The sequence below is a fragment of the Myotis myotis genome, unplaced genomic scaffold (genome assembly GCF_014108235.1).
Source record: "Myotis myotis isolate mMyoMyo1 unplaced genomic scaffold, mMyoMyo1.p scaffold_m19_p_2, whole genome shotgun sequence".
NCBI classification, from domain to species: domain Eukaryota; kingdom Metazoa; phylum Chordata; class Mammalia; order Chiroptera; family Vespertilionidae; genus Myotis; species Myotis myotis.
Genome location: NW_023416324.1, coordinates 25,545,768 through 25,606,715, shown reverse-complemented (window position 1 = coordinate 25,606,715; position 60,948 = coordinate 25,545,768). Strand labels below are relative to the sequence as shown.

Genomic DNA, 60,948 nt, shown 5'->3' with positions numbered 1-60,948 from the left:
TGAAGTGGAGAATAAATGTTACTGACTCACGGAGGTATCCCGTCTATTAAACTGTGGCTCTCGAGCCACATGCGGCTCTTCGGCCCCTTGAGTGTGGCTCTTCCTAAGCCTTAGGAGTACCCTAATTAAGTTAATAACAATGTACCTACCTATATAGTTTAAGTTTAAAAAATTTGGCTCTCAAAAGAAATTTCAATTGTTATACTATTGATATTTGGCTCTGTTGACTAATGAGTTTTCCCACCACTAAAGCAACCGCCCAGGGGAAGCCCAGGCGGAGGCGGAGGCGGGGGCGGGGCCGAGGCGGGGCGGGGGCGGGGCCAGGGGCGGGGCCGGGAGATAGCGCTCCGCCCAACTCGTGCCGGGACCAGCCGGAGCGGCCCGGTCATGTGATTGAGTGAAGATGGCGTTGCCCAGCATGTTGTGGCTCTTGGCTGTCGCTCTCCTCCCGGCGCCCTGCGCTGCCCTGCGGCTGGGGCACCGGGACCCGGCCGGGCCGTTGCCGCTGGTGATCTGGCACGGGATGGGTGAGTGAGCGAGCGGAGGACCCAACGGGTCTGGCGACTCTTCCCCTTTCAGCCCGGGTTCGCGTCTGCCAAGTGCAAGGGGCGGACCGCGGCCCCACAGCAGCCGCCAGCCGCCGTGAGGATTTGGGGGCTGCCCTGCTTGGGAAGCGGCGGGGGGAGGGTCTGTGCTTGGGTGCGCGCTCGCAGAGGCTGTGCACTGCTGTGCGGAGTGTGTCATCTTCACAGCAGCGAGGATGGAGCACCTGGCACCCGCTCAGCAGAGCTGGGCTGTGGCTGCAGCGACCCGGGCATCCGTCCTCTGATTCATGCACACGTTGAACAGGGATTTGTTAGGCAGCGAGTCACATAGTTATTGAGCACCTATAGATGCGGAGGATACAGTAGAGAGCACAACAGACTAAATTCTTTGCTCTTCTGGAGCTTACATAACAGTGGGAGAGACAGGCTATACAGGTAAGTGCCGAGTGCGATGGAAAAATAAAACAAAGCAGAGAGGGGCATGGAAACTGAAGATGGTGGCTTACAATTTTACAGAGCAAGATCAGGAAAGGATTCACTGAGAGAGTGATATCTGAGCAAAGACTGAAGTGGACAAGGAAGGTACCCTGTGGCCATCTGGTCCAAGGAGTAGCAAATGCAAAGGCCCTGAGGCAGAGGTATGTCTGGTATGCCCCAGACACTACATTCAGGTCAGTGTGGTGGGAACTGAGTGAACAAGGAGAAGAAAATAGGGGTTTAGGTCGGGGCTGGGAGAGGGGGGCTGCAGATGTTGTTAGGCCCACTAAGGCCACTGTAGGGGCTTTGGCTGGAATGAGATGGGAAGCCCTTGGAGAGGGGAGTTGAGAGGAGTGACATGATCTGAACTTATATTTTAAAAGGACCACTCTAGTTGAGAATAGATTGTAGGATAGTGGTTCTCAACCTTCCTAATGCCACGACCCTTTAATACAGTTCCTCATGTTGTGGTGACCCCCAACCATAAAATTATTTTCGTTGCTACTTCATAACTGTAATTTTGCTACTGTTATGAATTGTAATGTAAATATCTGATATGCAGGATGTATTTTCATTGTTACAAATTGAACATAATTAAAGCATAGTGATTAATCACAAAAACAATATGTCATTATATATGTGTTTCCCAATGGTCTTAGGCGACCCCTGTGAAAGGGTCGTTCAACCCCCAAAGGGGTTGCAACCCACAGGTTGAGAACCACTGTTATAGGAGGTCATGGACATTTGCAGGAATACAAGTTAGGAATCTATTGTAGTAATTTAAAAAAAAGATGACAGTGGCCCTTGCCAGTTTTGCTCAGTGGATAGAACATTGACCTGCGGACTGAAGAGTCCTGGGTTCGATTCCGGTCAAGGGCAGGTACCTCGGTTGCAGGCTCCATCCCCGGCCCTGGTTGGGCTCGTATGGGAGGCAAACAATCGACGTGTCTCTCTCACATCGATGTTTCTTTCTATCTCTCTGTCTCTCTCCCTCCCTCTCACTCTCTACAAATCAATGGGAAAATATCCTTGGGTGAGGATTAACAAAAAAAACCAACCAAACAAACACCACAAAATAAAACTTAAAAAGAGAGAGATGACAGTGGCTTGAAACAGTATAGTAAAATGGAAAAGTGGTCAAAGTTTGGAATATTTTGAAGATGGAACCAAAGGGATTTGCTAACAGATGAGATGTGGAATGAAAGAGATAGAAAGGAATCAAGGATCACTCCATGGGTTTTGGCCTGAAAACCAGAAGGATGAAGTTGGCATTTCCCCAAAGTGGGGATGCCTGTAGGGAGCACACCTGGGGTGGGGAGAGGATCAGAGGTCTGCTTTTGAATTACTAAGTTTGAGATGCTTGTTAGACATCCAGGAGATGTAGAGGTATTTGGAGTGTGCAGTCTAGGAGAGAGGTGCAGGCTGGAGATTTAACTTGGGGAAGCCTTCAGCATATATTTGGTATTTAAAGCTGTGAGACTGGGTGAGGTTATACAGCCTAGGGCAGTGGTTCTCAACCTGTGGGTCTCGACCCCTTTGGCGATTGAAGGATCCTTTCACAGGGGTCGCCTAAGACCATCCTGCATATCAGATATTTACATTACGATTCATAATAGTAGCAACATTACAGTTATGAAGTAGCAACGAAAATAATTTTATGGTTGGGTCACAACATGAGGAACTGTATTTAAAGGGCCAGAAGGTTGAGAACCACTGGCCTAGGGAGTGAGTGTACACAGAAGAAAGGAGAGGTCTGAGGATTGAGCCCTGAGGCGCTCCTAACATATGGAGGTTGAGGAGATGAGAAGGAACTAGCAAAGAAGGCAGTGATGGGACAACCAGGAAGGTGGAAGCAAGTCAGGAGAGTGCAATTCCTGGGGAACAGCTGAAAATGTTTCAAGAGGAAGAGAGTAATCAAACTATGGAATGTTTACAGGTCAAGCAAGATAAGGGCTGAGAATTGGTAACTGGATTTAGCAACGTGAATATCACCAAAGACCTTGACAAAAGCAGTTCTGGAAAGAATGAGAGTCTTGTTGGAATGGGTTGAAGGAAAGTGTTCAGAGAGGAATTAGAATTAGCAAATTAGCCAGTTCTGTCAGGGCTTTGTGCCAGGGCCTGGGTCGCTACAGGGGCGTTAAATGAGAACACAAGATGCTTCGTGTCCTTCCAGAGCACAGTCAGTCCTCCAGAGCACAGTCAGTCCTCCAGAGCACAGTCAGTCCTCCAGAGCACAGTCAGTCTTCCAGAGCACAGTCAGTCCTCCAGAGCACAGTCAGTCTTCCAGAGCACAGTCAGTCCTCCAGAGCACAGTCAGTCCTCCAGAGCACAGTCAGTCTTCCAGAGCGCAGTCAGTCCTCCAGAGCGCACTCAGTCTTCCAGAGCAAAGTCAGTCCTCCAGAGCACAGTCAGTCCTTCCAGAGCACAGTCAGTCCTCCAGAGCGCAGTCAGTCTTCCAGAGCGCAGTCAGTCCTCCAGAGCGCAGTCAGTCCTTCCAGAGCGCAGTCAGTCCTCCAGAGCACAGTCAGTCTTTCCAGAGCACAGTCAGTCCTCCAGAGCGCAGTCAGTCCTCCAGAGCGCAGTCAGTCTTCCAGAGCGCAGTCAGTCCTCCAGAGCGCAGTCAGTCTTCCAGAGCCCAGTCAGTCTTCCAGAGCTCAGTCAGTCCTCCAGAGCGCAGTCAGTCCTTCCAGAGCGCAGTCAGTCCTCCAGAGCACAGTCAGTCCTCCAGAGCACAGTCAGTCCTTCCTGAGCACAGTCAGTCCTCCAGAGCACAGTCAGTCCTCCAGAGCACAGTCAGTCCTCCAGAGCACAGTCAGTCCTTCCTGAGCACAGTCAGTCCTCCAGAGCACAGTCAGTCCTCCAGAGCGCAGTCAGTCCTCCAGAGCGCAGTCAGTCCTCCAGAGCGCAGTCAGTCCTCCAGAGCACAGTCAGTCTTTCCAGAGCACAGTCAGTCCTCCAGAGCGCACTCAGTCTTCCAGAGCAAAGTCAGTCCTCCAGAGCACAGTCAGTCCTTCCAGAGCACAGTCAGTCCTCCAGAGCGCAGTCAGTCTTCCAGAGCGCAGTCAGTCCTCCAGAGCGCAGTCAGTCCTTCCAGAGCGCAGTCAGTCCTCCAGAGCACAGTCAGTCTTTCCAGAGCACAGTCAGTCCTCCAGAGCGCAGTCAGTCCTCCAGAGCGCAGTCAGTCTTCCAGAGCGCAGTCAGTCCTCCAGAGCGCAGTCAGTCTTCCAGAGCGCAGTCAGTCTTCCAGAGCGCAGTCAGTCCTCCAGAGCGCAGTCAGTCCTTCCAGAGCGCAGTCAGTCCTCCAGAGCACAGTCAGTCCTCCAGAGCACAGTCAGTCCTTCCTGAGCACAGTCAGTCCTCCAGAGCACAGTCAGTCCTCCAGAGCACAGTCAGTCCTCCAGAGCACAGTCAGTCCTTCCTGAGCACAGTCAGTCCTCCAGAGCACAGTCAGTCCTCCAGAGCGCAGTCAGTCCTCCAGAGCGCAGTCAGTCCTCCAGAGCGCAGTCAGTCCTCCAGAGCACAGTCAGTCTTTCCAGAGCACAGTCAGTCCTCCAGAGCGCAGTCAGTCCTCCAGAGCACAGTCAGTCCTCCAGAGCACAGTCAGTCTTTCCAGAGCGCAGTCAGTCCTCCAGAGCACAGTCAGTCCTCCAGAGCGCAGTCAGTCCTTCCAGAGCGCAGTCAGTCCTCCAGAGTGCAGTCAGTCCTCCAGAGCGCAGTCAGTCTTCCAGAGCGCAGTCAGTCCTCCAGAGCGCACTCAGTCTTCCAGAGCAAAGTCAGTCCTCCAGAGCACAGTCAGTCCTTCCAGAGCACAGTCAGTCCTCCAGAGCGCAGTCAGTCTTCCAGAGCGCAGTCAGTCCTCCAGAGCGCAGTCAGCCCTTCCAGAGCGCAGTCAGTCCTCCAGAGCACAGTCAGTCTTTCCAGAGCACAGTCAGTCCTCCAGAGCGCAGTCAGTCCTCCAGAGCGCAGTCAGTCTTCCAGAGCGCAGTCAGTCTTCCAGAGCGCAGTCAGTCCTCCAGAGCGCAGTCAGTCTTCCAGAGCGCAGTCAGTCTTCCAGAGCGCAGTCAGTCCTCCAGAGCGCAGTCAGTCCTTCCAGAGCGCAGTCAGTCCTCCAGAGCACAGTCAGTCCTCCAGAGCACAGTCAGTCCTTCCTGAGCACAGTCAGTCCTCCAGAGCACAGTCAGTCCTCCAGAGCACAGTCAGTCCTCCAGAGCACAGTCAGTCCTTCCTGAGCACAGTCAGTCCTCCAGAGCACAGTCAGTCCTCCAGAGCGCAGTCAGTCCTCCAGAGCGCAGTCAGTCCTCCAGAGCGCAGTCAGTCCTCCAGAGCACAGTCAGTCTTTCCAGAGCACAGTCAGTCCTCCAGAGCGCAGTCAGTCCTCCAGAGCGCAGTCAGTCCTCCAGAGCACAGTCAGTCTTTCCAGAGCGCAGTCAGTCCTCCAGAGCACAGTCAGTCCTCCAGAGCGCAGTCAGTCCTTCCAGAGCGCAGTCAGTCCTCCAGAGCGCAGTCAGTCCTCCAGAGCGCAGTCAGTCTTCCAGAGCGCAGTCAGTCCTTCCAGAGCACAGTCAGTCCTCCAGAGCACAGTCAGTCCTTCCTGAGCACAGTCAGCCTTCCAGAGCACAGTCAGCCTTCCAGAGCACAGTCAGTCCTCCAGAGCACAATCAGTCCTTCCAGAGCTCAGTCAGTCCTCCAGAGCGCAGTCAGTCTTCCAGAGCGCAGTCAGTCCTCCAGAGCGCAGTCAGTCCTCCAGAACTCAGTCAGTCCTTCCAGAGCTCAGTCAGTCCTCCAGAGCACAGTCAGTCCTTCAGAGCACAGTCAGTCCTCCAGAGCACAATCAGTCCTCCAGAGCACAGTCAGTCCTTCCAGAGCACAGTCAGTCCTCCAGAGCACAGTCAGTCCGTAGGGAGGCAGGTAAGAACCAACAATTGCAGTTCAGTGCGGTGCATGTTACTATGAGCAAAAGCTAAGAGGCTGTAATCCCTAGCCTTTTCCTCTTTAAAAAGTAATTCTTAAGCTTCCTCTCAGGTCGAAAACAGGATAACTAAGTTAAAATGGAAAATAATCTCATCCCACTTCTCCCACTCAGTGGTCCGTCCGTCACTTTGCTTCCCATTCTTAGTTCTGGTTCCTTAAAACGGGAAGAGAAACAGGACTGGGCCTTGGGTGAAACAAGGAAGCCCTCAGTAATGATTTTCAACCCTTTTCATCTCATGGCCCACACAAAGTAATTACTAAAATTCTGCGGCACAGCAAAAAATATGTTTGTTGCAGATCTGACAAAAAGAAAAATGTAATTTTGATTCATTCACACCAGACGGCTATTGTTGTGTTGGCTGTTGTCATTGTTTCATTCTGAGAGGTCAGTGCCCATGACTAAACAGGTATTGCATGTTTGCAAAATACTTGCAGCACACCAGTGTGCCTGCCTCGGACCATCTCACTGCCTAGAGGGTTAGATTTAAGGAAGTACTCACTCTCTAGTTCAGTGGTTCTCAACCTTCCTAATGTCGCGACCCTTTAATACAGTTCCTCATGTTGTGGTGACCCCCAATTTCATTGTTACAGATTGAACATAATTAGAGCATAGTGATTAATCACAAAAACAATATGTAATTATATATGTGTTTTCCGATGGTCTTAGGCGACCCCTGTGAAAGGGTCGTTCAACCCCCAAAGGGGTCGCGACCCACAGGTTGAGAACCGCTGCTCTAGTTTGTTACAAGTTGAGGGTCAGCACTTACATGGATCTGAGAGTGAGCGTCTCCTTAAATTTTGTGTGATAAGGGAGGGGAATACGCACCTCTGCTTATTTTTCAGTTGTAAATTTGGTGTCCCAGTTACATTGTGTGGGCTTTTGAAGTTTATTACTTGATAAACATGAGCTAAGCAAAAATGCTCGTTCTTAAATTGAGGAGAAGCTCATGTAGCATACAATTAACCATAATAAAGTAGACAATTCAATGGCATTTAGTGTATTACAGTGTTGTGCAACCACTACTTCTCTCTAGTTAAAACATTTTTATTATCCCAGAAAACGCCTATACCCATTAAATAATCATTCTTCATTCCCCTTCTCCCACAACTCACTGAAATTTCTGATCTGTTTTCTGTCTGTATGGATTTACCTATTTTGAATATATCCGTTAAAAGGAACAGTACAATATGTGGCCTTTTGTATCTGGCTTATTTCACTTATAATAATGTTTTCAGGTTCATCCACATTGTCAGTGTGTGTGTGTGTGTGTGTGTGACAATTACTTTATCTATTCATCCATTGGTGGGCATTTGGGTCATTTTCACCTTTTGACAGTTATAAATAATGCTGCTGTAAACATTCATGTACACGTTTTTGTATGGACACATGTTTTAATTTCTTTTGGGTCTGTATCTAGAAGTTATATATCTAGGTCATATGATAACTGTAACTGTATGCTTAACTTTTTGAGGAACTACCAGCCTGTTTTCACAGTGGCTGTATCATGTTACATTTACACCAGCAATGTACAAAGGTTCCTATTTCTCCATATCCTGCCAATACTTGGTATTTTTCATTTTTTAAAATTATTTTATGAAAGCCATCCTTTCATAAAGGTACGAAGTAGTATCCCCTTGTAGTTGTGATTTGCATTTCCATAATGAGCAATGATGCTGACCATCTTTTCATGTGCTTGTTGGCCATTTGTATATCATCTTTGGAGATATGTGTGTTGAAATCCTTTTTTTTTTCATTTTTAATTATGTTATCTTCTTTTTGAGTTATAAGAGTTCTTTGTATATTCTGGATATTAAGCCCTTATCAGATATATGTTTTGCAGATATTTTCTCACATGCTGTTTGTTGTATTTTCACATTCTTGATAATGCCCTTTGAAGCACAAAAGTTTTAAAAAAAAATCGTATGATTCATAAGTTCCCATCATTGTCTTTGTTGTCTAGGAGACAGCTGTTGTAATCCCCTAAGCATGGGTTTTATCAAAAAAATGGTTGAGAAGAAAATACCTGGAATTTACGTCTTATCTCTAGAGATTGGGAAGACGCTGATAGAGGTGAGGCTCTTCACAGCTCTGTTCCTTGGAAGTTTGCTGACTAGTTTCGTAGAATGTACTGCTCAAATGCTTTGCCTTATGTTTTTGCAGCATATCAAGCAATGGCAAGTTAACTCTTGAGTGGCATATGTGAGGATACCAACCTAAACTAAACAAGTTCACCTCTTAGAAGGCGCCATTGTTGATTTTCAGCCCCATCTTTTCACTTCTCTGTGGTTCCTCTTTTAGGATGTGGAGAATAGCTTCTTCTTGAATGTCAATTCCCAAGTAACATCAGTGTGTGAGATTCTTGCGAAGGATCCTAAATTGCAGCAAGGCTACAATGCTATGGGATTCTCTCAGGGAGGCCAATTTCTGTAAGTTCCCTTCTGTTATACCAATTACATGGAATCAACTTCTTTTTTCTGATTCAGATAGATTGACTCCTCTAATTATTTTTGGATCTTCACCTATGGAAGGGAAGCTATGCTACCTCCTCCCCCAAACTATAGAGAAAGCTTATTGATAAAGTCATAGAAGTAGAAGTGAGCTGTAGAAGAAATGGACTCAGGAAACAACTGACAGGCAAAAGAAGGCCCCTTGGAGCTTAGGGGAAAGAGAGAGGCAAGGAAAATGCCCTGGGGAAGGAGGCGGGGAAAGGCTTGGGCATGCCCCATAGACAGAGCCAGCCCCCGGGAACTATTCCAAAATGTCCCCCTGTCAGAAGCTCTATGTGGAATTTTTTTTTTTTAAATATATTTTATTGATTTTTTACAGAGAGGAAGGGAGAGAGATAGAGAGTTAGAAACATCGATGAGAGAGAAACATCGATCAGATGCCTCCTGCACATCTCCCACTGGGGATATGCCCCCAACCCAGGTACATGCCCTTGACCGGAATCGAACCTGGGACCTTTCAGTCCGCAGGCCGACGCTCTATCCACTGAGCCAAACCGGTTTCAGCTCTATGTGGAATTTAATTTATTTTCTATGAAAGAATAAAAACTTGTATTTGGTCATATCAGAGGAAAATCCTGAAACTCTGTGGCCTTGGAGAACCACAGAGAATTAAGTGTCTGAATCTGAGGAATCTGAGGAATTGATTGTTGGTGATACATTTCCATCTGACAGTCAGAGGTGATAATCCTTTTTTCCCCCCTCAGGAGGGCAGTGGCTCAGAGATGTCCCTCACCTCCCATGATCAATCTGATCTCAATTGGGGGACAACATCAAGGTAACTTTGGCTCTGTGCCTCTTTTTTTCTGTTTTAACCCACATGACCATTTGATTAAAAAAAAAAATTCTAGCAGCTCTATTTATACAAGAAGTCAGCCAGCCATCCTTGCAAAATTCTGTTTGTCCCCCCCCCCCCCCCCCCGCCCCCCAGCTTCTAACAAACTAACCAGCATTCTTGAAGAAATAGGAAGATACCTAGGGTTCCATAGGCCTGGAACACAAATGAATCATATGTGTCATCTACTTCTCTCCAATTTAATTGACATGATTTCCTGGAGGTGAGATGGTTGCAGCCACGTAGCTGGTGCTGGTTGAGGAATTAGGAAAGTCTAACAACCTTTCCTGTTTTCTGGCATTGGTGATGTCTAGGCTTAGGTAAAGAATGATGTGTAAGCTTTTTTTGTCTGTAAAAGTAACAGTAGCTATTAAATCCTTGGAAAACAACAGGTTTTCTATGTAGACAGAATTATAGACTCTTGGGGAAGGATGTGTCTTTGGAATAGAACTTTATCTCTGTTCTGATGGGTATAGCTATTAGGTGGTATAGCGAAGGGGTGGAAGGAGTCTCCTTATAATCAGGACACTGGATTCACCCAATTAACTATTACTGATGGACAAGTAATTTGGTCTCTTAGGTCTCTTTCACAGGTGAGGGAAACCAAAATAAGGCTCTGCTCTTCTTGTGGGAATTTTTCAGAGGATGAAGTGAAATAATAGGTAGGAAATACTTTCTAAAAGTGCGAATATTATTCAAGTGCAAATTGGTAAAAACAGCTGTATCATTTTATTCATTCAAATATTTATTGAAAACCTAGAAATAAGGCAAGGTCCCTTCCTTTATGAAACTTCTATTACTGGGGGTAATGGGGGAGATAGACATGAAAGAAATAAAATAAATACAGACAGCGGTAACTACGATAAAGAAAAAAAATAAAAGGGTTAATACTTGAGAGACAGAATTGTGGTTGTATTGGTTAAAGATGTAGGCTCTGGAGCCCAAAGTGCTGTGTTCATCTGGCTGTAGCACTTATTATCTAACCTTGAACCTCTCTGTTTTAAAGTTTCAAATTTGTAATATGGGCTGGAAATGATTTCTATTCCACAGGGTGGTTGTGAGGATTAAATGAATTATTGTCAGTATGTGCTCAGATCTATGTCCGGTACCCCTGAAAAACGTTATTGAGGATAATGGGGATGAAAGTATAACTGGGAGAAGGGAAGAAATGGGGTTGGAAACTACTTGAGTTAGGGTAGGTAGATATGACTTCTCTAAGCTAAGACCTGCGAGATGCAAATGAGTCCAGCCATTGAAGCAGCAAGAGAAGTACAGGTATGCCTTGTATTATTGCACTTCGCTTTATTGAACTTTGCAAATACTATATTTTCATCACTATCTGGGGAAGACCCTCCACCAGCAAAAAGATTACAAGTCGCTGAAGTTTCAGGTGGTTATTAGCATTTTTTAGCAATAAAGTATTTTTTAAATTAAGGTATGTACATTATATTTTTAGACCTAAAGGTTGTTGCACACTTAATAGACTACAATATAGTGTAAACATAACTTTTACATGCACTGGGAAACCAGAGACTTTGAATGACTCATTGCAATATTCGCTTTATTGTAGCAATCTGGAATTGAACCTGCAGTATCTCTGATGTATGTCTGTATATCCTCCAGGGAGGACCAGGTGTAAAGGTTTTTAGGCAGGAAAGAGTGTGGGGGGACCAAGAGGAAGCTAGTGATAGTGTTAATCCTCAAGACATTATTGAAGAATATTTGAGTGAAATCAGGGTCAAGCTCTGCTTTTTTTGTTTGTTTCTCACAGTGCCTTGGACATAGTAGGTATTCAATACATAATTATTAAAGGAATGGGCATTTGTCTTCTACTACTCTAGGTGTTTTTGGACTCCCTCGGTGCCCAGGAGAGAGCTCTCACATCTGTGACTTGATCAGAAAAACACTGAATGCTGGGGCTTACAATAAAGCTGTTCAAGAACGGTATGTATGGTTAGCTGAAAAGGATATAGAACCAGCACTTCATGAAAATATCATGCTGACTTTCATGCTAACAGTGATTCCAGGAATAATTGCTAGTGATATTCAAGTGTGATTTTTTTTTTCATAAATACCTCTCTACTATCTATTTTTTTGTAAACCTAAAACTGCTTTAATAATAATTTTAAAAAGAAACAGAGGACATTTTTCTATATAAGAAGAATGTAATTACAACAGAATAAATGTTCATCTTAAACAAACAAAAAGCCTTTAGAAAGTACCAAGCCCAAGCAATTACTATTAATATTGGAGGGCAGATTCTTTATATTGTCAGCAGCGCGAGGTTAGTCTCCTACATCCACGTCCCCAATACGCAATGTGCTTGGGTATTGTTTTTCTGTGTGTGTGTGTGTGTGTGTGTGTGTGTGTGTGTGTTTGAGTATCTGGCTATTTAAAAGCATATAGAATCACTTTTGGGAAATGTTCTTGTTCAGTTGTTTCTAAATTAAAATATACATTAGAACCCCTGGGAAATTCCTTAAAAATGGATTCTAGGGTTCCATTGTTAGAAATTCAGATTCAATACACCGCAGTGTTTGGCAAACTGCGGCTCGCGAGCCACATGCGGCTCTTTGGCCCCTTGAGTGTGGCTCTTCCACAAAATACCACGTGCGAGTGTGCACGTACAGTGCGATTGAAACTTCATGGCCCATGCGCAGAAGTCGGTATTTTGTGGAAGAGCCACACTCAAGGGGCCAAAGAGCCGCGTGTGGCTTGCGAGCCACAGTTTGCCGACCACTGACCTAGAGTATTCTAGGTGATAACTGGGATTAATTAGTTTGGCGATGGTATCTGTCCTGTGGGTTTTCCAAGTGGATCATTCTTGTCTAATAACAACTCTTCAATACAACACTTCCTTGAAGCCATTTTCCAAAGTATAGCCTTGTGAGTGACTCACAGAGAAGCAACCGGACGCTAGCTCTTTTCCTTCTTTCAGTGGCTATATGCATAGCTACAAAGCTATCTTGAGTCAGCAGTGCCACCTGATGGTCAGTGAAGGAAACTAAGATACGTGATATTTCCATCTTCCCTCAAGCAGCTCTAACCACTGCTAAGCTTTATCCTCTTACATGGTTTGACTAGCCATAGCTTGGTTATTAATGTCCTACATATTCTTTGTTCTCATGGATATATACATAGCCTCCTTACACTTTGTTCTTAATTTACTCTTTATTCTTCTCGTTCTAACTCAGATGGTTAAGAAAAGCACATCCTTTTCTTTATATTTCTTTTGTGAACCAGACACAACCATTGGCAATCAGAATTGTTAGATTCAATTCCTGGTCAAGGGCACATGCCCGGTTTGCGCTCGACCCCCAGAAGGGGGCAGAGTGAGCAGGAGGCAGCCGATTGATGCACTCTCATATTGATGCTTCTCTCTCTCTTCCCCTCCCCTTCTCTCTCTAAAAACCAATAAACCATTCTTTAAAAAAAAAGAAAGGAAGAAATGGAACCACCCAGAGCTAAGGCAGTCTCTCTCCAGCTGTTGTCAGTGCTGCTCCCTCTGTTTCAGTGCTTCTTTTTTCTCTCCATGCAGACCAGCCCCTGTGCCATGGTAAACCTGGCACAGCTCCTTTAGGAGATTATCTCAGCCTGAGGCTGGAATCTCTCTGCCCCAATTCAAATTATTAGGGAAGGGGCCATGCCCCAGCTCAGGTCAGGTTCCCACTTGTTCTCATTAGCTGTGACCAGAGAAGTGTGGGACCACATGGTACCAACTATACCCGCTCCTGTAACTGGTAGGTGGGGGCAGGAAGGGTGCAGTTCCCACACGAGAGAGGATGGTTTTGATTTAGGCAGAGACCTCGGAACATGTCTTCTACACTGTTCAGATAATTTAACCATAGCAAAGCAAATTTGATATCCTAATTCCCTGAATACGCAGCGAGGACGTGGTTTTTTTTTTTTTTTAATATATTTTATTGATTTTTTACAGAGAGGAAGGGAGAGAGATAGAGAGTTAGAAACATCGATGAGAGAGAAACATCGATCAGCTGCCTCCTGCACATCTCCTACTGGGGATGTGCCCACAACCAAGGTACATGCCCTTCACCGGAATCGAACCTGGGACCTTTCAGTCCGCAGGCCGACGCTCTATCCACTGAGCCAAACCGGTTTCGGCTGTTTTTGTTTTTTGACCCTCACCCGGGGAGATGTTTATTGATTTTAGAGAATGAGGAAGGGGGAGAGAGAAAGAGAAACAGCTATGTGAAAGAGACACATTGATTGGTTGCCTCCAGTACACTCCCTGACGGAATCAAATCCACAACCTTTTGGTGTATGGACAACTGCTCCAACCCAGCCACTGGCCAGGGCGGTGAGGAAGTGCATGGTGGGGACAATGAGTAACGGTGAGTGTAACAGCTCTCTCTCACCTTCTGACTGAAATCTGCCCTGTGGTTCCCCCTCTGACATACTAGCAGCCCTTCCTGACTCCTCCTTCCTCCTTTTCTCCCTGCCATCCCCCACCCTTGGCCTCTTGTCTTCTGTGCCAGCTCTGCTCTCCCAGCTGGCCCTCTCCTTGGTCCCTGGCTCCCAGCCTGCATGCCCCTTGCTTTGCAGCGCCTGCGCTCCCACCCCCATGGCTCAAAGAGTGCTTGTCTTCAGTTGTCCCACTTTGCCCACATCTTTGCCCTCAACTTGCCACACCCTTTCCTGGAAATACTGAGGCAACCACTCAAGCTGCCTCAGATATTTTTCAGTTGTTCATAAAAGTAGAGCGTGCCCTGGCCCGTTTGGCTTAGTGGATATAGCATCAGCCTGAAGCATGAAGGGTTGTGGGTTTGATTTTGGTCAAGGGCATTTACCTTAGTTGCAGGATCAATCCCCTGTGCCAGTTGGGGCACATGTGGGAGGCAACCAATTGATGTGTCTCTCTCACATTGATGTTTCTCTCTGTGAGTCTCTCCTCCTCCCTTCCACTCTCTCTAATAAAATCAATAGAAAAAATATCCTTGGGTGAGGATTAGCTAAATAAATAAATAAATAAATAAATAAATAAATAAATAAATAAATAAAAGTACAGAGAGCCCTGGTTGGTGTGGCTTAGTTGGTTGAATGTCATCCAAAAGGTCGCTGGTTCAATTTCCGGTCAGGGCACGTACCCAGGTTTTGGTCCTGTCCTAGGTAAGGGTGCCTACGAGAGGCAACCGATTGATCTTTCTTTCTCATATTGATGCTTCTCTCTCTCCCTCGGAGCCCTTCTTCTCTCTCCAAAAAAAAAAAAAAATCCATGAAACATGCAAAAAAAAGTACAGAGTGTACCTAAAGCTTCTGTGTACCTAAAATTAGTATTTTGTCATATTTGCCTCAGATGTTTTTAAGAACAAACATTTCAGATACAATTGAATTTTTTACATATCTCTCCCAGATCCCATTCTTTGCCCTCCCTCCATAGTGACAACCACTGTCCAATCAGAATATAGTTTATTAAAAGTTTGTATCATATACATACATATCCATAATCAGTCAACAAATAGTGTTATATTGTATATTTAAAACTTTATGTAATGATATCTTATTGTGCATTTTATTCTACAAATGATTTTTGTACTCAGTATTACATTTTTGAGATCTAAACATGTTATTACATATACATAAAGCTGATTTGTCTTATTTGCTGCATGACATTTTATTGTATGACTTCACAGTTTATTGATTCCATATTGCACTCATTTCTAGTTCTCATTATAACAAACAACTTTCAGAGAACATCATTGTATTGAAAAGCCCAGTTTTCCCTCCTGTGTTCTGTTCTATTACATACTAACACTTCGACCTTGAGCAAGCTGCTTAATCCCTCCGAGTATGGTTGCCTCATTTGTAAACATGAGTGTAATAATAGTACTTGCTCTATGAAATTCTTGTAAGGATTGAATAGTTTAATATATATAAAGTGCTTACAATAGGCCTGGTATATAGTAGGTGCTATGTGCTACTATTATACTCTCTAAGCCACAGTGGCTAGCCTCCGAGGGTAGAGGCTTATCTCACCAAGGGTGGCCTGTGGTTGGGAAGTTCTGGCTTGGGAGCTGTTCTTTCCTGCCTCTTCGTGTGCTGCACTGGAGAATGTAGACCAGCCGTGGGCAAACTACGGCCCGCGGGCCGGATCCAGCCCGTTTGAAATGAATAAAACTGAAAAAAAAAAAAAAGACCGTACCCTTTTATGTAATGATGTTTACTTTGAATTTATATTAGTTCACACAAACACTCCATCCATGCTTTTGTTCCGGCCCTCCGGTCCAGTTTAAGAACCCATTGTGGCCCTCGAGTCAAAAAGTTTGCCCACCCCTGGTGTAGATGCAGAAGATTTAGGCTCATGTCTTACCCTTTCTAGTGCTGGCTGGGTGGCTTTGGGAGAGCTACTTAAGCTCTCCGAATCTGGCCCTTTAGTGGTAAAAAGGAGGTAAATAGTACAAACCCATTTTTCTTCTCTGTCCACCTCCTGAAGAGCTGCCCTCTCCTTCACCTCCCCGCCTTCTGCAGCACTTCCAGCTTAGCTCATCCTCACATCCTTCCCCTGGGCTCACTTGTAAACATGAGTATAATAATTGTACTTACTCTATGGAATTCTTGTAAGGATTGAATAGCGTGCACCAGGCTTCTTACAAAACAAAATGTCCTTTTCTTCCTGTTGCCCCTTAGCTGTTTCCTTTCACACAAAAAGGTGACCAATCTGTGATTACTGCCTTTATTCTTTCTTTTATCCTTAGCCATTGGGCCTCCCCCCTGCCATTCTGAGTCACCAGAACTGGGCCTGGCAAGATCTAGGGCCTTTGTATTCTTTACCTACATTTTCTGAAGGAACTTGAGTGTCCACTTGTGTGAAAAGTGTGTGGGCTCAGTGCTCAACATTTCTCAGCATTTGACACTTGACCACCTATTCTTGAAGCTTTGTCTTCCCTTGTTCTTCTAACTATCCTCCTGTCACATCTCTAAACCCTAACCCTCCTTTACTGCCAGGCCTACTTTGTTCATAACTTGTCTAGCATCCGTACATCCTTCTGTTTCATTCGGCAAACCCTTCCCACTGAGCATCTGCCAGATGGTCACTGCTGAGGAGCTTGCCGTCTTGTAGGGGAGAGGCGGGACCAATACTCTCACACAGTAAGTGATAACAATGCCAAAACAAAATAAGACCACCACTAATACCAGTATTTTATAAATGTTCAGAATTCGTCACCTTTTGAAAATTGGATAAAGTAAACATTTAAAAGCTTTCAAATACATTTTAAGCAGATTATATGTGTCACACTGACTGCTGACAGTCTGACTGCTGCCTCCTTGAACCTCAGCCCCGTCTCCTGGACGTCAGAAGCTGCCATCATCCCTGATGTAGATGGTCCAGTGGGCTTTAGTGCCATGCTGCTCTGCTGAGTGGTGCTTCTAGGATCACTACCTCTGGGCAGCTCTTTCACTCTGGCTGGCTCCTTTTGTAGAAATTTTGATTTCTTTTCCTGCTAAACTGGGATAGAAAGTCCTACTCATGTTCTAATTCCTCCCTTTCCCCAGAGGACATCTCTCATTAGGTCCATGCTCAGCCTTTTTCTCCAGCTGGAATATTGCTGTGTGGATGCAGGTGCTAAGTGGGAACTAACTTCTGGGAGAACTTATGGTAGAGGTGTCAGTTTTGGTAGGGGAGGGCTGGGAGGGAATGGAAGGGGAAGTGGAGAGAGACTGAGAGAAAGTAAAAAAGTGTGAAGAGAACTGATCTGTGTCTGAAATAATATTATAACCACCAAATACCTGCCTTTTGTCCTTAAAAATTGCATGACATATCAGAGTCCTGAAAACTAGTATCACTCAATCTTATATAATACTAGAGGCCTGGTACATGAAATTCATGTTGGGGGGTGGGGGGAACCTCAGCCCAGCTTGTACCCTCTCCAATCCAGGACCCCTCGGGGGATGTCCGACTGCCGTTTAGGTCCGATCCCTAGGTTAAGGCCTAAACCTGCCATCGGACATCCCTCTCACAATCCTGGACCGCTGGCTCCTAACTGCTCGCCTGCCTGCCTGGTCACCCCTAACTGCCCCCCTGCCAGCCTGATCACCCCTAACTGCCTCTGCCTGCCAGCCTGATTGCCCCCAACTGCCACCCCCCCCCCACCCCCGCCAGCCTGGTCGCCCCACATAGCCTGCTGCTCAGTCGTTTGGTTGCCCCTCACTAACCCCCCTGCCGGCCTGGTCGCCCCACGCAGCCTGTTTGGTTGTCTGTTCAGTTGTGATGGTCACTTAGGCTTTTATATAGATAGAAAAGCCTAATATGCTAAGTGTCCGGTCGTCCAGTTGGCTGTTCAACCAATCAAAGCATAATATGCTAATGATATGCTAAGGCCTTGCAACTGCTCGCTATGACGTGCACTGACCACCAGGGGACAGACGCTCCGACCAGTAGGTTAGCTTGCTGTTGGGGTCTGGCTGATCGGGACTGAGCAATACGGGCCGGACATGCTCTGGAGCCCTCCTGCAATCCCTCCCTGGCTGGCCAACCTCCCGCATCGTGTACCGGTGGGGTCCCTTGGCCTGGCCTGTGCCCTCTCGCAATCCCAGATCCCTTGGGGGATGTCACAGAGCCAGTTTCAGCCAGATGATGGAACAACCAGTCACTGTGACACACACTGACCACGGGGGGGCAGATACTCAATGCAGGGGCTGCCCCCTGGTGGTCAGTGTGCTCTTACAGGGGGAGCACCGCTTAGCCAGAAGCCAGGCTGATGGCTGGCGAGTGCAGCAGCAGTGGCGGGAGCCTCTCCTGCCTCCGTGGCAGGGCTAAGGATGTCCAACTGCCATTAGTTGAATATCCCCTGAGGGCTCCCAGACAGCAAGAGGGCACAGGCTGAGCTGAGGGACACCCCCCCCACACACACACCCAGTGCACGAATTTCATGCACTGGGCCTCTAGTAGTATGATAAATGCTTTGTGATTGAAAGATCAGACCTCCATCCCAGTATCAGCACGATGAGATAGAGAAGAGATAAATGGGTGAAGAGGAGGCAGAAGTTGTGGTATTTGAGCTGAGTCTTAAAGGATGAGTAGACAGCAAAGGAGAGTGAAAGATTTGGGGTTGTGGGAGGGGACAGCATGTGTCTTCATGACTTGGAAGCATGATTAAGTGTGATAAAGCTCAGTGGTACAGGGGATCCATATTGATAGGTCCTTTTCCTAAGTTTTAGGATATTTTTTGTTTGTTTTTTTTCTTAATCATCTTGATGTTTTTCTACTGATTTTTAGAGAGAGAGGAAAGGAGGGGGAGAGACAGAGAAACACTGAAGTGAAACACATCGATTGGTTGCCTCCTGCACATGCCCCGACCAGGGCCGGGGATTAACCTATAATTGAGGTTCGTGTCCTTGACTGGAATTGAACCTGGAACCCTTCAGTCCGAGGGCCAATGCTCTATTGACTGAGCCAAACAGGCCAGGCTAAGATGTTCTTTACTGTATTAAATAGCACATCCTTGCCTCAGGTGTCTAGGTGATGAACTTTGGTAGGTGGAAGTCTTGTCTTCCCTATTAGAGGGCAAGGCCTGGGACTTGAGGACTCCGGTCTCTGACCCTTTGAAGTCTCCTGGTGACCTATGCAGAGGGGCATGCTGACATGCAGCTTGGTCACCTTGATTTCTTTTTTCCCCTGCAGGCTGGTGCAAGCAGAATACTGGCACGACCCCATAAAGGAGGACATGTACCGCAACCACAGCATCTTCTTGGCAGATATTAATCAGGAGAGAGTAAGCACCCAAGCCAGGCTGCTGTTATGTATTCATTTTTCTATCTGGGACATTTATAAAAAGATCAGCAGTGACTGTTTACCCGAAGTATCCCAGACAACCCCGGAAACAGAAGTTCTGTTTTTAGGAAGGGAGCCAGTGATTCTGAGATTCAGTTCCTTTTAGGGAGGCTGAAATCCATTTGGCTCTCTTCCCTTATGTCTTTTCCCTTTCCTAGTGTTGAAGCATGGTCAGCTCAGTGGGTTGCTGGCTGGCTTACATGGAACTTCACAGCTGCTGGTTTACTGAGGGAAGTCTTCCTGGTGGGTCCCTTTTGGGTCAAATTTTCACAGAAAATAGATTTACTTAGAAGAGATACTGCAAAGGGGACTGTTTGTCCCAAATATAAGCATGGTTTGGGAGATTCTGGTAAATTAGATGGCTTAATTTATATTGTTTATCTAGAGGGTTTTAAAAAATTTAATATTATTTTAAATATCTTCTTTATTGATTTTAGAGAGAGAGGAAGGAAAAGAGAGAGGGAAAAAAACATTGATTGGTTGCCTCCTGTACCCACCCCGACCCTGGGGACCAAGTCCCCGCAACTTAGGCTTGTGCCCTGACTGGGAATCAAACCAGTGACGTTTCAGTGCATAGGATGATGCTCAACCAACTGAGCCAGACCAGCCAAGGCTGGAGTTTTTTTAAAACAATTTTTTTTGAAAGAGGGAAAAACAGTCGTATAGCAGAACCACTCAGAACTTGCAGCTTCTTATTTTGCCTTGGCTTTCTCTGGCTAGATGTCTTTAACCTATATGCTGAATACCTGTGGAGTGCTGTGACAGATTAATGATGGCACCCTGGTTGCTGGGGGCATGCCAGTCAGATAGGATGTTAAGAAAAAGGCTGTACAAGGTATATTCTGGGCAGGAAACTGAAAAAGCAGCCTGAAAGGCTTTAATCCCCCGGCTGGAACCTGATGATGACTCTGAGATACTGCTGGCCTTTCCCCCCAGGGTGTCAATGAGTCCTACAAGAAAAACCTTATGGCCCTGAAGAAGTTTGTGATGGTGAAATTCCTCAATGATTCTATTGTGGACCCTGTGGATTCTGAGGTGAGACTGCTTGGGCAGGCCACAAGACAGGAGACCCTGAGTAAATGACTTTTGGGGGAAAACCTTAGTCCGTCCACCAACCTTTGTGTAGGGCAGGGGTTCTTCACCTGAGGTCTATAAATGCGACACCACCCAGAGTATGCAAAATGGTAATGTTGAATTCTCTGAGGGACTATAATTTTGATTAGATTTTCAAAGAGACCTGTGACCCCTAGTTAAGAATCACCAACTCAAAGTCTGTAAGTCCCTAAGGTTGACATTGAAGGTCTGCCTTGACCTGGCTTCAGCCTGTTTCTCCAACCTAATCTCCCTACACTATCCACTTTAGATTCTCTGATCACATTGTACTACTTGAAATGCCCCAAACTTAGCCTATGCTTTTTCTCTTGCATGCCTTTATTCAAGCTTTTCAGTCTCTTAGAATGCCCTTCCCTGGGCTTCTCCACCTGACAAGCTCCTATTTACCTTTCAAGGCCAATCTCAGATCACTTTATCCATTTAGGATGCTATCCTATTTCAGGTAGATACAGCACTCATCACATCAGACCACCAGGAACTAGCAAACCATGGCCTGCAGGCCAAATCCAGCCTGCCACTTGCTTTCGTATGGCCCATGAACTAAGAATAGTTTCTACATTTTTAAGTGGTTGAAAAAGTAAAAAATATTTGATGAAGTGAAAATTATATGAAATTCAGATTTCAGTGTCCATAATTAAAATTCCATTGGAACACAGCCATACTCAAGTTTTTAAAAATATTGTCTGTGGCTGCTTTTGCATTACAATGGCAGCATTGAATCGTTGCAACCATGTGGCTCTTAAAGCCAAAAATATTTTGTATGTGACCTTTATAGAAAAGTATGCTAAACAATTAGTTGTTTCTGTGCCTCATTATACTAGAGATTTTTAAAAAACAGTGACTGTATGTATTCATCTTTGAGTGTCTAGTTCAGCACAAGGATTTTCAGAGGGTAGTTGCTCAATAATTATCGGAAGCAGAAATTTTGGGAAATTGGAAAGCTCTTTGGAAAAGATAACTCATCTCTCAAGATCTACCCTTAAAAAAGAGATGACTCAAGACATATTCTATTTTTCCATCTTACTACACCTTCATGATGTCGTTTGTTGGTTCGGCTTAGCTACCAGCCAGTTTTAACTTAGTTTGGCAGTATATATGCCAGGTATGTGATCTGCGTATTTCTTCCTCCTTTCCTGCAGTGGTTTGGATTTTACAGAAGTGGACAAGACAAGGAAACCATTCCTTTACAGAAGACCACTCTGTACACACAGGTAACTGGGTGGGGAGAGGTGCTGTCCTTTTCAGCTCCCGGCTCCTGAAGCTGCCGGGTTCTTGGGTGATAGATCCTGTCCTGTACACCCCAAAGCAATAAGTGGTCGTGAGGCGTCTGACCCGTCTCGGTGAGGCTGGGTAGGCTGCTGACTGTTGCGCTAGTCTATTAGGTGCTGGTCTATAGACTCTACATCCTGAACGTCGAAGGACCTGTACCTCATGGTTTTCAAGCATGTCCAAGGGACACATCCTTTCTAGCTCTTCCTTTCTGGTAAAAAGGTTAGAACTGGCTTCTTTTGCTGAGATGTAGACTGGATCAAATCCAACAAGCCCCCTAGGCATAATGAAAACAGGAGACAGGCGTTACTTTAAAACATTAATAGTCGTGGAAGTGTTTTTAAATTAGGCACTGACAAGGGGAGCTCCTCCTGCAGGAGGTTATGGGACTAGAGTGTGAATTCCTTTTTGCAGTAGGTGGTTTCTCAGAGGTTGCAGCATTTCACCACTTCCAGCTCCACACTAAAGACTGTATCAGAGATACACTCCCCAAAATGCACAAGAGTTATGTCTGAACCAGTTGTCTTCTACTCTAATTTCTTTACATTTCAGAAGCCTAGTCTCCTCTCTTTGCTTTTCTCTTACATTTGATGCCCCTCATGGGTAAGAGGGAAGCTAGGGTCTGTTAAGTTTTGGAAATTACAACTTAAGAGCCTCCTTATTGTGAAACTCAAACTGATGGTAACCACAGAAGCAACATTCTGACACTGTCATAACTGCTCATCTTCGCATCATATTTGTTCTGTGGCACACGGGCAATGTTTTCAACTGCAAGATATGAAAGTGTCCCAGATTTGTTACCTAGGGTTTGGATGTTTTAAGTTATTGAGCTAATGTTCTCCTGTCTTTGGTTCAGTTCCACTTAACTGACATTTTGAGGCAGTTTTGTCCTCCAAAAGGTTTGGAAAACTTTAGAAAGCAAAATATAAAACTATAGAATAATCTCAACTGCATGTAATTTTAATGCTTAGGGGAAAAAATAGGAGGTATCCTTTTTGGCATTTTTGACAATACACCTAAATTGTAATACTTAGGCAAAAGACTGCATTTTGAGAATATATCTCAGCTAACATTTTATTTTTTATTTATTTCAAAGAAGGGAGCAGGGTAGATAAAAACATCAATGATGAGAGAGAATAACTGCTCAGCTGCTTCCTGCACACCCCCTACTGGGGATCGAGCCTGCAACCCAGGCATGTGCCCTTGACTGGAATCGAACCCGGGACCCTTTAGTCCCCAGGCCAACACTCGGTGTCCACCGAGCCAAACCGGCTAGGGCTCAGCTAACCTTTTATTCCAAAACTTTTCAGTGAGCCCTTTGATTAATTATGGCATTTCTCTCTGCAGGACCGCTTGGGGCTAAGAGAAATGGACAATGCAGGACAACTAGTATTCCTGGCTGTAGAAGGGGACCATCTTCAACTGTCTGAAGAATGGTTTTATGCCCACATCATACCCTTCCTTGAGTGAAACCTTTGCAACTTGCACCAGAGCTCAGGGCGCCCCCAGCACTTCCAAACGAGTGAAGACTGTTCCCTTCATGCCCAAGCCGGAGCACAGGTCCAGCTTGCAACTAACCCTTTTCTCTAGTCATCATCTAACATGACCTACTTAGAAAGATCTAAGATCCAAATCTTATCCTTTGCCTCATCCTATCAGCATATGGTGTTGAATGCAAGTTTAATTAGTTAATAACCACAGAGATTATTTTACAACCATTTGTTGTAGTCAAGCTGTCTCAGGAAATAGTCTGCTGCAAGTCAGTGCCAGAACTGTGCCCAGGCCCAGAAGAGACTGAACTAAAAGTGACATAGATTCTGAGGGCAAACATCTTTCTCACATAAATCTAGCCACATTTCAAGCCAGAGGGCCAATACCTAGGCCTGAGGTGGTCACAGACATGCTTTCTCAGTTTTGCTGGTGGGGATTTAACCAGTGCTTACAAGAGTATTGCTTGAATGTTGCTATATAATCTAAGGCTACCCTCCTCTCCTTGAGTATGTTTTCTTCTGTAGTGTCTTTAGCAATTAGACAAATTCTACTAGCCCACCATCTAGCTTCAGTAGCACCCTTGGTCTCCTCCAATTGTGATACATTAGTTGCTGTAATAAAAGGAGGGAAGTAACACCCGATTGGATTGTTTAAGGGAGGAAGTATGGGTATTGCTTAACTTAGAAAGGGAGATGAAGAAAAATGTAGAAATGGAAATGAAAACTGAGGAGGTGGCTGGTTCTTTCCATTCCATCCTTAATATGTCATCTCTTAATATGACTAGTGGTCTGGATTAAGTCACTCTGTTACTGGTATTAACAGAGAATGGGAGGAAAACATGGAGATCAGGCTAATTTCCATTATAAAAAATCATATTTACTGGTACACTCCAAACTTGTTTAAGATGTGTTCTGTGAGAGGAAAAAAAAAAAGATTGTTTCCTCAAAAAGCTTGGGGAATATTGCACATTCCTTTTCTCCTTGGAGATCAACCCAAATTAAGGACTCTGAGAATTCCTGTTATGTTACAGAAAACAAACCTTATTCTACTATTCCCCACACTATTTGAGCAGTTTGAACATGTTAGCCCCAACTTCCCTGCCCGTGAAAACCTATCAAAACTGTTTTGGAAGACTTGTGCAGAATGTCAGTTTGGGGAAATGATTAGCTACACGAAAAAAGTATCTTGTTAGTGCTGTAAAGTTTACTCTTTGTGATTTTTCCTACACTTAAGCCTTATTTTCCAACTAAAAGATGAGGCTTACGGGTAAGAAGCGGGGGGATGTGAAAAGAATTGTATGAGGTTGTCTAAAGAGTAGCTTCTTAAACTTCGTGTCATGTTTTCAATATTCTTACAACTCTGTACAATAAATATCACAGGTAAATACTAAGCAAGTTTGGTATTAATTTTATTCTATTTTCTGTATAACTTTAAGTAGATAAAGGTTTATTTCTACAGGCCTCAGGAAATGGGTAGAAGTCACAGGACAATATCTCTTCCCACCAAAAAAAAAGTTGCATATTTTGGTATGTGTTTGTCCTAGAGGGAAAAACTGAAATTTGTATTAGCAATGCTGTGCAAGATTCTTACATAAAACCGAAAACCAGCCTACAGTGGAGATTGTAGTCCTTTGTTCAGGTGCCTGGACCGAAGCCAAAAGCTGTTGAGCATGACAGAGCAATGGAGACAGTGAAGATGGATGACAGGCACCTAGCATGGGAGGAAGGAATGCCAGATTCCTTAGAATGGTGCGTCCCCCCCCCCCCCCCCCTTTTTATGTCATCTCTAAGAAGGTGCTGGGCAGGGATCCCAGAGAAAGAAAGGGTCCAAGACTCTAAATTGGCCTGGATGCAGGCACTGCCACAGCAGCTGGTACAGGAGAACCTATTGTCTCAGGTTCAGGTAGAGCCAGGATGGAATGCAGAATAAAAGGAATACTTAGAGGAAACAATTTTGCTTGGAATGCTAGATGGCCAAGCTTCAGCCTTTGGTCCAATGCAACACTTGCCTCACTTGTCAACAGTGAAAAATTAGTCTGTTAGAAGACCCGGCTGGAATCACACCAGCTTCTGCTACCTCATGCTCATTGTTAGGAAAAGATTAATTTGTGTGAACTTTCTGAGCTGTTAATTCCTGGGGACTGCTTTGTTCTTCCCAAAAGACTATTGGTGGAATAATCCCCAAAGGCTGAAAGCTAAAACACACCAGTCCTGGTCTGCAGTTCCGTAAGAGCAGACTGGTGGTGCAGTTGAGCTGACAGGAAAAGGCTGCCCCTTCCTGCAGAAGATAACTGACCTGCTATCCCACCCCAAATCTCAGCCTGAGGTATATTTCAGTGAAGGCAGGTAGCTGTGCTTCTCAAAGCAGAGAAGCAGTTTAAGAGCAGAAAGGTAGAGGGAATCTACAAAAGAACCGTCTTGATACAGATTTATCCCATGGTGTGAGGGAGAGGGCAAAGAACCCAGTGGCACTTCGCTTATCCGGCAATTTCTGTCACTGTGGTGACCAACTTCTTCCCATTCCATAGGGTCTTGAACTGCTCGGGGATGGGGAACTCATTCTGCAAATAAAGAAACAGGTTTAAATATGAGCAAAAAAATAAGTTGGGATTCAGTCTTACACTTTTCTTCCTTTGCTTATTTCCACTAAGCTCTGAGAGCAGGCAAAATGTAGTGAGAGAAACCAAACCCTCCCTTAAAAGGCTATGTCACTGGCACTGCCACCCACATCTTTTACTAATGCCTCCCCTACCACTGACAGTGGAGGAGCACTGCAGTGTAGGAATGAGAACAAAGGCTCCAAAGCCAGGCAGGTATAGGTTTGAATCTGTTCTGTACAGTTCACTGACAGTGATGCTGAACAGACTGTTAAGCCTATGAAGCATAGATAAGATGTATGGCTTCATGGCACCAACTCAACAGAGTGCTGTGCCACATTCTCTTTCCTTTTTACTACCTGAGCAGCCGCCCAACCTAAGGAAGGCCGTTACTACCCTCTGGAGCGCTACCTCGTGTGACTACGTCACACTTCTCTGTGCTTCAAGTGTGCGTCGCCGAGTTTGACCCACTCAGGGCAGAATGCCCCTCAACTCACTTTGTCTAATGTAAGAAGTCTTCAGTCCCTTCTGATCTTAATACTAAAAAGATCAAGAAACTTACAAAGTCTCCGCCTTCTGTAGGAATGAGGACATTCATCTCAGAAGATTTGGCACTGACGATCTCACAATCCAAGGAATTCTTGCTCAGATAAACGTGGCAGCCATCTGTTTTGTTGATGGAAATGGTTGGCACTTTACCCATTACCTGCAGAGAACACCAAGAACACTAAGTCCCAGCAGTTGGGAAGAATAACAAATTTACAGGAAAAGCTTCCACTGTTTCACATGATTTAACAACTACATGAAAAGCTTGCAGGTGCACAACAGATACTGGATACTGGGGCAGGCTGGGATGGGTGCTGGAAAGAGCTCACTCTAGGAGCCAACTCCGCTTCTGCCACGTCCAAAGCAGCTCAGCTTACAGACTTTGTAGAATCAGATTCCCACCACAGCAACATCTGTGGGTCGGCTCTGTGTCTCTTTCAATTAATTCCTCAGGGACCAAAGGAAAAAGCCAAAATATCAAGTTACCTGAACTTTGACATCTCTACTATTGATTATCTCCACAATGCCCACTACGTCATCAAACACCAGACCGAGTTTCTTACAGTTATCTAGAAGAAAGGGAGCAGGTCAACAGTATAACTTTAAAGGAAAGTAATATATTTAAGAATCTTAGGAACAGGGTAGGTACGGTTCCGCCCTCTCAGGCTCTAAAACAGAGCTTGCTTAGGACAACAAGGACTCACCTACTGTAATGGAGTTAATTTTGCCCTTGATGTGCAATGTCGTGTTGACACACTTGTATATGTAAGCCACCTGTTTCAGCTCTGTATCATCAATCACCAGGTTAGAAACGTTCTCCTGATTTTCCTGTTAAAGAGATACCCCTTTCAGCAATCTCATCGCTAAGCACACACCATCCCAAAAACAGACTATCACAAACTTTCCTTCTTGCAATTTAAGTCAGAACCCTGCATTTATTTGGCTGTGCTCCATTAAAACCCCGTCCACTCCTTGTTACCCGAGTCCCGGAATTAACAACTCACCACTCTCCATTTCTTGCCTTCCAGTTCAAGTAGAGCTGGCTCCTTCTTTGTGGCTGGTTTAGGGGATGGGTTAACTCCTGGTTTAGGTGCAGAGAATGGTTTGGGGCCACTTCGTACTGGACCACTCTGGGCCTTCAGGGCAGGGTTCTTGTGAGTCTTCATGTCATCTGGTACATGTTTTAGGGCTGAAAGAACAACAAGCTGTCTTGTTTCTGTCCTTCATATCAGGGCTTTGGGCTGAGGCAATAACTAACTCAGACTGATTCTTAACAAAAAATTAAAGCCAAAACTAGAGCCTTTGAGATGTTCTCTCAAAAGCAATTTTAGAGAAGCACCTTGATAATTTCTCTTCTACCCTAAGGTTAACTTTTATAGTTCCACTCAATAAGATAAAACATGGCATATGTGTATGTATGGAGGGATTGAACTCGCAACCTGGGTGTGTGCCCTGACTAGGAATCGAACCATGACCTCCTGGTTCATAGGCTGACGCTCAACTACTGAGCCACGCTGGCTGGGCTATTTTAATTTTTTTTAATTTTAGGGAAAAGATTCCATAATTACCCTCAACAGGCTAACCCACTCCTTACTCCTGAACATGGCCAATCTACATAACCAATATTGAATGGCCTTTTTAGCTCCACCACTCCTGGTGGTAGTAGTTTAAATACTAGATTTTTTGTAAACTCTGCTTGGTTCACTGCAGAAAGAGATTTAATGACTGCATAGTATTTCATCAAGAGGATAAACTACAATTAACAATTTCCCTTACTGTTGAATATTTAGGTTATACTATTTAGCTATTAATCTACACTAATAAAAGAGAAACATGGTAATTGGTGTACGACCGCTACCCTTTTCATTGGCTAATCAGTGAGATATGCAAATTAACTGTCAGCCAAGATGGCGGCCGGCAGCCAGGCAGCTTAAAGCTAACATGAGGCTTGCTTGCCTCAGTGATGGAGGATCGTTGGAGGAAACCAACGTTCCCCCTGCGGCTGCAGGCCTCTGAGTGGGCAGTTTAAGAAACATTGTAACAAATACCGCCGGACTTCAGCCAGCAGATTCGCAACATTGTAAGCAAAGGCCAAAAACCTACTTTTAGCCGTGGAGGCCTAAGAGCTGGAGCCAAGCCTCAAGGTAAAGCTGGCCCAGAATAAAAAAAGAAAAAAAGGAGCGGTTGGGAACTTCAGTCACTCCCAGCCTAAAAACAGCCCTCAGCCCCTCACCCAGACTGGCCAGGCACCCCAGTGGGGACCCCCACCCTGATCCAGGACACCCTTCAGGGCAAACCAGCCGGCCCCACCCACGCACCAGGCCTCTACCCTATATAGTAAAAGGGTAATATGCCTCCCGGCACCGGGATCAGCGTGACAGGGGGCAGCGCCCAAACCCCCTGATCGCCCTGCGGCTCTGTGTGTGACAGGGGGCGGGGCCCCAACCCCCTGAGCAGCCCTGCTCTGTGCCTGATAGGGGGGAGCTCCCCCCTGCCCCCCCATGGGCCCTGCTCTCTGTGTGATGGGGTAGAGCCATAACCTCCCCATCGGCCCTGCCCTGAGTGTGAGAGTGGCGGCACCCCAACCCCCTGATGGGCCCTGCTCTGTGCGTGACGGGGTGGCGCCGCAACCTCCCCATCGACCCTGCCTTGAGTGTGACAGGGGACGGTGCCCCAACCCCCCAATTGGCCCTACCCTGAGCGTGACTGAGGGTGGCATCACAACCTCCCAATCTGCCCTGCTCTGTGCATGACGGGGCGGCGTCCCAGCTCCCCAATCGGCCCTGCTCTGAGCCCGACCAGGGGCTGCACCTAGGGATTGGGCCTGCCCTCTGCCACCCGGGAGCAGGCCTAAACCAGCAGGTCGTTATCTCCCGAGGGGTCCCAGACTGCGAGAGGGCACAGGCCGGGCTGAGGGACCCCCCCCCAAGTGCACAAATTTTTGTGCACCAGGCCTCTAGTAATACTATAAAACTGGTCTTTATTTTAGATATCTTTATAAGTAGATCCCCAAAATAGGGCTATATAATTTAGACTTCTGCCTGCTATATAAGAGTATATACTTTCTCTACACCAACTTTAGGTAATTCTTATGCAAATTTTCCATGACTATTATGTATCCGCTGAGGAAGTTAATCCCCAACACAATGTCGTCCCAAGTAGACATGGAAAAAGCTCTGGGGAAAATTGCAGGCCCCATGCCTTGGCACAACAGGGGACTCAGTACATGCCACTTAATAATAAATCACTTTCCTCTGAAGTTGGCTTCCTCCAACTACAATCACCTAATTTCAATTTCTATTTAAGCCAACTCTGCTGTCCCTTTGGGCAACTAAATGTAATATGACATCCCAAATGAATTCTACCATACACAAACCAAGAGTTCTGCTTTTCACACTGTCCAATCCTTAGTTGGTAAGGTTTGGCCCAAGCAACGTACTGTACCAACTCTTCTTGCCAAAGTACTCACCATGTGTGATGGCCTCCCCCTGATTAATCTGCGCAAACAGTGCCGAACGTGAAGCAGAGTCGTCTGACCCTGAACTAGTAGGCATTGGTGGGGGAGGTGGGCCGGGTGGTGGGGGAGGAGGACCTGATACAGCAGAGGGTCCAGATGGCAATCCACACAGTTCTTTTGCCACAGGCCCCTGGAACAATAAACGCAAACAACAGTCATACTCTCTTCCCCTCTGTACCATTTCCAACTGGGTCCTACATGTGTGCAGGATACACTCCTGATACAGTGATTAATACTAGTCAAGCTATCCAGTAAAGCTTGATTATTCCTTCCCACCCTTTCTAAGATCCAACTCAGCTCTTTTCACCCTTCACATTTTTTCTTTGGCCTCTAATCCAACTCTAAACCCATACTTCTAAAAATCTACTTAAGTGTGTCACCACTATCTCAGACTCAACAAGTCCAAGACTGAGTTCTTCATCTCCTGCCTGCTCCCCTACTTGTCTAATCACCACCTCATCTCTATCTCAGTGAAAGACATCAGCTCCCACGCTCGGCTGTTCAATCTTCCTTAAGTCTTGCAACCCCTCAATCTCATTAAATCTTCCTTGTATTTTGATTACATCTCCTACAAATTCTTTTGTGGCAGCCCCTAGCACTAGGAACACTTCAAAGTCTGTGCATATGTCCTTATCCCTAACCTGGAAACTGAGGCCCTCTTAAGGGCAAATCTGATCATTATCACTTTCTTGCTCAAATATCGATTATAATTATCACCTATTATGAAGTCTAAAAGTCTCAACCTACTTTCCTTCCCTGCCCTTTCTCCTAAAAGTCTGACTCTTTCCTTATTGAAGTCCGAGATGACCGATTTTTCTGTATTTACTTTAAGCTTTGCCACGTGCTAGTTTTCCCATTTCCCCCACTTCTCACTGCCTTAGACTTGCAAAAAGTCTCAGACCAGAATATATCCCTTCAGTACAATCTCTCCTAGTGAGAATCATTCCTCTTTCTCATACTCAGTAGTGCAAGCATGTCAAACTCGTGGCCAACGAGCTACATGCTTCGTTTATTTAAACCCGCCGGCCACAACTTTGACATGCTTGCTGTAGTGTATCTTTATTATAGCATTTATTTTGATGATTTATATTGGGGTTTTGTATCTATATTTTTAAGCCTTAAGAGTGCTGGAATAATGTAACTCATTAATCTGTCTCCCCTCCATTCCACTGTTCCCCACTCATGTTTACTGAAACGGAACAGAAATGAATATTCTGACTCTTGCTTTCTTTAGTCTTTCTTTTTTCCCTTTCCTTCTCCTTTTTCTTTCTACCCTACACTGAAAGACTAACATTGCTCTGGGACCTTGGTAGTGCCAAAGTCTAAGAAACCTGTGGACCCCATCCTGGGTGAGTAAAAAGAAGGAGGATTCACTGACCGTTTTGCTCCAGGCCAGTCCGGTGGTATGGAACTCTTTAATGTAAGCCTGCAGCTCTGTCCATATACTCAAGTAAGTTTTAACCCAATCCACATGCTTCTTATCCCTGGAAAAATTAAAGCACTCATCACGGGCAGTCAGGGTACATTACAATAGTGATTCCAGAATCCTCTCTGTGAGCTCACATCCTCCTACCTGGTGTTCCTTAGGCTATGCTCAATTGTAGCTTTTCTATCATCACTGAGCTTTTCTTTTTTTTTTAAAAAAACTATTCTCTAATCAGACCAAAGTCCATTAGGATAGGCACTTAAGATTATATCTTTCTCTTATAGCAGTATTATTCAAACTTTTTTAAAAAAAGTAGTAAAACTTGCCGAAACCGGTTTGGCTCAGTGGATAGAGCGTCGGCTTGTGGACTGAAAGGTCCCAGGTTCGATTCCGGTCAGGGGCATGTACCTGGGTTGCGGGCACATCCCCAGTGGGAGATGTGCAGGAGGCAGCTGATCGATGTTCCTCTCTCATCGATGTTTCTAACTCTCTATCTCTCTCACTTCCTCTCTGTAAAAAATCAATAAAATATATTTAAAAAAAAAAAAAAAAAAAAAAGTAGTAAAACTGTTGCCAGGCCAGTGTGGCTCAGTGGTTGAGTGTAGGTCCATGAACAGTTCGATTCCAGGTCAGGGCATATGCTGGGGTTGTAGACTTCATCCCCAGTTGGGGTGTGCAGGAGGTAGCCAAAAGATGTTGAGGTTTCTTTCTCATCAATGTTCCTATCTCTCTCTCCCTTCCTCTCTCTAAAATCAATTAAAATATATATAGCCTGGCTGGCCGGCATGGCTCAATGGTTGAGCATCAATCTATAAACCAGGAGATCACAGTTTGATTCCTGGTCAGGGCACATGCCTGGGGTTGCAGGCTCGATCCCCAGTGGGAGGTGTGCGGGAGGCCGCCAGTCAATGATTCTCTCTTATCACTGATGTTTCTATCTTTCTCACTCTGAAATCAATTAAAAAATAAAAATATTTTTTATAAATTAAAAGTAGCAAAACTGTTTTTTTCACAATAGACCTTAGGCAGAACCTAATACATAAAAACTGATGAAAGTAGTCATTCTGTGCATGAAGCCATAGTAGAGATCTTTCACTGTGAAAGCCATCACTGTGAAACTCTTGGACTCCAAGAAACTTGAGAACTATATGACCTAGTTTCTTATGTCAAAACTAGAGGCCCGGTGCATGAAATTCATGCACTTGGGGGTGGGTCCCACAGCTGGGATTGCGAGAGGGTGCAGGCCAGGCTGAGGGACCCCACCGGTGCACGATCAGGGCCGGGGAAGGACGCAGGAGGTTGGTTAGCCAGGGAGGGACTGCAGGAGGGCTCCAGGACGTGTCCAGCCTGTCTTGCTCAGTCCCGATTGGCTGGACCCCAGCAGCAAGCTAACCTACCAGTCACAGCGTCTGCCCCCTGGTGGTCAGTGCATGTCATAGCGAGCAGTTGAGTGGCCTTAGCATATCATTAGCATATTACGCTTTGATTGGCTGAATGGCCGACTGGACAACCGGACACTTAGCATGTTAGGCTTTTATTATATAGGATATGCACCCCCCCCCCAAAAAAAAACCAAAAAACTTCCCTTCAGGAGGAAATTGTATTGAAGTATGGTTCACATCTCATCTCTTCTTATATATGAGCTAGAAGACTTTATAGTTATTTAGCATAAGACTTAATTTTTTTCAATTGTAAAGTGAGGGGGTATAATCAAAACATGTGATGCTTAATTCCAGGTTGCTAGAAAGATCAAGGAGGTGCCTGGTGTTCTGGGACATACTTCACACACATGAAGGCTTACTCCTTCACAAAGTAGTTTCTCAACAAATATTGGTTGATTGATGATGAACAGAAGAAAGGAAGGGTTTAGGTAGCTATGCAGCTAAGTAATAGCTACCTGCAGTCACTCCATACAATGACTCCCCTTACTTAATTCCTGCACTGGCCAGGTAGCCGTCCTCTCACTTTACCTGACCACATCAATAGTCAGGATAATTTCCTAGAAAATCTTACTAAAACTTTTGCCAATGGGCTGTTTGGAAATCCTCAACAAAGGAAAAAAAAATCTTATCTAAACAGGCAAATTAAAAGGCATTAGTCCAGCCTTGGCAGGGTGGTTAAGTGAGTTGTAGCGTTGTCCTGTACACCATAAGGTTGTGGGTTCAATTCCCGATTAGGGCACGTCTGAGGGGTAATAGATCGATGTTTTTTTCTCTCTCCCTCCCTCTCTCTCTAAAAATCAATAAACATATCTTCAGCCCTACCCAGTTTGACTCAATGGATAGAGCATCAGCCTGTGGACTGAAGCATCCCAGGTTCGATTCTAGTCAAGGGCACATGCTTGGGTTATGGGCTCGATCCCCAGTAGGGGGCATGCAGGAGACAGCTGATCAATGATTCGCTCATTACTGATCTTTCTCTCTCTCCCTCTCTGAAGTCAATAAAAAATATATTTTAAAAAAAGGGCAAGTTTAGAGCTTTAAAATAAATAAACATATCAGGTCAGAATAAAAAAAGGCATTAGTCCATTTATCTCCAGCAAAACCTCCTAAACCTGGAAGGGTACGCATTAGAAAACTTTGGGCCTCTACAAACCCTGAAGAAGCAAAAGTGGAAGGAGAAACACTTCCTGCTTATAAATGCACCTTCTAGGTGCCATTATCTGCTAAAATTTCTAGAAAGCAGCCCTGAGACAGGAGAACTAACATAGCAGCCAAGGGCAACCCTGAACCCCGAAGCACTACTCCAACAACTATCCAACTGGGTTTGTCCTTTACCCCTTGAGGAATGGCCGGACTTACACATCTTTGTACTCCTTGAGGACTCGGTTTGTGTAAAACATGGCAGCATCATTCATTTCTTTCACATAAGGACCAGGTTTGGGTGCCTAAGAAAGAGAAGCTGTCGGTGACTCGGAGCCTCTCCAGCCCTATCTCCTTACCTTTTTCACCCTATCCCGCCCCTCCCATGGAAGCTGAGCTGCTCACCACAGCTACCCAACCCAGGGCCTGGATACTTTCGCTGACAGCTGACAGGTGATTGAACAATTTGCTGCCTCGGTTCTTCTCCCGAAAGGTTATTGCTTCTTGAATCTGCTCTGAGATCGGAGCCAACAAGTCAGAAAGCTTATTCTAGGAAAAGATGCAGAAAAAGATTCATGTTACCGTCTTTCTATAAAAGCTTTGCCAGCTCTATCCTGAAGGCAAGAATTCTTTATGGACTACAACGAGCATCCAAATAAACTTTGTATTCATTCTGCACAGATTCATATGGCTAAAATAATGCTCCTCATCTCTCTCTCCTCATAGAGTTCCAACTTCTCAGGCTGAATTTTCATGATTAGGACTCACACTCTGGCTATATCACAAAATTCTACCATTTCAGCCTCTTTTCTGTTCCACTAATAGGAGATACTGGTTCATTTCTGGGGTTTTACTCATAATGGTCTCTTCTTTCTCCATCTATCCAAATGCTCCTCATGCTTCATGAGGAACTGCCCTCCAACTCCAGCCACAATGGCCTCCTACAGCACTTACTGTCAGCATAACCAATTTTGGCACTGTATCACACACCAGCCCAAACTATTAATGACCCCATGCTATATCCCCCGCCACCCCCCCCCCCCACCTGCCAACTCATTAATTCTTCAAAGACAAAGGCTTTGTCTTAACCCTCTTTTATAATCCTTATAGCCTTTAACACATTCCTAGCCATATAGCAGCTGCTAAGTAGAGATCTGTTGAGTCAAATGTAATTAGGGGGTTTGTCATTTGAGCAGGCAGCTTAGCAAAAAAGATGGCTTGTGTTTCTGTGTTTTTATCCTTTCTCTAAAGCTCAGTTTTTCTGAACATCTTAATTCTCAGTTTTTAGCAGTCTAGAGCAGAAGTCAACAAACTTTCTGTAAAGAGCCAGATAGCAAACATTCTGCAGTTTCTCAATTCTGCCATTGTGGTGCATAAAGCAGTAATAGAATGAACATGGCTGTGTTCCAAAAAAAAAAATTCATTTACAAAATAGGTGGCAGGCCAGATTTGGCCTGTGGGCTGTTGTTTGCCAGTCCCTAGTCTACAGCAGGGGAACTATAATAGTGTCTCAACTACCTGATTTGTTTTAGAGAAAAGGTTTAAACAAAATGCTTTAACCATTCAAGACAGATTAATAATTAAAGTCTAATATATTTAACATTATCTTACACTATTTTTTACATTATTTAGGCATGCCAAGGGTCCAAAGATTTTAATATAACATTAGCAGGAGTTTTATTGCCCCTCTGCCCAGGAAAGCCAAATGCAAAAAGAAGAAACAAAATTAAAATCTTTGGCTCCAACAAAAATCTCAACTTTCTCTAATTCATTTTTATACTTGGCAGCGTACAATTTTGAGATAAAAGTAGCGTTAAAGGGGAGAAGCAGTACTATAGAAGTTTTAGGATCTACACAGCATTACTACAGTCCACTTCACAGTAAAGCAAGAAAACCATTTCCTGTGACCCAAAGGGCTTAGGGGACAATGAATTTAGCCTCAACCAAAAGGCTAAAAAAGGCTGTTTATTAAAAGAGTAGCACCACTGTCTCTATGGAGCACGCCCACACCTTTCCCCCAAGTACATTTTCCTTGCCTTTATCTTTCTCCTAAGCGCCAAGGGCCCTTCTTTTGCCTCTGTTACTTGTTCCCTGAGCCCATTTCTTCTACAGCTCACTTCTCCTACCTCTGTAACTTTTAAAGTAAACTTCCTCTTAAACAAAAAAAGGGAAGCAGCAAAGTCCCAGGGGTAACTACAATCCTAAGTAAAATGACAGAAGAAAAGATAATACAACTCAATAAATACTCAATAGCACAGTCCCAGAACTGGCACTTTAATTCTGACTCTACTTCTGGATATTGTGATCATACATGAGCCTGGTAGGTTTATTTTAGCATGTTGTGATAGATCAGCAGAAACCTCTCAACTTCTGAACATCAAACCAAAACAAAACCAACTAGTAGTGAACTTACACCTCCTGGCTGCTGGCACTGAGAGGCTGTAACCAAGAGAGCCCGCTCCAACTTCAGACCTGTATGGACCATCTCCGCCTGCCGGAAAGGAGAAGAAACAGCTATCAATGACACATTACAACTGGAGAGGTCCTGATAAGAATAACCTGAAACCTCCACTTCCATGTACTTTGGTAGCAACCTAGGCACTTCACGTTGCTTTCCTCGGGTATTCCAGATTCCAGGGACTGATGGCAGCATTACATGTACCACTGACCCTCTTGAACTAATCAGGGACACAGATCCAGGAAATGAAGATGAGGGCTAGCCTTGGATGAAATCAATTAAGTTAGCAACTGCACATGCAGTGTGATATGAAGTTCACTGAAAAAGCCCTTCTGGCCTCTCACAAAAACAACAACAACACACAGACCCTATTTTCTTTAAAAAAAAAAAGAGGCAGAAATATAGGCAAAAGTCTAAATTTATGTCTAAAATTCTCAAGGTATTTACTCCTTTAGGTTAAAGCTATTTCTCAAATGTTAGATCATGATCCATTCAGAGGTAATTAATCAAAATCAATGTAGTGAGCCATAACCTGCACTTTATTAAATGAAATAGAACAAAATAAAACAAAACAGTAAGCACAGTATGTCAGCTTGAAATTATTTCCCCCCAACAACAAGTAAATGAGAGTGCAGTACAAGTAGTTATAAGGGCTATTTTGTGAACATATCTGTTACAAATATGTATTTTCTTATTGAGGGTCATGGTCAAAAAAAGTTTTTAAGAAACATGGGCTATAAGCACTATTAAAATATAAAATTAAAATAAGATAATATATTTCTTCGGGATTTGCATTTTAAATATAAAAGTGATACATGTTTTAAAATGTTTTCATATGTTACAGACTATTTAAAGTAAAAATGCAAGCTTCTAATACCCCTATTTAAGGCCCTGTCCCATTCTCTGGAGCTAACACCACTGCCAACAGATGGTTTATAACAGGCTCAAAATAAATCTTCCAAAGATCAAGCAATCAGTCCTGCAGAAGGGTCAGGAAGATCCTAAACATGATTATTGCTTACAATGAATCACTCAAAAGACTAGAAGGATTTTGGATCCCAAAGAGAGAGACCAACTATATGTATACGAATGTCAGGTGGTGGTGACAAGTAGGTGGCAGCACATGAAGGGAAGTGGGTGGAGAGGTAACAGCAAATGAAGGGAGGTGGGTGGACAGGCACCTGTCATTGCCTACTTCATATTCCTGCTGTGGGATACGTGTGAAAATAACTCATATTAGCATAACCAGTAACTATCAAGCATAGTTTTATAAATGCTAAGTCATGATAGTGACCTTTTTTTAATAAGGCACCATAGGCTTGGTTATAGAACATGTTGGGATGAGACTGGTAGCAGTTTTCACAACAAAGATGAACAGAGACATATTGGATGAACCAAGCAAGTTATCTGTATATAAAAGAAGCCCACATAGAATATGTGATAAAAGCAGAAAAATTTGAGGATGGTTCCAGTGTCTGGACTGAACTTCAGGCATGAGTTAGCTAGAAAGGAGCCGTGAGCCTCACAAAGGGCTCTTAAATCAAGGATAAATAGAATCTAAAGAAAGCCATCAGTCTTTAAAAGGGGGGCAAAGGGCAAAACATTCTTACATGTTTCTGCACATCTCCTCCAATCTCTTTACTGATCTTCAAGTATTCTGCCACAGGACCAGCAAGCAGTGAGTCAAATGCTTGCACATAGGGAACTGCTCCTGCTGAAGACAGACACCAATAATCAGTCAAGCATCAGAAAAATGACTTGTTAAAAGGCACTTCCATATAAAAGTGGAGAGGCAAGGCTATACAATGAACATAAGCAGGAAACCTAGGTTCTAGTTCCAATACCTACCAACAAAAACTGGCTGTGTTACCTTGACTAAGTCCTTTTTTCCTCTCTGAGCTTAATTTTATGTATAAAATGAAAATTTTAAAAATGATCCCCCAAGGTTCCTTTTGGCTCTAACACTCTATGACTCAATTGGCGCATATGCAAAATGGCCAATTTGCCAATCATTTTGGGAGAGGAAATTTCAATATCACCTGTCATTTGTCTTACACTGGAGTCATTTTGCAAAAGAACAGGAAACAGCACACAAGCAGGAAGTCTTGTGTTAAAATAACTTAACCACAGGCCTCCCTGCATAAGTCACTTCCTCCCTTATCTGTTCACAGCAATACGAATTACAGGCAATGAACTTTCTAGATTAAGCATTTTGGGAAGTTGGTTCCAAAGGAGAGAATACACTGAGAAAAAAAATTTCAGACCAAGACACTGAGTTTTCACTCAAAATATTCTGCCGGGCTGTATATTGCTTACCTTTTGGAGCACTGTCTCCGTACCCACAGTGCATGTCAGAGGCATGGGATACTGCCTCTAGGCGGCCCACGGCCTTCTCCAATCTTTCTACCAGATTTTGCATGTCAGCCATAATGCACCACCTGCTGAAACAGATAAAAAGTCATCTATTGTTTTAATATTACATAGTACCTACCTAAGGAGAAGAAAGAATACTGAGGGATGAAGAGGATGCCAATTCTGAGGAACAGAGTCATTTAATAATAAAATAAGATGGAAAAGAAGTCTAGAACATTTGCAAGATCATAAAGACCTCATTAAGCAAGAGAACTACCCAGGAAAAGGTGTTCACTGAAAGCAAATGTTTACTCACTCAAATACTTACTGAATATGGTATCACAAAATTTTAAATTTAGAACTTAAAAAGTATAGTCACATATCTTGGTTTGTGCCTTCCAACAACTTCAGGCATGGAAGGAAAATTATTACACTCTTAAAGATAGGAAACTTAATTTCAGTGAAGTTAAATGGCTTGCCTATAGCCAGTACTCAAATTGAAATCTGGCTCTAAGTTCAGTGGTTTTCCCTACAACATCTTGCTGCCTGCATATGAATGCCCAAAACCAAGATGAAGAGGATAGTTATCATGCCCTCAATAACAAAATCTAATACAGGAGACTTGACATGTACACTAACAACTATAAAACAAATAGAAAAAATGTTTAAGGGGGCCTAAGAGTGTTGCAGATAGAATAACACAGGATTTCAGAGGGGGCAAGCTGCCATTTGACCCAGGCTTCAAATGAGAATGGATGGGATCTGGAAACACAGTAGTGAAGAATAGACACATCCAAAAGAGCTTCTTACTGATCTTTCACAAGTACTAGGATTTCCACAGGTATTAATTTATCTGAACTAGTCTCATTCAGTGTCTAATATTCTAAAAGAAAGTATGTTCACCAGAGAAAGGATCTTCTCTGACATGTTCCTTATTACGTTCTACCATAGACCATTACCTGAGAGATAGAAGGTGTTCAATAAATATTTATGAAGTTAATGAACTGGAAGTATAGCATCCCAAAACTCCAAAGGAACAAGTGTTCTGAAAGCTGCCCATACTATACATACAAATAAGTGTTAAATGTTATCAATAAACATAAAATGCTGGAGACCATAAGTGATCTCATAAAAATGTGAAATTTCTTTTTTTTAAAAAAATATTTTTATTGATTTCAGAGAGGAAGGGAAAGGGAGAGAGAGATAGAAACATCAATGATGAGAGAGAATTTGGGGATGAGCCTGCAACCCAGGCATGTGCCCTAATGGGGAATTGAACCATGACTTCCTGGTTCATAAGTCGACGCTCAATCACTGAACCATGCCAGCTGGGCAAAATCTGTGAAATTTCAATCAAAGCCTTGACTTGGAGGGATTCCATTTCAAAGAATTAATTAGTTCAGGTAACTGAAGCTGAATGAACTCAACTCCCTTGAAGCTGCCTAAAATGACCATAACAACTACAATTTCCCCAAAGATGACATGCCAGAATTTCTCAAGTTAACACATTATCCTCTCTGTCGAAGAGATAAGCAGCTCACAAGATAAAGTATCCCTGTCCATTCTTTCCTGTGTATGGGCTCTAGTCTCTCTGGGCCCGATGACTTCCAGAGAATGTTGTTTAAAAGAAAATCAAAGAAAAAAAATAAGAATGCAAACCAGATAAACCTTTCCATTCCTTGGCCTGGAGATGCAGCAGAAGTCTCCAACTCTGTTCTACTCACAAACGGAGAAACTAGAAGCAGACAATATAGTCTCCCTCATGTTATGCTACCATCACTTGACTTCCTGAATTGCTGTCAATTCTGCATACTCTCCAGGGATAAACATATTATTTACGACACACAATAAATCCCAGGGGGAAAGGCAGCAAATACAATAAACTCCCAAGCATTAATAGATACCACCTGTTCTAAAACATGTTCTCTCCATGTTCCCACAATAGATGCTACAGTATTAACACAGAAACACAATACAAGTGTCTCTAAAGACTGCCAGGGTTGGTGAAGACTCACCAATCTTAAAAGCTTAATACAGCTTCATGGGATTTTGGCTCCTTTCTCTCCACTTGTAACCTTTAATTGCTAAACAAGCTAGTTCTGCTAAGTTAAGCGGAATGAAAGGAAGGGCAAAACAGTGATCATTTATAGCTAATCTCATCCTACCACTAACCAAATATAGAACAGCACCTAGTTTTTTGTTTTTGGTGAGGGTAGGATGAAACGTGAGATGATATGGGAAAGAATGTCCAGAACTGAAGGGACCAAAAGGTACACCTTGTCTCACTGTCTATGAACACATTCACATTCTTTAGGCGGTTGGATCCACTCCCAAACCTTCCACTATCATTATCCAGCCTGCTTGCTGAGTGGTATGGCCACAACCACCTATGGATTAACAACTCCCAGAGCAGCATATCCAGTGCAGGACATTCTTCTGGGATTCAGAATTTTAAATCCAGCTTCCTCCTAGAGACATCTCTACCTAGATGTCTCAAAGGCATCTCAAGATGAAATGTCCAAAACAGAAATAGTCAACTTCCCATCTCCCACCCCCACTGTCTCAGTAATGCAGCACTACCATCAGTCACCTGGTTGACCAAACTAGTAGCCTGGAAACTGTTAGGTAGTCAAGTATAGAGGGTTGAGAGCATTGTCTTTAGAGAAGTCAGACAGATAGGGGTTTGAATAACAGCACTCGTTGGCTCTGTAACTATGAGTGTTATCAAACTTTCTGAGCCTCAGCTTCCTTATCTGTGTAATGGAGACCGCAGTTTGAAATCCAAAGGGCTACAGTGAGAATCAAGAGGAAAGACATGGCCCTATCTGGTTTGGCTAAGTGGATAGAGCATTGGCCTGTGGACTGAAGGGTCCCGAGTTAGATTCCGATCAAGGGCATGTACCTCAGTTCCAGGCTCAATCCCTGGCCCTGGCCTGGACCATGTGGGAGACAACCAATTGATATGAGATGTTTCATCTCTCTCCCCCTCCCTTCCATTCTTTCTAAAAATTAATGGGAAGCCCTGGCTGGTTTTGCTCAGTGGATAGAGCGTCGGCCTGCAGACTGAAGGGTCCCAGGTTTGATTCCGGTCAAAGGCAGATGTCCGGGTTGCGGGCTCGATCCCCAGTGCGGGGCGTGCAGAAGATAGCCAATCAATGATTCTCTCTCATTATTGATGTTTCTATCTCTCTCTCCCTCTTCCTTCCTCTCTGAAATCAATAAAAATATATTTTAAAAAATCAATGGGAAATTATCCTTGGGTGAGGAATTAACAACAAAAAAAAGAGGAAATGCATGTAGAGGTACTTGGCTCAGTCCTAAAAATAGTAAGGATTCCATAGATGTTAATTAAATTATCTTCTTCCTTACTCCTCAAATCTAATCAATTATCAAAATCTACAGGCTCCATCTTGCATCATCCTGATTGACAAAAATTAAGAATTTATAACTTTTGCCAGATTGCAATAACTTCTTTGCCAGACTCCCAATTCCAGTAATACACTCTCTTTAGCCAGTCTCCATATTACCATAGTGATCCTTCTTAAATGCAAATGTAATTATGATAGTCTTTTATTTAATATTATTCAATACTCCCCAGGGCATTCAGGGTAAAGTCCAAACAAGGTTTCCATAACCTGGAACCTGGTCCTGCTTTATCTCCTACAACTACAGTTTTATCTCTTGCCACACCTTTCCTCAGCACAGTACAGTAATCCAGGACTACTAGCACTTTCCAGAAAGAGTCATACTTTCTCTCACTTCTACGCCTTTATAATGCTATCCTCTTTGCTTTGTTGATTTCCTTCCTAAGCTGACCTGTCTCAGACCTCCTACTGCCTTATAATACTTAGCTAAGGTGCTGCCTTCTCCAGGAAGCTTTTCTAGTTCAAATGCTTTTCCTTCTCAATCTGCCCCCTCTCCAGAACTCTTATGGTCCCTTAAGTCTTAACTGAAGTAATACCTCTCCAAGAAGCATTTCCAATATGTGTTCCCACACATTGTGCACTTACCTCTACCACACATTTAAAATATACGTTTTAAATCATTTATTTAATCATTTAATAGGCAACTGGCCACTTGAGGGTAGAAACCATGTACTATAAATGTACTATGCACTGTAAATACTGTAGGTTGGTAAGAGTCCTTGAGGTAATAAAAATCCTATCCTATATAATAAAAGCCCAGCGACCGAACAGCGGAACGACCAGAACAACTGGTCGACCAATTGCTATGACACACACTGACCACCAGGGGGAAGACACTCAACATAGGAGCTGCCCCCTGGTGGTCAGTGCACTCCCACAGTGGCAGCACCACTCAGCTGACCAGAATGAGCAGCTGCTTCTGGGAGCAGTTGCTCAGAGGGCAGGTCCACAGCTGCTTGGCTGACCTGGATGAGCAGCTGCTCCTGCAGTAGGCCGATCCCCACAGGCCACGTCCCCCACCAGTGCACAAATCCTGTGCACCAGGCCTCTAGTATAATAATAATAATAATAATAATAATAATAATAATAATAGCCTTTACCCTCTCCCTCCCCTCAACACAAGTTTGGCTGTTTCCTCTCTCTGACAAATCTGAGAAGTGGTTTTCCCCCCCCTTACTTTCTTTTTTGCTTGTCTATTTTAGGATTTTACAAAAACCCTGATCTTTCAAATAAATGCTGCCTTCTTGGGCACAAATCACACTGCTGTAGAGATTTCCAAACCAATTCTTGTTTATTAAATTATATATTAAATATAATAGTCCCTTATAGCTGTGTTTATATCACCAATCTGCTTCTTCTAAGACTTGATTTTAAAAAAAGACTTAATTCTATGAGATATATTATGAAGATACTGATTCCTATTTTTAGAATAAAGAAACTGCCCTGTTGTGGCTCAGTTGGTTGGAGTGTGGCCCCATACACCAAAAGTTGGTGGGTTTAATTCCCAGTCAGGGAACATATGTAGGTTGTTCATTTGATCCCTGGTTGGGGGTGTGCAGGAGGCAATGTATCTGTGTTTCTCTCTCACATTGATGTTTCTTTCTCTCTCCCTTCCACTCTCTACAATTCATTAGAAGAAGAAAAAAAAGAAACTAACAAAAATTTAAAAGCTTGCCAGATATCAAACAACCAGTAGGCAGAGAACCTAGGCCAGTGATGGCGAACCTATGACATGCGTGTCAGAGGTGACATGCAAACTCATTTTTTTGGTTGATTTTTCTTTGTTAAATGGCATTTAAATATATAAAATAAATATCAAAAATATAAGTCTTTGTTTTACTATGGTTGCAAATATCAAAAAATTTCTATATGTGACACGGCACCAGAGTTAAGTTAGGGTTTTTCAAAATGCTGACACGCCGAGCTCAAAGGTTCGCCATCACTGACCTAGGCACTGGGCACAAATTTTCTAAATCTCTCTCCATGACCCCACATGGCTTTTTTTAAAATATTTTTTTTTTATTGATTTCAGAAAGGGGAAGAAAGAGAAAGAAACATCAATGAGAGAGAGAATCACAGATCAGCTGCCTCCTACACGCCCCCTACTGGGGATTGAGCTTGCAACCCGGACATGTGCCCTGGCCAAGAATAGAACCCTGAGCTCCTGGTTCATGGGTCAACACTCAACAACTGAGCCACACTGGCCGGCCCACCTGGCTTTTAAGCAATTATGTGACTCTATGGTTCATCAGAGCATCCAGTCCCCATTGTTTGCTAAGCACAGTACTGTGAATTCAAGGCCTCTCTATGGTGTCTTAGTTACATTATTAGCAGCTTTCAATTTTCTCCATGGAGGCCAATATTTTTCACATTCAGGCTAGATGATACAGGTCTAGAAGGCAAATGCTTAAAATAAGAGTTTTCCCCAAAATACAGAATTGCCAGAGCAGAAAACTCTGCCTCATCTTGTTCCTTGCCATTTCTTTCTTTCTTCTTCTTTTGTTTATTAACATGTTTTTATTGGTTTCAGAGAGGGAGAGAGGGAGGGAGGGAGGGATAGAAACATCAATGAGAGGGAATCATTGATTGGCTGCCTCCTGGATGTGCCCTACTAGGCACTGCCCACAACCAGGGCATGTGCCCTGACCAGGAATCGAACCGTGACCTCCTGGTTCACAGGTTGATGCTCAACCACTGAGCCATGATGGCGAGGCATTCCTTGCCATTTTTTGATTGACAATAACCAAGAACTATATGTAAGCTTCATAAATGAATGTATAGGTTCCCAACTATTTATAATAAAAGCTTTAGAAAAAGAGGCAAACCTAATTACACAAATCTAAATAAAACTAGGATTTAGGAAACCAAGTCTGAGTCTCAACTCTGCAGTATTAACTGTATTACTTTAGAACAGTCATTTAATGGATCCTCACCTAGCATACAGATTTAAGATTTAAGATTGAAGGAGTACATTTTATAGATGACTAGTGACTTTGAGAGCCTTAAAATGTAGTTAAAATGTTATCACTGCATATTGTGTGCTAGAATGTAGGCCTCCCAGGAGGACAGATATATATCCATTCTCTTCCCCCAACCCCAGCCCCATTAATTTGCAGCATCTAGAACAACCTGGCACACAGAAGATGCTCATAAATGAAAGTGCTTAGCACTGTGGCAGCTACTACAGAAATAGAAGACACAGTCTCTGCCCTCCAGAAGTGTTCATTCTTATTGAGAAGGACAACATAGATGAAATGGCAACATAATAAATCCTGAAAACTTGTCATTGATGTTTCTATCTCACTCCCTCTCCCTTTCTCTCTGCAATCAATATACACATACACACTTATATAAAGACTATATTTTTAAAAGTTGTTAGATATCTAACTTCACTCGGATCAGGGTAGGTTAAAGTGTCAACCTTTATACTAAAGCTTTTTCTTTGCAGAATGTTGTATGGTTCTGAATTATCCTATCTAATAAAGAGGTAATATTGCAAATTGACCATCACTCCAACACACAAGATGGCCACCCCAATGTGGTCAAAGATGGCCAGCAGGGGAGGGCAGTTGTCACGATCAGGCCTATAGGGGAGGACAGTTGGGGTGAACCAGGCCTGCAGGGGAGGACAGTTGGGGGGAACCAGGCCTGCAGGGGAGGGCGGTTGGGAGGGACCAGGCCTGAAAGGGAGTTGGGGGGTGATCATGCCTGAAAGGGAGGGTAGTTAGGGGTGACAAGGCTGGCAGGGGAGGGCAGTTAGGGGCAATCAAGCCAACAGGGGAGCAGTTAGGCATCGATCAGGTTGGCAGGGGAGTAGTTAGGGGTGATCAGGCTGGCAGGCAGAAGCAGTTAGGGGCAATCAGGCAGGCAGGCAGGTGAGCAGTTGGAAGCCAGCAGTCCTGGATTTTAAAGGGTGCAGGCTGAGCTGAGGGATAGGGACACACACACACACACACACACACACACACACACACACACCATGCACGAATTTCGTGCACCAGGCCTCTAGTATAGTATAAATTACTATGTGGTCTGAGAGCTCAGAAGAAATCAATGAGGATTGAAAGTAATCTGGTTGGAGGGAAGTAGGGCATTTTGATAGAAAAGGTAAAAGAAAAAAAGGAAAGACATTCCAGAGCAATCAGAAGCAAAGAAGAAAGAACAAGGCAATGCATAAAAAGTACAAGACCGCATATATCATGCAACGTGAAGTATCATGGGAAAGCCAGGCAGTATTTGAATTTGATGTTGTGATAATTGTGAAGCCATTCAGGGATTTTGAGTGAATAATATAAGGAAAGTTAAATTTTACAAATACTATCTGAGAAAAAACAAATACTGTCTGAGAAACAGAATGGGATTTGGGGGGAAAAGGAAGATACTAGGGTTTAAGTTAGGTTGAAAGCTCTTGTTCATCTGTAAAATAAGAAGGCTATTTCAAAAAATATATTTTATATTTCAAAGTTAAACATCCATAACATCTAGTGTCTAACCAGATACAGAAAACACAGGAAAAGAATAGAGTAACCCACAAATAATCAGTTTTAGGCAAGTAAGTGACCAGCACACGAATTAAGTGCTGTGGAAATATAAAAGAATGGTAGTTTTTCTGCCCTAAGGGAGTTGCAGGAGAAACAAAGCTACCTTCCACTGAATCACTGGCTCTCAGGATTAGGAGGGAGTGCAGGAACTATCTTGTAAAAACACCATCTGATGCCAAAACAGTCCTTTCAACATTCCCAGCAATTAGTCAGGTAGCCTCTGTTCAGTTACCTTCAGTGTGGAGAACCCAAGACTTTTGGAAGCAGCCCATTCCATTCAGACAGCTCAAAGTATTTAAAAGTTCTTCCTTATATGGAGGCAAAATTGGCTTCCCTGCAACTTCCACCCACTGATCTTGGTTTGCCATTGAAGGTCACACAAAACAAGTGTGCATTAAACACAGAACAAGTAACAACTGTGCAGCGCTGACTAATGAATACAGTAGCATTCAGAAAAAGGGAGCCGAAGATGACTCCAGAGTTGCAAATCCAGTGGCCTAAGAGAATGATGACACTATAGACGGAAACATGTTCTACAATGTTCTAGTTAGGGCAAAAAAAACCTGGTCATTTTTGGATATGCAGTATGTGAAGAGATGAAGCATCAAATAGAAATGGCCAGGTAAGTAGTTAGAAATTAAGCTTGGGAAGATCAAGACTGGAGATCAATGTCTGCAAGTCATCGGCAAAGAAATGTCATGAAGTCACGAGAATGGATAGGCTCTTGAAGGGATATCATGCAGAGCAAAAAGAAACTAGAACATTGGTTCTCCAGCAATTTCTTTTGTGATCTGAAACGAAGTAAAATCAGAAATGGCTTTTGTGATACCTGTCAAAGCTGCTTCATACTCTCATCATTCTAACAATTGAAGCAACCCAATTCTTCCTGCCTACTCAAGGAAGTTGTGCAAAAGTAAATGGAACCAGGTTACTCCTGCAATTTTTGTCTCATCTCATCAGGCAATTAAACCAGTGGTCTGAATTTCTACTTGAGTAGGAAGTGCTACACTTAAATGTTTTCTACTTTGTCTGGTAGTTGTTCCCTTAAGTTATAATGAAACTGAAGAGAAACTATACATTTCAGCCTGTATACTATGATAGTACAACTGATCTACTTCAAAAGGCTTCTCTTGGCCTTGACTTGTAATTCTTTTCCTGAGACATTATCCTAAGAAAATCATCCTAATGTGGGAAAAATGATAGGTGGGAAGATGCTCACTACAATGTTAGCTTAGACTTCTGATTATAACAGAGTAGCTAAATGCACTGTGAAAAAAGACTTTAAGAAAACAAATTTTAAAATATTTGTCACATTAGAGTGATGGGGTTTTGGACAATTTACCCCTCCATTTTCCAAACTTTCTTTAACAAAGTTATATAATTTCTTTATAATGAAAATAAAGCCAAACAGCTCCACTTGGAATATCTCTTTAGCTACCAGTGAGCTATAAGGCATCACTTCGTTCTACTAACAATATAGAAATTCTCATCACTAGCCTCTAACATGTCAGGAAGCAAAACCTAGACATGCTAATGACAGATACTTACAAGTTGGCTGTTTTAACCCAGAAACCAAAGAACAGACACCACTTTGCCCCAGTAAAGATGCCATCTAAATCTAACCCAAATCAGGAGCCACTGTTCTTCCCCAAGCATTTGGTTTCACTGATGAAACCAATGACATTTAGTGCCTGAGTCATTGCCACCTGAGGCTTAGATTAAGAGAATGAAAGGCCTATCTTCTAGGGAGGGAAAGAATCCAATTCAATATCAGCACTTGTCTCCTGTTCCCTCCTTAACATGGTCCTCTATCTGAAACTCCAGGAGTAAAGCTAGTAATAATGTACAAGCTGGAGTCAAGACTTAGGAACTAGCTGTTTTAAAGGTCTGGGGCAAACATAACTTTATGTGGCAATGGGTTCCTCTCTGTCTTACATGCAAGGAATATGATGAAGACTAACTGCATAGGAACATTTAGCAGGCATCTTTGACACTGTATAAGGAAAAACTGCTTTGGCTGATTTCAGCTGGGCAGTGGCTTTAAACAGAACAGCATTTCCCATTCTCATGCATAAAGATAGATTCAAGGATGCCATTTGTCCCTACTCATGATTTAGCTACAATTAGATGTATGAAAAGATCTGTGACTATAAGTCTATAATTAACTTAAATACAGGAATTTTTATGACCTCTGGAGGAGAAAAAGAAAACAAAACAAAACAAAAAATGCAAGCTCATTCCTTCCATGAAACATTTCAACTATAACTATTTTCCAGTCAGACGGAAAAGTTTGACATGACAGGTTTGGTAATACAAAGCAAACAAAGCTGCACTGTGCATGAGGAATATTTTTAGAGCCATGATTCTTTTTATGCTGTTTACATGAACAGTATACCACGAAGAAACTACTTCATGGTGGATGCTGTAACTACATTAAAGATGATAAACTATAACAATTTAATCAATCAAATAAACATTGAATACAACATCATAAATTATATGCAGTTTAAAATAAATAATTTCTGTCCACTAAACCAAGCTGCCTAAATGCAGGCAACATGAACAAAACAGGAATTTATATATCCCCAATATAGGGGACATACAAGGTGGGGCAAAAGTAAGCTTATAGTTGTTCATATGAAAAATAATACAATAATTAATAAATAATACAAGAATAAATTCTGTATTTCTCATTCTCACAACTGTAAATCTACTTTTGCTCCACCCTCTATAAATCTCCTGACTTGCGCTGTCAACTAACCCAAAGCTTTCTTCTAGTGAGTGCCTAAATCAGTAGCATTTCTCTATTAAGATCACACCCTCTCAGGAAAAGAACAAAAAAAACCAAAAAGGCAAGTCCTTCAAGGACCACCCAGGAATTCTCTGAATAAATAATAATTATTGATGTCTCAATGAAACGTATGATTCAATCATTGCAGGATACCTAGTACTTCTCATGTGCCATACACTGTGCTAAGCATGGCCATGGAGCCTGCCTTTAGAAAAATTAGTTGGAGAGATAAGGCATTGCACAATCATAGCTATGATATGATACTTTTTCTTTTTTTTTTAAACATATTTTTATTGATTTCAGAGAGGAAGGGAGAGGAAGAGAGAGATAGAAACATCAATGATGAGAGGGAATCATTGATTGGTTGCCTCCTGCACGCTGGACTGAGCCTGCAACCCAGGTATGTGCCCTTGACCAGAATCAAACCTGGGACCCTTTGGTCCGCAGGCTGCCGCTCTATCCACTGAGCCAAGGGGACATGCTTGGGTTGTTGGCTCGATCTCCAGTAGGGGGCGTGCAGGAGGCAGCCGATCAATGATTCTCTCTCATCACTAATGTTTCTATCTCTCTCCCTCTGAAATCAATAAAAATCTATTAAAAATAAATAAAATCCTACAATGCACAGGACAACACCACAACAAAAAATTATCCAGCCCAAATTGTCAACTGTGCCAAATTGAGAAACCCTGTCCCAATATAGTGAGGAGCAAAGGGAAGCTCAAGAAATACAAATAAAATGCTAATGTGGCAGTTTAGGACTTTCTAAATTATACTGTCAATCTGAAACATCCAAAAAAACTAAGATAAGAGTCTGATTGTGGAGAATTTTGTAAATTGGACAATGGAGTTTAGACTTGATTCTTTTTTAAAATTTTATGTTTATTTCCATTTCTCCTATGATTTTTTTTTAATGTATTTTTATTGATTTCAGAGAGGAAGGGAGAGGGAGAGAGGAGACAGAAACATCAATGATGAGAGAGAATCATGGATCGGCTGCCTCCTGCATGCCCCCTACTGGGGATCCAGCCCGCAACCCAGGCATGTGCTCTTGACTGGAATAGAATCCTGGATCCTTCAGTCTGCAGGCTGATGCTCTATTCACTGAACCAAACCAGCCAGGGCTAGATTTGATTCTTCGGTAATATGATTCTTTGGCAAAGTGAAGGGTAATGAGATGAAAATGGTTCTTCGTAAGATTAGTCTAGTTGTGGTGCAGAAGTTGAAGTATAGGCATGAAAGCCAGGTTAGTAGAAAGTAAAGAAACTGATGATGACAATTCCAAGGCATAATCACTAGGACTGGGTAAATTATGGCTTGAGAATCCTGAGATTTCAAATCTCAGGATTAAATTCCAAACCAGAGGGTTCAAATTCAAATGATATTTTGCATTTGCTTGTTTAAGTAAAATGAATCGTTGACTCACAATGCTTCAGAAAACTGAAAGGAGGAAGTAAATTTTTAAAGGCTTAGTCCCTCGTTAAAAAAAATAATAGCAATTAAACAAATGTATGTATAACCAAGAAAAGGGGTGACAATAAAGATCACCACTTATTGGAAACAAAACATTTTACAAACTAAACAGCTAACCTCCTCAAGGCAAAAACACATTAATCGAATCTTAACACTACCACCATTTTCAGTTTGCAAGACAGGTTGTACATGACAAAGTACTTTCACTGCTACATTTTATTTAAACTTCTGAGGCATAAATTATGTCCACCTGATTGATAAAGTATTGGGGGGGGGGGAGAAAAAAGCAGGAAGTTCTTATAGAATTTTCTTTATGTTGGACTGCAACAACTTATACAATAAGCAAGCTGTCAACCACAGAATAAAATACAAGTGCAGTCAAATAAGGTATCAAAAGCCATTCAAAACCTGGCAGGCATCTACCTTTTTACTGATCTTATCTTCTGCCACAAACTCCAGGTTCCAGTACTTCATGCCCTCTCCTGCCTCCACATCTTGCTCTTGCTGTTTCCACTATTTGAGTACCTTATTAGACATCTTTGCTTGGATGTGCTGCAAACACCTTGTACTCAATATATCCAAAATTAATTTTCTTTCCCTGCCACCTGTCCAACCCAGCCTTCCCTCTCATAATACCTATCTTGGTGAATGGTACTACCCAGTTCCCTAAGCCAGAAAACCAGGCAATCACCCTAGACCAGTGGTCGATAAACTGCGGCTCGCAAGCCACATGCGGCTCTTTGGCCCCTTGAGTGTGGCTCTTCCACAAAATACCACGTGCAGGCGTGCACGTACTGTGCGATTGAAACTTCGTGGCCCATGCTTAGAAGACAGTTTTCGGCCTGGGAGAGTCTATTTTGAAGAAGTACTGTTGATATTTGGCTCTGTTGACTAATGAGTTTACTGACCACTGCCCTAGACTACTCCTATTTCCTCACTCCCATAAGCAACCAGCCTCCAGTTCTATGGATTCCATCTTTTTAACATTATTCAAGCCTGATTCCTCCTCTTCTTTCCACTGTCATTGCCCTATTTAAAATCATGATTATGAAAACAGCTTCCAAACACTGGTCTACTTCCTCTCATGTCTCTTCCCATTTGACAGACTGAACTTTCTAAAACATACCTCTACCCTGGCCTATGTGGCTCAGTTGTTGAACACTATCCCATGCACCAAAAGGTCACTGGCTCGATTCCCGGTCAGAGCATATGTCGGACTTGCAGACTAGCTCCCTGGCGCGGGGTGGGGGGTGGGGGGTGGCGGGCCATGCAGGACGCAACCAATCAATATTTCTCTCACATCAGTGCTTCTCTCCCTCTCCCTTCATTTCTAAAATCAATAAAAGCGTATTTAGCCCTGACCGGTTTGGCTTAGTGGATAGAGCGTCGGCCTGCAGACTGAAGGGTCCCAGGTTCGATTCCAGTCAAGGGCATGTACCCTGGTTGCAGGCACATCCCCAGTAGGGGGTGTGCAGGAGGCAGATGATTGATGTTTCTCTCTCATCGATGTTTCTAGCTCTCTATCCCTCTCCCTTCCTCTCTGTAAAAAATCAATAAAATATATATATTTTTAAAAAGCATATTTAAAAATAAATACAATAAAACATAAATCTGACAACATAATTTTCCTACATAAAAGCCTTCAAAGCCTCCTCATAGCTTTCAGGGTCAGATCCATATTCCATATTGCTTTTTTTTAAAAAAAAAAATATGTTTATTGATTTCAGAGAGGAAGGGAGAAGGAGAGAAGATAGCAACATCAATGATGAGAGAGAATCATTGATCAGCTGCCTCTGTACATTCCCCAATGGGGATCAAGCCTGCAACCCAGGCATGTGCCCTGACTGGGAATCGAACCATGACCTCCTGGTTCATAGGTTGACACTCAACCATTAAGCCACTCCAGTTGGGCCAGATCCATATTTCCTAACATGGTTTTACGAAGTCCTTCATATTTGACCCCCACCACTTCCCATTTCCTTCACTTCTCCAAGCATTACTAGAAGTCTAGTCACACTGAACTAGTCATGGTCTTTCACATGTCCAGACCTCCATGTCCTTGGTTTTGTACGCTTTGCACGGCAATTCCATTTTCAGATTCACCATATGGCTAAATAATCTCCAAGACTTGGCCTCCCATTTCCTCCTCAAAGCCTGAAAATCTGGCTCAGGCATTTCTCCTCTTACTGCCTTTCAGCCTTGTGCTCACACAGTGAGTGCACTTGAACATTGTAAACCATCCCTGCTTTACTAGTCTGCCCCTTCCTCCACTCTATGAGAACTGTATTCTTAGCCACCAGGGCCAAGTGCCTCCTTTAATCTGTGCCTCACACATGTTGAAGGCTCCAGAAATCATTGGTGATGGGCTGTCCGGTTTTTCACTTGAACAGGAATTCCTACAAAGAAGTTCAACTGGCAGTTCTGATACTTCTGCCTTAAAAAGGTTGCCATCCTCTCTTCATCGAGCTTATTCCTACTCATCCTTCAAAATTCATCTTAAACATTGCTTCTGCAGAAGGAATTTTCCTGAGCCCCTTGTTACATACTTCCCTAGCATCCCGTGTTCTTTCCTAACACATCACATTTATAATTACTTCTTAAACAAACGTCCCTGCAAACAGTTAGCTCCTTGATGGCAGGATCTAGCTGGTTTTGTTTCAAAACTGCATTCCCTGGATGTGGCAGGGTGCCTGAGACAGAATAAACACAATTTGTTCTAAATTTAATTCTGTGAGGTGAGTGGAGATCTCCACCTAAAGGATGGGGGGTGGGGGGTGGTGGGGAGAAAGAGGCTCAAAGAAGTTAAATAAGGCATCTATGGCCACAGATACTCAGCAGTGGGGCAAGACCAAACCTCAGCCATCTGATTTCAGGACCAGGAGTATGCAACACCCTCAATAAAGTTAACTTGCCTCTTCAGAAGTTCCAAGAAGCCTTTATCTTGGTGCCCTTTAACTTACAGATGCCAAAGAGAGGACACCCAACCGGAAAACCGTACCGAGGCAGGTTCTCGGGGAAAGAATGTAGGAAGGATCTGGGGCTTGGATTCAAAGAACTGAAGTCATGATTCCAATTATTTCCCTCATTAGCTATACGATCGTAGACCAGCCTGTTCTTTCCGGGATCAATTTACCTATCCGTGCAATGGGGGCGAGATGGGGATAAGGAAGACTACTAAGGTCTCGGAGGTTCCTTTTAGTCAGGGCATCTTAGGAATCAGGCCTCCGCTGAAGCTGATGACCCGGACTGCGAAATCCAGGGGAAGGGCCACCCCGGGAGAGCCCAATTCAGTTGGTCACCCCGGCCCCACCTCAAGAGACCGCGCCCAGGTTACCAGGTCGGCCTCAAGGCCTCCGCCCCAGACCCCTCGGCAGGGTTCACCACGCGCACATAGGCCAGGCACATAGGCCATTAACAACGCCAGGGGCCAGTGGGCCGCGGAAGGCAGCCCAGTCCCTACCGGACCGCGAACCCTCACCTCAGAGCTCGGCTTCACCTCCGGACTGCGAACAGCCGCTTTCCACTTCCGGCAAGAACCGCCCAGCAATCTTCGCGCGACCCACTTCCGGGCCCTCACTGGGCGCGGCACCCCCACCGGAAACGAACGGCCAGCTGAAATGCCTGGCTGGAGGAGCGCGGGGAGGAAGTCCGGCCGCCCTGCTCGTGACTCCACCCCCTATTCACCACGCCCCGGCGTCTACCCGCCAGCCAGGAGCGCACAGGCATAACAGCCCCGCCCCCAGGGCGGGAGCGACCCCCCCGAAGGGCGTGTCCTATCTGGCCACGCCTCCATCTAACTGTGGGGCCGCAGGCGCCGGGACCAATGAAGGGATGAAATTGCTGGCTAAGCTCCACCTCCAGAGAAGGAGGACAGGTAAGTGGCTAACGCTCTTACCAGTATGGGCTCTATGGCAACGACCGCTCCCTTTTCACAACCGTCCAGAAGGGGTCTTGGAGGGACCAAGGGGTAGTTTTTCTGAGGGGCGGAGTTCTCGGCGGCCATCAACTATGCGAGGCGATGAAGGCTAAGCTCCGCCTCTCTCGGGGCGTGCATACCTCGGTTTCCCCGTTTGTGACGTTGGCCTTGGACAGTGTTCTGGGTGGACCTGCAGAGGCTGGGTGTGGGGAGAGGGTGGACGAGAGCACGTGGGCTCAGCCCCGGGCTTCTGGGCGTGCCCGCTGCGGCCTCGCTCGCTCTGCCCCGACTGGGAAGGTGGAAGCTCGCCCCACTTCCTGTTAGTTCGGTGCGCTCTGTGACCATAGATGGTCAGGTCTGGGGCCTCGCGGAAGCCTCCGCCCCGCGGTTTTGGAGTCCTTCCTCCAAGCCCCCAGGGTGTGGTTTCCGAGACTAAGATGAGCGGAATTAGAAGAGATACTGCTTGCTCCACTCCACTAAAACCTGTCTTCTGAAGCAGCCTCACCCCGGGCTGGGCGTGCCCCGCCCGCTGCCACTCAGTTCAGGGGAGGTTCCGCGCGGCGGCTGCAGCCCTCCGGGGAGGCTTGTCTTCCTGGCTCGGACCTGGGGATCAGAGCTTTGATGCCTCAAGGCTCACATTTTCCAGCTATTGATTATCCTCCCACAAAGATTTATGTCCAGCAAAAATTGGCTATATAGTTCCTGTCCCTTCAATTGAGCGACTGTGGTAGTTCCAAGCTTCAAGTTGAATGCAGGCATTATATGCCAGTCATTCATTCCACAAATACAGCTCTTATAATAAGAACTACCATTTATTACGCGCTGACTACATGCCAGGCCTGCACTGAATGCTTCAAGTGCATGCATTTTCATTTAATCCTAATAGGAACACGCTGCGGTAGGTACCATTATAGCCTTCCGTTTTAAAATGAGGAAGCTGAATTATTTGGCAAGGTTGCAAAGTAACTGTTTTACCTTTGAAAGGAACACATCTACCTGACTTTAAATCCCTTAACCTCCATATAGAGACCATACTGAAATCATTTGGGGCAGTGTTGAGGCAGTGTTGCTTCTCTGGAGGAGGAGACATCCTGGGTTTTAGTCCTGGCTTAGGCCCTTAAGTAGGGGTCAGACTTTTATCAGGTTACCTAATTTCTTTGAACTTGGGCCTCTTCCCAATTTTATGACTCCTAGTATGTTTACAAGAAAAATGGCAAGACAAAATATTGTACAAAAATTGTACATTTTTACATTTAACAAGAAAACACAAGCACACACACAGACTTTGACTTTATTCAGACGTAACATCAAAAGGTTGTATTTGAGTGCTTCATATATGTGCAACCTAGGGCAAATAGCCTCCCTGGCTCTCATTGTAATCACCTTTACATTTAGCCCTTCTAAATTTCTTTCTCAGTTAAAGACAGGAAATACCTAGACCACATACGCATCCTAGAGGAAAAGGAGAGATGAGGAATCATGAAGGAGAAGGAAGAAAGGAAGGAAGGAAGTTTCTCCATCTATAAAATTGAGACAATAATTTATAAGGTTGCCCTGTCTGGTGTGGCTCAGTTGGTTGGGCTCATTCTGTGCACCAAAAGGTTGCGGGTTCAATTCCTGGTCAGAGCACATGCTGGTTGCAGGCTTGATCCTTTGTAGGGAGCGTGCAGAAGGCAGCCGATCATTGTATCGCTTTCACATTGATATTTCTCTCTCTCTCTCTCTCTCTCTCTCCCCACCTCTCTCTCTAAAATCAATTTTAAAAAAAACTTTTAAAAAATTTTGTAAGGTTGTAATGTGAAACAGGCAATAAATAACCTATGTGAAACCACTCTATAAAAGTGATTTTTTTTGTAACGAGTGCGTGCATGAGTAAGGCACAACCCCTCCCCCTAGGAAACTTCTAATCTTTTAAGGACTCTAAACATGTGCATTTACAATTCTAGTGGGAGGCAATTTAAGAGTGTTTGTCACTTTTATTTATTCATTCATTTATTTATACACAGGAAAAAAATTATTGACTTTTTCCTCTGTGCTAGGCACCCTGCTACTTTGTACCAGGCACAACTAGAGTCAGAGCAGTGGATAATTCAGATCCTCTCACTGCCCTAATGGAGCTTACAGTCTATTGTGGAAACAGGTATTACATCTGGAGTAGTCATCAGAACAAGGGCTGACTACTGGCTTCCAGCTTTTTCTTTTTCTTTCTTTTTTTTTTTTAATATATTTTATTGATTTTTTACAGAGAGGAAGGGAGAGAGATAGAGAGAGTTAGAAACATCGATGAGAGAGAAACATCGATCAGCTGCCTCCTGCACATCTCCTACTGGGGATATGCTTGCAACCCAGGTACATGCCCTTGACCGGAATCGAACCTGGGACCTTTCAGTCCGCAGGCCGACGCTCTATCCACTGAGCCAAACCGGTTTCGGCTCCAGCTTTTTCTTCACTGATCTTACGCAGTTGCCTCATCCATGGTGGGCTCTCATCAAGCACATGCTCAGTGAGACCCTTGAATTCAGAATAGTCATTTACTGAGCTGAGGTAGATGGGAAGAACACTGCAGAGCAAACATGAGTAAATAATAGTGGAGATGGCTGAGGCGAGAGCTTCCTGTAGAAATTGGAGATAAAGAAAGAAAAAAAGAGATCAACTAAAGGACTTGTATGCATGCATATAAGCATAACCAATGGACATAAGACACTGGGGGATAGGGGAGGCTAGGGGACTGTCTAGGGTGGGGGGGATAAAATGGACACATATGTAATACCCTTTGTAATACTTTAAGCAATAAAAAAAAAAAGTCAAATGAGTTTTGAAAGGAAATAAAACAGATACCTTCAAAAATAAAAAAATAAAAAATAAAAAATAAAGAAAGAAAAAAGAGGTTGAGCAATGTGCCAGGCAAGAGAGGTAAAACCTTAATGTGAAAGCAAGGAAGAGCTGGTCATATTTCACTTAGAAATATAACTCTAGCTGTGATGCAAAGCATGGACTTGAGTGGGCAAAAAAAGGGGTAGGGAGCTCGGCTGGTGTGGGTCAGTGGGTGAGTGTCGACTCATGAAACAGGAGGTCATGGTTTGATTACCAGTCAGGGTACATGCCCTGGTTGCAGGCTTGATCCCCAGTAGGGAACATGCAGGAGGCAACCAAATGATGAGTCTATGTTTCTTTCTCTCTCTCCCTCTCTCTGAAATCAATAAGAACATATTAAAAAAGGGGGGCGGGTAGAGAAACCTGTTAGAAGATAGATACAAAAATGTATCAAGGGCCTGAATCAAGGCTATGGTAGGGGGATGCAGGGGAAGGGACAATGCAAAAGACACCATTCTTATAAAGGGAGCAGTGAGGAGGAGGAGGATAAGGAGTAAGACAAATGGAAAGAGAATGATTTCACTGAGTCTTCAGTCTAGATCTAGTTCCCCAGGGATATACTCCCATTGAATACTACTTTCCTTCCTGGCAGGTCTCACAATCTTAATTAATTATTTGTGCAATTATCTTGTAATGTCTTCTTTCTCTGTAAGTACCTTGAAGTGAGAGTCCTTGCCTCTCTGGCTCAAAAATGATACTCAGTAGATATTTATGGAAAATGTTAACTAAATGAAAAGGATGGGGGGCCAAGGTGGCTCTGAGACTTGGAGCATGGCTGAATGGAAGGTGAGAGGAAGACTGGATTGGTATTTTAGGGGTTTGAGCCTTAGACTTACAAATCCAGCCTTGGGAAGAGAAAGAAAGAAAGGAGTGCAGTGAATCATTTTGCAAACAAGAAATAACAACAGATGCTTGGCCAGTGTGGCTCAATGGTTGAGTGTTGACCTGTGAACTAGGAGGTCACGGTTCAATTCCCAATCAGGGCACATGCCCAGGTTGCAGCCTTGATCCCCAGTGTGGGGGGTGTAGGAGGCAGCCAATCGATGATTATCTCTCATCATTGGTGTTTCTATATCTCTTTCCCTTTCCCTTCCTCTCTGAAATCAATTAAAAAAAAAGAAAAGAATTAACAACAGAGTTGATTGATTCTCACACATGCCCTGTCTTCATGTACTTTGCCATTTTCTCATTTTGCCTAGATTTCAGCACATTTCTAAGCCTGTGGAATAGCTTTGTCTCTGAGATTCTTATCTTTGTCTCCAAGATTCTCATCTCTCAGAGTTTCAGACACAGAAGTCTAGCGGTTTATCTGGAATGTTTCCCGGCCTGGCTCAGAGGATTGCCTGCATCTGTGCTGCCTGGCTCAGAGCCTGTCTGCTGCATTTGGGCGGATCCTCTCTCCCCCTGCCAGAAGGGGCTGATGACAGACAATAATCTATTCAAGCCCATCTTTCTTCCCCTCTTAGGGTGGCCCTAGAATCCAGCCTGAGTTAGGGTCTCAAGTCCAAAAATTACAAGTTGGCAAAATAAATATTGGCACTATAATGTAGTGGTTAAGATCTGGATTTGGTGTCACTCTGACCTGAACCTGCATCCCAACTCTGCCACTTGCTAATTGTGATATCTTGGTCAGGTCAATGGATATTAATATCCATCTTGAATGGCTGATATGGTGATTAAGAGAGAAAATTTACAAAAATCATTGACTCAATGAGTAGTAACAATTATTCAATACAGAGAATCTATTGTCTATGTCCCTGGTGAAGACCACCAGAAAGCAAAATAAAGTCTGAAGTATCAACACAATGGATGGTGCCACCATAACCACTGCCACTACTATCCCATCACAAGAAAGGTTGCCCACAGTGTCTATTCTTTATATCATTACCTTTTGATTCCAAGTTGTGGCCTGTGCCCTTGGCTGCAAGTAAGACTAGATAAATCAGTTAGGAATTTGAATGCTTTTGGCGACAAATAACAGAGAACTTGACTGTGGAGACATTTAAAACAAAGCGGGGTTTTTTTCATATACAGGAAGAATGGAAATGGGCAGTTTTACTGGCTCAGTAATATGAGTTGATATCTCTGTGATTCCATTTGACTTATTCTTTTTTAAAATATTTTTTTATTGATTTCAGAGAGAAAGGGAGAGGTAGAAAGAGATAGAAACATCAATACATCAATTATGAGAATCATTGATCGGCTGCTGCCTCCTGCACAGCCCTTACTGGGGATCGAGCCCACAACCCAGTAATGTGCCCTTGACCAGAATCAAACCCAAGAGCCTTTAGTCCGCAGGCTGATGCTCTGTTCACTGAGCCAAACTGGCTAGGGCTTTTTTTTTTTTTTTTTTTTTACTTATTTTTATAGTTACAAGTTGGCTGTTGTAGCCCAAGCCATGACATCATGTTAAGGAAAGAGGAAGGAGAAGGTGTAGTATCCAAAACTAGAAAGTCTAAGTTTTCTAAAGAACTCCATAAAGCATACCCTGCTTTCTGTCTCATAGCCAGAAACAACAGTCAACAAATATTGCAGCTTCCTTTCCCTCAGAGGGACATTTCCAAAGTGTTCATTTCATACTGTTTCTGCAAGTCCCCATAGGAACTGAGTCCCCAGTTGTCCACAGAAGTAACCTGCTCATTAATGAACCCTGTATTGACTTTTCTCTCTTCCCCACTTCACTTGTCTCAGGGAACCCAAACTAAAGAGAGGATGGGATTGGCTGGGTCTGTGATGCTAGGAAAGTGACAGTGAGCATGGTCAGCTTTGAGAGTATAAGGTGTGCACTCTCTCTCTGTTTGGGATATTGCCCAAATATATGAAGGGGCTGCAGATGCTGAGTGTCCAATAAGAATGATACAAGTCCACATTAATAAACCCCTGGGACAGCGCAACATCAACATATACCCTTCTTTCTATACTTCCACTTCAAAAAATGAAACAAAACAAGTCTCTTAACTAAAATAACCTACCTTTTATCGCCTGAAATATCATCATTACATTTATTCCCCACTCCCAAACAGGAATCAACCGAAGTCTCATTAATTACATCATGTAGCTTCAGGTCCAGGAGTGCTGAATAATGTTCATTCTTCCTTCAGTTCCATAATGATCCTGCTTCAATGTTCTTCAGTATATGGACTGAACTTTAAAGTCAACCACCACAGCCCTAACCAGTTTGGCTCAGTGGATAGAGCGTCAGCCTGCGGACTCAAGGGTCCCAGGTTCAATTCCGGTCAAGGGCATGTACCTTGGTTGCGAGCACATCCCCTGTGGGGAGTGTACAGGAGGCAGCTGATTGATGTTTCTCTCTCATCGATGTTTCTCTCTATCCCTCTCCCTTCCTCTCTGTAAAAAAATCAATAATAAAAATATATATATATATATATATATATATATATGGTCAACCACCACGATATACCACATTCTACATATATGTGATGGGGGGAGGAAAGGAG

The 60,948-nt window shown here is 43.7% G+C and overlaps 2 protein-coding genes across 8 annotated transcripts; one reads left to right on the top strand and one right to left on the bottom strand.

Moving 5' to 3' along the window:
• Nucleotides 1-369: 369 nt before the first annotated feature.
• On the top strand, nt 370-24,386 carry PPT1 (palmitoyl-protein thioesterase 1). Of its 2 annotated transcripts, XM_036350834.1 has the most exons (9): nt 370-527; nt 7,955-8,064; nt 8,293-8,420; nt 9,206-9,276; nt 11,175-11,277; nt 18,974-19,064; nt 20,060-20,158; nt 21,376-21,447; nt 22,853-24,386. In XM_036350834.1, exons 1-9 carry the CDS (start codon nt 404-406, stop codon nt 22,973-22,975), a joined length of 921 nt encoding a protein of 306 aa, XP_036206727.1. In that variant the 5' UTR covers nt 370-403; the 3' UTR covers nt 22,976-24,386. The 2 variants fall into 2 exon arrangements, with proteins under 2 accessions (XP_036206727.1, XP_036206728.1); XM_036350835.1 differs by lacking the exons at nt 7,955-8,064; nt 8,293-8,420; nt 9,206-9,276.
• Nucleotide 24,387: 1 nt separating this feature from the next.
• On the bottom strand, nt 24,388-54,777 carry CAP1 (cyclase associated actin cytoskeleton regulatory protein 1). 6 transcript variants are annotated; one of them, XM_036350832.1, is made up of 13 exons: nt 54,596-54,777; nt 38,438-38,559; nt 37,732-37,832; nt 36,077-36,154; nt 34,069-34,212; nt 33,883-33,968; nt 31,034-31,139; nt 29,608-29,785; nt 27,143-27,327; nt 26,843-26,966; nt 26,625-26,707; nt 26,155-26,298; nt 24,388-25,556 (listed from the first exon to the last, which is right to left on the bottom strand). In XM_036350832.1, the coding sequence occupies exons 2-13, from the start codon at nt 38,547-38,549 to the stop codon at nt 25,473-25,475; spliced, it is 1,425 nt and encodes a 474-aa protein (XP_036206725.1). In that variant the 5' UTR covers nt 38,550-38,559; nt 54,596-54,777; the 3' UTR covers nt 24,388-25,472. The 6 variants fall into 6 exon arrangements, with proteins under 6 accessions (XP_036206725.1, XP_036206722.1, XP_036206720.1 ...); XM_036350829.1 differs by having other exon boundaries at nt 37,732-37,835; nt 54,596-54,771; XM_036350827.1 differs by lacking the exon at nt 54,596-54,777 and adding an exon at nt 54,179-54,334 and having other exon boundaries at nt 37,732-37,835.
• Nucleotides 54,778-60,948: the final 6,171 nt, after the last annotated feature.

What these genes read in the sequence shown, in the direction of transcription:
- PPT1 (XM_036350834.1), top strand. Translation starts at nt 404, where the DNA reads ATGGCGTTGCCCAGCATGTTGTGGCTCTTGGCTGTCGCTCTCCTCCCG. An exon ending in TGGACCCTGTGGATTCTGAG is followed by an intron (nt 20,159 to 21,375) that starts GTGAGACTGCTT and finishes CCTTTCCTGCAG; the next exon opens with TGGTTTGGATTTTACAGAAG. An exon ending in AGACCACTCTGTACACACAG is followed by an intron (nt 21,448 to 22,852) that starts GTAACTGGGTGG and finishes TTCTCTCTGCAG; the next exon opens with GACCGCTTGGGGCTAAGAGA.
- CAP1 (XM_036350829.1), bottom strand. Translation starts at nt 38,549, where the DNA reads ATGGCTGACATGCAAAATCTGGTAGAAAGATTGGAGAAGGCCGTGGGC. An exon ending in CGGAGACAGTGCTCCAAAAG is followed by an intron (nt 37,836 to 38,437) that starts GTAAGCAATATA and finishes GTCTGTCTTCAG; the next exon opens with CAGGAGCAGTTCCCTATGTG. An exon ending in AATTAACTCCATTACAGTAG is followed by an intron (nt 26,708 to 26,842) that starts GTGAGTCCTTGT and finishes CCTTTCTTCTAG; the next exon opens with ATAACTGTAAGAAACTCGGT.